The sequence below is a fragment of the Xyrauchen texanus genome, chromosome 7 (assembly GCF_025860055.1).
Source record: "Xyrauchen texanus isolate HMW12.3.18 chromosome 7, RBS_HiC_50CHRs, whole genome shotgun sequence".
NCBI classification, from domain to species: domain Eukaryota; kingdom Metazoa; phylum Chordata; class Actinopteri; order Cypriniformes; family Catostomidae; genus Xyrauchen; species Xyrauchen texanus.
In genome coordinates, this window is record NC_068282.1 from 26,829,992 (window position 1) to 26,902,080 (window position 72,089).

Genomic DNA, 72,089 nt, shown 5'->3' on the forward strand with positions numbered 1-72,089 from the left:
GTAAAATTACACCCCAAAATGCATGCACACATGCTCGCTCACACCCAGTGTTCACTCTATTGCATAAGATCTCAGAGGTACATTGTTGAGAGAAGGGCAGAGCAGGGTTTACTGAATTTGAATGCTTTGGTCACAGGGCAACCCAATCAAATTATGACCAGTTTCCAACTGACTGCCCTCATTTGTGCTCAAAAGAGGCAGTAACACAATACAGTTTTACATAACAGAGGTTACAGCTTTAGCCACAATGATAGGCTTATGTTGAGATCCCATCCTACAGTCACACCTAAATAAAGAATGAAGGGAAGAAAATATCCTGCCTTATACTTATACCTCTGTAGTTAATGATAGAAATAGTAGGCTATTCTCTATAAACATCTTGGGGCTGTTGTAGGGCAGTGAATATTCAGGACTTAGCAAAGACCTCTGTGAAAGTGTATTGGGCCATCCTTTGATGAAAAATAGGAATAATAATAATAATAATAAACTTTAAAATAAATATTAAACCGTTACATCAGCAAGGAGTACATTTTTTAAGTCTTTCAATATTACTGAAGCAAAAGCAAAAAAAATAAAAATCTAAAAGAAAAAAAGCTAAATAAATACAGGTGAAACTCGAAAAATTAGAATATCGTGCAAAAGTTCATTAATTTTAGTAATTCAACTTAAAAGGTGAAACTAATATATTATATAGACTCATTACAAGCAAAGTAAGATATTTCAAGCCTTTATTTGATATAATTTTTATGATTATGGCTTACAGCTTATGAAAAACCCAAATTCAGAATCTCAGAAAATTAGAATATTACATGAAATCAATAAAAAAAGGATTTTAAATACAGAAATGTCGGCCCTCTGAAAAGTATAATCATGCATATGTACTCAGTACTTGGTTTGGGCCCCTTTTGCATTAATTACTGCCTCAATGCGGCGTGGCATGGATGCTATCAGCCTGTGGCACTGCTGAGGTGTTATGGAAGATCAAGATGCTTCAATAGCGGCCTTCAGCTCTTCTGCATTGTTTGGTCTCATGTCTCTCATCTTTCTCTTGGCAATGCCCCATAGATTCTCTATGGGGTTCAGGTCAGGCGAGTTTGCTGGCCAATCAAGCACAGTAATACCATGGTCATTGAACCAGGTTTTGGTACTTTTGGCAGTGTGGGCAGGTGCCAAGTCCTGCTGGAAAATGAAGTCAGCATCTCCATAAAGCTTGTCTGCTGAAGGAAGCATGAAGTGCTCTAAAATGTCCCGGTAGACGGCTGCGTTGACTCTGGACTTAATAAAGCACAGTGGACCAACACCAGCCGATGACATGGCTCCCCAAACCAACACAGACTTCACACTGGACTTCAAGCATCTTGGATTGTGTGCCTCTCCATTCTTCCTCCAGACTCTGGGACCTTGGTTTCCAAATGAGATGCAAAATTTGCTCTCATCAGAAAAGAGGACTTTGGACCACTGAGCAACAGACCAGTTATTTTTTTCTTTAGCCCAGGTAAGACGTTTGACATTTGAAGCCCATGTCCAGGACCCGTCTGTGTGTGGTGGCTCTTGATGCAGTAACTCCAGCCTCAGTCCACTCCTTGTGAAGCTCCCCCACACATTTGAATGGCCTTTTCCTGACAATCCTCTCCAGGCTACAGTCATCCCTGCTGCTTGTGCACCTTTTTCTTCCACACTTTTCCCTTTCACTTAACTTTCTATTAATGTGCTTTGATACAGCACTTTGAGAACATCCAACTTCTTTTGCAATTTACCTTTTGAGGCTTTCCCTCCTTGTGGAGGGTGTCAATGATGGTTTTCTGCACAACTGTCAGGTCAGCAGTCTTCCCCATGATTGTGAATTCAACTGAACCAGACTGAGAGACCATTTAAAGGCTCAGGAACCCTTTGCAGGTGTTTTGGATTAATTAGCTGATTAGAGTGTGACACTTTGAGCCTACAATACTGAACCTTTTCACAATATTCTAATTTTCTGAGATTCTGAATTTGGGGTTTTCATAAGCTGTAAGCCATAATCATCAAAATTATATCAAATAAAGGCTTGAAATATCTTACTTTGCTTGTAATGAGTCTATATAATATATTAGTTTCACCTTTTAAGTTGAATTACTGAAATTAATGAACTTTTGCACGATATTCTAATTTTTCGAGTTTCACCTGTAAATAAATAGAAAAAAAAAACATCCTCTGACACAGTCTTCCATTTTTATTGCTGCATGTATTTTGAAAGCATTGTAGTAAAAACAAGCTTCTTCATATTACTCTTTGGCGCCATTTTTCTTATTTTATTGTTTATATCATTTAGCCAGTTTAAATGTATAACATGTTCATTGTATAGGTAACTCTTTACATTCATGTTTACTTTGTTAAGGATTTATATACAGTTCTGTGAAAAAGCATTTTCTGATTTCTTCTATTTTTGTGAATTTGCTATACTTAATTGTTTTAGATCTTCAAACGAGATATAACATAATACAAAGGCAACCTGAGTAAACACAAAATACAGTTTTCAAATATATTTACTGTATATATATATATATATATATATATATATATATATACTTACTCTATATACTCTAAATACTTATGTGGACTAACTCCTATGCTTTGGATCATTGTCTTGCTGCATAATGCAGTTGAGCTTGAGCTTCAACTCACAAACTGTTGACTGAACGTTCTCATTTAGGATTTTATGATAGAGAGCAGAATTCATGTTTCCCCTCATTATTGCAAGTCTCCCATGCCCTGAAGCAGCAAAGCATCACCGTAATGGGACCCCTGTCTCCAAACAGTTCTATTTCTGACTCATCAATCCACAGAACAATCTCCCAAAAGATTTGAGGATCATCAGGGTCTTTCTGATAATGGAGTCATGAACAGTGACCTTTATTGATGCGAGGGAGGCCTGCAGTTCCTTGGATGTTGTCCTTGGCTTTTTTTTTACTTCCTGGATGAGTTGTCGCTGTGCTCTTAGAGGAATTTTGGAAGGTCGGCTACTTGTGGGAAGGTTCACTACTGTGCCAAGTTTTCTCCATTTGGAGATAATGGCTCTCACTGTGTTTCTTTGGAGTCCCAGAGCCTTTGAAAAAGTTTTGTAACCCTTCCCAAACTGATGTATTTCAATTACCTCTTTTCTCATCAATTCTGGTATTGGATAATTTTTTTGCTTCAGTAAATAGCATTATCATTTAAAAACTGTATTTTGTGTTTACTCAGATTGCCTTTGTTTTATGTTAGATTTTGTTTGAATTTTTTAAACAATATAGTATGCGATATACAGCAAAACAAAACAATTTCACAGCACTTTAGGGGTTTATTAATGGCCAATAATGTACAAATAATTGATACATGGTTATAACAGCATGTATAAAAAGGGGACTTTCATGCAATATCTGCCAAATAGCAACCAATTTTACCTCACATGTTATAAATGCTTAATAACACTTATTCACACTTATTTTAAGAACATTAATCTAAAACAAAATATGTATGTGATGATACAGCAAAAATAGACTACTATAGTAGATTTAAAGGAAGTATTGTGTCATTTTGCTCAAGTTTGCTTTATTTTTATAAAAATTATCATAAGGTCTAGACTCATTTTCCATGTCATGTTGATTTCAAAAGAATGGTGCTAATGGTCCTAGTCAGATCTTCATTCTCATTCACAGCATTTATCATATATTCAACATCAGTTACCTATGTACCTTAATGTAAAGTGGACACATGTGATGCATTTAAGGAGCAACCAACATTAGAAACCTATGTACGCCTACATAAATGTCTGTTTGGCTTTATGATCATCAGGCTTTATTTTTATAATATATGATGTGAATCTGTATAAATACCAGTAAAGTGCTATTACAGAGAAATTTAGGTAAATAGGACTAGATAAGTTGGGACACCTCTCAAAGAAGCACCATTCTTTTGACATCAAAGTGACAAGAATGTGGCAACACAAGTGAATCAAGATATTACAGTAATTATTATACAAAGCAAACAGTAGCAAAATGAATCCCTCCTTTTAATCACACTATAATAATATATTTTTGCTGCATTGTGCTGCAATGTCACATAAATCAATGTAGAATAAACTTAACAGGCAGATATTGTGCCTACCCAAGATTTTGTTCTGAAAGACAACCTCTAACAATACTTACGTTTCAGCGTTTAACCGTGAGAAAGTTTGAAATCAGAGAGAAAGTTACATATGTACTTCTGCTGTTATTTTTGAGTGTAGCTGGTTGGTCTTGTGGTGGCTTTATTTGAATTTCCCAAGGTCCCATACCAACCCATCTCATTACCAATGTCAAATTATGTGCAGGCGCCAAAATAACCTAGTTTCATCCTCCATCAACACAGATACACAAGCCGCTGCCTGCTTCCACTGAACTGAGATCAGATAGCTGACCAGTTGCATAACCGTTTCCATCTGGCAGCTGTATGAGAAAGTCCCGGCACACTTCAAACACCTATCAGGGTGAGGCACCACCTCAGTGTGCCACCATATCAGCAAAGGACTGAGCAAGGGACCAAAACAGGAACATGTTCTTTCCATGGGAAACTCAAAATATATGTAGCATTGACATGTAAAAATGTAAATGTGGCTAAATGTTTGCTTTGTCTATTGACTGCTTGGTAAATTGCATAGTAAAATGGGTCCACTATCTGTGTTACATGCTGAACTGAAGATAAGAGCAAGCCACAGTCAGTGCTGAACAACTTCCTCATGGACGATCTGATAAGGGTAATATTGCAATATTAAGGTCAAAGGGGACCAGACAAGAATAATTTAGCCATGGTGAAGGAGAGGTTGAGTGAATATGCTCAAAAGCAAGCTGTTTGTTCAGAGGATCCCTGACATTGTTCCCCACACACTGACTCATGCTGATAAGACCCACTCCACATATGTCTGTGGGCCGTTTTTGGGCGTCTAGAGCACCCTGATGCAAGGTCTTACCAGCCAGGCCTTTATACCCCTTTCAGCCCTCTCATGACAGAGATGAACAATGTACACAAACACACAGACTGTGGGCTGGAAGTGAGACATACTGCCCCCCGGAGGCTTCGCCAGGCTCTGGAATGTGAGATATAGGCGTAAACGCTGTACGGTCAGCAGCAGCAATCGTGGGAAAGTGTTTCGTACTCCTCTTATCTCGTCAAGGAATGCAAGCTATCTGAAAACAGCAATAAGTTTCAAAAGCAGCAGATGCATCCTGAAGAAAGAAAGAAAGAAAAGTTAATTCCTACTATAATAGCAAACAAGGGACAATGAACTGGGTCACTCTCTATTCTTGCTATTCAAATATTTGGAGAAACTGTACTGTAAAGGAATGCAGTAAAACGTTTTACATTGTCATTAATGAACCCTTTATAATGCCATAACAAAGGGATTATAAAGGGTTCATTAATGACAATAAGCAATTTAAAAATGCATTATAATAACATTAGTAATGTTGAATAAGAAAAATGTTGAATGTTTTCATAATGTTAAATATGAAAATGTCAATTAATGTAAAGTGGACGTATATGAAGCATTTATTCAGGAGTTGCCAACATTAGTTACCTATGTAAATAAATGTTATGCATTATATACATATCATTGAGCACTTTATTAGGAAAACCTGTACACCTACTTATTAATGCGATTATCTAATCAGCCAATCATGTGGCAGCAGTGCCATGCATAAAGTCATGCAGATACGGGTCAGGAGCTTCAGTTAATGGTGCCAAAAAACATCCAGTGAGCAGCAGTTCTGCGGGTGGAAACGCCTTGTTGTGAGAGGTCAACAGATAATGGCCAGACTGGTTTGATCTGACAGACAGGCTACGGTAACTCAGACAACAACTATATACAAATATAGCTGCAAGCAGCAATGCGGATTCCTCCTCAAAATGGCAAATCATTTAAAATTGATCAGTAGAGGATTGGGGTTAAACCCTCTCAATGGATGAATCCAAAAAACACGTATTTCTGTCTGAATCCTAAACGAAACATTTTCAGTGTACAGGAAAAATCCATCATACCGGACCTTATGGATCCTTGAGGCTTTTTTGGTCCCAATGAGAAATGAGGCATGTACACCAAGTTTCAGAAGAATTGGTTAAATGGCGTGGAAATGGTATCTGAAATGAGGAATGTACATTAAGTTTCAGACGAATTTGACAAATTGGGTGAAAATGCCATCAGTTTGAAAATTGGACATTTGGGCGTGGTCTGTAGCACCCCCTAAGAGTGAATGTGGGCCATTCTTGATTTGTGGGTTCCTGTTGGCCTGTAGTATCAATGTACCAATTTAGAACATTTTTGAACAAAAAATGAGACTTTTGGGCGTGGTCTGTAGCCCCCCCTAAAGGGCGAATGTGGGCCATTCTTGGTTTGTGGGTTCCTGTTGGCCTGTAGTATCAATGTACCAAATTAGAAAATGTTTGACCTGAAAATGAGAATTTTTGCATTTCCTGTAGCGCCCCTATTGGTGAATGTGGTCCATTCTTGGTTTGTGTGTTCCTGTTGGCCTGTAGTATCAATGTACCAAATTAGAAAATTTTTGACCAGAAAATGGGAATTTTGGCGTGGCCTGTAGCGCCCCCTAGGGGCGAATGTTGGCCATTCTTGGTTTGTGGGTTCCTGTTGGCCTGTAGTATCAATGTACAAAATTAGCATTCATTTTATGCATTGTAAAAATAAGTGAATGTTAAAGGGATATTTGATAATTTCCTCACCCTCATGCAGTCCCAGATGTGTATGACTTTCTTCTGCAGAAATTGAATTAAGATGTTTAGAAGAATATCTCAGCTCTGTTGGTCCTTTCAATGTAAGTAAATGAGAAGTGGTGAGAAACAGATCAATAATTAAGTCATTTTTTACTATAAATCTCTACTTTCACTTTCACAAGCGCTCTTCTCTCTTAAGAGTTCTTTTTCTGTTTTTTTTTTTTAATTTTTTTTATTTATTTACATAAGCATATCACCCCTCCTGAGCAGGGTGGACAATTTATAGTAAAAAAAAATTGAAATACTCTATATACTACATATATACAATATTGATCTTTTTCACACCCACACCTATAATATCCCTTCTGAAAGTATGGATTAAACCACTGGAGTGTTATGGGTTACTTTTTATGTTGCATTTATGTGATTTTTGTTGATGTGAGTTCTGATCACCATTCAAGTGCATTGAAAGCCTCAACAGGGCTGAGAAAGAAAGAAATACACATCTGGGATAGAAAGAGGGTGAGTAAATGATGAGAGAAATATATTTTTGGGGTAAACTAATTTTATTTGAAAGACTATCTAGGCACATAATAACACTGCATAGCTGTGACTGTTTATAACTATTTCAAAATGTACAAGCTCACACTTTAAATGGTCAGTGCTTTGATTTTTAAATCACTAAAATAGCAACAGATCCAGTGAAAAAAAATGGAGATTGAGTGATTATTTTTACATTTTACATGCCATTCAAAAACGTGGCATCCTACCACGTAAGAGAGAAATAAAAAAAACTTAAAATAATACCATTTGTACTTTTCAATTACTTCGGATGTCAATGCACTGGGCGAAGTCTAAATTGTTTCTGTCTCTTTATGATACGATATTCAAGGCACAGTTCAGTTTAATCTTTTGAGAACTGTGAAGTATCATTATTTTCGTTCTGTGCAATGCTTGTTGCATCTGTATTCATTTCAGAGATTATGGGTGTCAGGTGATAAAATACAGACTGTGTGAATGGTTGATGGTTCACTTGAATTTTGTGACGTGTTTCAGAAAGATTATCGCGAAGACAGACTGAGCACCCTGTTTATTTTCTTTATTTTACAAAAGCACAAGGTTTTGTTGTTAGTAATTGTACACAAATAAAAGGACAAATTTCATAGTTTGTAATGATGTCTCGCATGTTTCTGTATGGGCAAAAATGACGCAGTATTTTATTTAAGTTGTTTCCGCTGTTTCGAGAGAAACATCTAACAGGATGTCACCTGGAATAATGCCAGAATTCAATATAATTATACAAGTTCCCTCTCGAGAGGTCTCTCCTATTGCGTAAGTAGCTTACGCTATGGGAAAACTCCGTTTCTCGAGAAATATTGAAGTCTTTATGTAAAACGCATTGCAGCTGCACAGCATACAGCAATGAGCGAGGCAGCTCAGTCATTGGCTGTGCTGCGGCAACTTGCTCGAACCAATGACGGGGCGACTCTGAACGCGCGACCAATGGGGCAGATGAGCCCGGCGGCTTACAGGCGGCTGGAAATGTCTGTACAGCAGTCAATGGGCCAGTCACAGAACTCGCTCACCTACAATCAAACGCCGTTTTAACGGCAACACACAGAAATCACAAAAAGAGTCATTTTCTGCCTGTGTCACTAAGGGGTCACGTGTCCACACTAAAGTGCGCATTCCCACGTATCAATACTGTCCAAACAGTGCCGAATACTTCCCCAGCTCCAGCTGGACGCACCATATATGTAGATTGTGTGCCTATTGTCATGTATGCACCACTACACGCAAGCACTGTTCCCACAGTTATAAACACTTCCCCAGTAAAAGCGGGAATTACTATAAAGGTAGCTCGCCTGCCTGCTGTCCTGCATGCACCCCTACACACAAACAATGTATGCATAGCCAAAAACCCCCTGCCGCGAGCGGGAGGCTTTATGAAAGTGGCGCGCGTGCCTACTACGGTATATGCACCCCCACCCATAAGCACTGCCCATACAGTTTCAAACAGTTCTCTGTCTCATGCCGCAAGCATCACAGATGCGACGCGCGAGCCAAGAAACTCCCCGCTAAGAGCGGGAAGCTTTATGAAAGTGGCGCGCGTGCCTATTACAATGTATGCACCCTCACCCGTAAACACTGTCGATACAGTTTCAAACATTTCCTTGTCTCATGCCGCAAGCATCACGGATGCGACGCACGAGCCAAGAAACTCCCCGCTAAGAGCGGGAAGCTTTATGACAGTGGCGTGCGTGCCTATTACGATGTATGCACCCCCACCCGAAAACACTGTCCATACAGTTTCAAACGTTTCTCCAGCTCACGCTGCGAGCATTTCGGAGATAGCGCACGTGCCTGTAATCTCACAGGCACCCCTGCACTCGGCACTCAACAAGGCTGCTCAGCGCGTGCCCGCGCCTCTGACAGCTGTAAGCTCAGTGTTAGCACAAGGCAATTTGCCGGTGGGGCCCATACGTCACTGCGACACGCCCCCAGCCAGCATTCAGCCCATATCTGTGCGAGCAAAAGCCTAGGAAAAAATCCCTGACATGCCGAAATGGGTTTTGAACATAATAAAACACGGTTACTCGCTTCAATTCGCTCGCGGACCACCCCGCTTTTCAGCGGTGGTTGAGACGAAAGTGAGGAGAGATGTGTCACATGTTCTACGCACCGAGGTGCTCAAACTAATAGAGAAGGGCGCTATAGAAACTGTTCCTCCCTCTATGAGCGAGGCAGGTTTATACAGCCGCTATTTTCTCGTCCCGAAAAAGGACGGTGGCCTCCGCCCCATCCTAGATCTCAGACATCTGAACAAAGCTTTAATGATTCGCTCGTTCAGAATGTTAACGACCAAACATATCCTCGCGCAAGTTCGCCCCGGGGATTGGTTTCTATCAGTGGATTTGAAAGACGCTTACTTTCACATTCCGATAGCGCCTCATCACAGGCCTTTTCTGAGATTCGCTTTCGAGGGACAGTCATACCAGTACACAGTACTACCATTCGGCCTATCATTGGCCCCCCGTACATTCACGAAATGGATGGACGCAGCACTTTCCCCCCTGAGACAGCGGGGAGTGCGAATACTGAATTACCTCGACGATTGGCTAATCATAGCACAATCAGAGAGTCAGTTAACGACGCACAGATCTTGGATTATCAGCCATCTAGAATGCCTGGGTCTGAGAATCAATTTTGCAAAGAGCGTGCTATCCCCCAGCCAGAATATCTCTTTTCTGGGAATAGTGCTAGACTCAGTGCAGATGACGGTGCGCCTCTCATCAGAGCACGCGCTCTCTATTCGACGCCTTGCAACATCATTCAGACCAAGGCGCGCGCGCCCCGTCAAACGATTTCAAAGGATGCTCGGTCTCATGGCCTCGGCATCAGCTGTACTCCAGCTAGGATTGTTGCACATGCGTCCTCTCCAACGCTGGCTCAAGAGCCGTGTCCCCATTCACGCGTGGCGCTCGGGCCACTTTTTAATCAGAGCAAATCACGGCTGTATAAAAGCCCTGACGCCCTGGAAAGCCGTCGACTGGTATTGAACCGGCGTGAGTCTGGGTGTGAACACACAGAGAAAAATGATCACGACAGATGCCTCCAAAATAGGATGGGGGGCCCTTTACGAGGGCAGGCCTGTCTCCGGCTTTTGGTCAAACCCGGAAAAGCGCCTACATATAAACTGTCTGGAAATGAAAGCGGTCGCCTTTGCTCTCAGAGCCCTGCTTCCGTACCTGAAAAACGAACACGTCCTGGTCCGAACGGACAACATGACGGTAGTATCGTATATAAATCGCCAGGGTGGACTCAGGTCGAGCTCCCTGCACTCTATGGCCAGGGAGCTCATCTCATGGTCACAGCACCACTTGTGCTCGCTGAGAGCAGCGCATGTGCCAGGCGTCCTGAACCAGGGAGCGGACATGCTGTCCAGAGACAAGGTTCTCCCAGGAGAATGGTCTCTCCACCCCCTGACGGTTCAGTGGTTATGGCAAACCTTTGGCAAGGCGGAGGTCGACCTCTTCGCCTCCAGGGAAAATGCGCACTGCCCCCTTTTCTTCTCAAAGAGCACGGACGCGCTCGCCCAAGTCTGGCCGAGCCGCCCCTTGTATGCTTTTACCCCGATCGCGATGCTACCTCAGGTCATCAGTCGGATCAGGGATGTGAAATGTGCAGTGCTCCTGGTAGCCCCTCTCTGGAAAAACCAGACGTGGTTTCCAGAACTGATGCAGATGATGCAATCTGCCCCATGGCCGATTCTGCTGAGGCTAGACCTCCTCAGGCAGGCCAACGGGATGATTCTTCATCCCCGCCCCGATCTGTGGGCCCTCCATGCATGGCCCCTCAATGGGTTCCCGAGAACCTCCCAAGTGGAGTTTTGAGAACCATCACGGAGGCGCGAGCGCCCTCTATGAGACGCTTATATGCCCAAAAGTGGAAAGTGTTCAGTGACTGGTGTGAAACTAAGAGCTTGAACCCCAAATCGTGCGAGATACCAAGTGTACTCGCCTTTTTGCAAGAGCTGCTGGAGGCGGGCCGCACACCCTCCATGCTCAAAGTCTATTTGGCTGCCATAGCAGCGTCACACAATCCTGATAAAGGACGTTCATTAGGGAAAAACGACCTAATCATTCGTTTCCTAAGAGGTGCTAGGAGGATGAACCCCCCTCGCCCCCCCTCGGTGCCGATCTGGGACCTGGCCACGGTCCTGGACGCACTCAAGAGTGCCCCGTTCGAACCTCTCCGAACCGTGCACCTTAAACAGCTCTCGCTCAAAACTGTGCTCTTGTTGGCGCTCGCCTCAGTCAAGAGAGTGGGCAACCTGCACGTGCTGTCATCAAGCGCTGCTTGCCTGGAATTTGGACCTAACGACTGCAGAGTTGTCCTTAGGCCAAAGCACGGGTATATTCCTAAAGTGCTCTCCACACCCTTCAGAGTACAGGTGATATCTCTGGCAGCGCTATCGTCCCCAGCGGACGAAAGCGACGCTAATTTACTCTGCCCGGTCAGGGCGCTCAGAGTATATTTGGAACGTTCTGCCCCATTCAGACAGACGGAACAATTATTTGTATGCTTTGGCGGCCGCACTAAAGGTCTCGCAGTTTCAAAGCAAAGAATATCGCGCTGGATAGTGGATGCTATAGCGCTGGCTTATGAAGCCAAGGGCCTTCAATGCCCCTTAGGCGTCAGAGCTCACTCTACGAGGAGCATGGCCTCCTCGTGGGCGTGGTCGAGTGGGATACCCATTGAAGATATTTGTGCGGCGGCAGGCTGGGCCTCGCCTTCGACATTTATCAGGTTTTATAACCTACAGGTCCCCTCATTGCATTCCAACATTCTATCAGCCTGACTGTAGAATGGACTGGAGTATGTATATGCTGAGCATTATCTCCTCCCTTATAGGTCCGTCTCTGACTGACTTAGAGGATTTTGTATGCATATCAATACATAGAAAAATCAGTACATAAGTTATGTGCTTGTGTTTTTACAATGAGCGCCCCACCATGGACCTTCTTGGGGCTCTGTATTTTCCCATTATATAGCTCGCCGTTGGCCGGCTTGTTGGATAATCACTTTGCTTTAAGGCTCAGGCATCCGCCTCTGGCTTTATAGAGCGAAGTCAGCACGCACAGCATTTTGCATGGTGTTCCCATAGCGTAAGCTACTTACGCAATAGGAGAGACCTCTCGAGAGGGAACGACTCGGTTACTAACGTAACCTCGGTTCCCTGAGAGGAGGGAACGAGTATTGCGTAAGCTGCCGTGCTTGCGCTTGGTCAGTTCGCTTCAGTCGATTGAACCTAAAGAACTCTCATGACGGGGCGCCTAATATATAGCCCTAGCCACGCCCATCTTGGCCGGCTGTGAGCGCGCGAGCGCGAAGCGCGTGCCCATTGGTCGCACGTTCAGAGTCGCCCCGTCATTGGTTCGAGCAAGTTGCCGCAGCACAGCCAATGACCGAGCTGCCTCGCTCATTGCTGTATGCTGTGCAGCTGCAATGCGTTTTACATAAAGAATTCAATATTTCTCGAGAAACTGAGTTTTCCCATAGTGTAAGCTACTTACGCAATAATCGTTCCCTCCTCTCAGGGAACCGAGGTTACGTTAGTAACCGAGTCGATTTCTTTCTCAACTGTTTGTTCACTTGACATAACAGGCTCCTCAATATATCATGTATTTTTACACTTCGTTGTTCAAACGCAAGAAGTGAACTCTCATCGGCGTGCGAGCTTTATACGCGGCTCGCTCGCTGTGTCACACAAACAGCTCGCAAACATTTGAGTTGTTTTGCCTTTGTTGAGTTGAATAGTGTAAAATCGCTTGAACGTTCAAACTGGAAAGCATTAAAACTTGACATACCTTCGTCCAGACGCAAAATGTCTTCTGGCTTCTAAGTCTGGAGCTCCACCCACTAGGAGACCGAAATGTTTCATTAGAGAGATGGCTCCAGGAGAGCTGCATGTGGTAGACAGAGTTACTCCAGTAGAGGGAGCCTCTTTGCTCAGCAAATGTAAGTGAATGGGATTTTACATGTAGACCGTATTTATCCAGTAGAGGGGGCACTTTTGCTCAGCCATTGTAAATCAATGGGATTTTTAAAATTTTTGATCATCATTTGTGTGTACATTTACATAAACACCCCATTTCAGCCATTTTGTATTGTATTCATTTTTGCTAACTAACGTTTGGAAAGACATCCATTCTACACATGTGTACCAAATTCCAAGTCAATTGGAGCTAAGGTTCAGGAGAAGAAGAGTTTTGTAGGTTTTCCAAAATTTTCACTGTACAGGAAAATCCATAATGGCAGAAGTATGGGTCCTTGAGGCTTTTTTGTTCCCCATGAGAAATGAGGCATGTTTACCAAGTTTCAGAAGATTTGGACAAATGGGGTGGAAATTATATCACTTTGAAAATATTTTTTTTTGGGTGTGGCCTATAGCGCCACCTATGGGCAAATGTGGGCCATTCTTGGTTTGGGGGTACCCGTTGGCATGGAGTATCAATGTGCCAATTTAGAACATTTTTGACCAGTGACTTTTTTGAGCTATTGGGGCTCAAGAAGAAGAAAAATAATAATACATTTACATTTATGCATTTGGCAGACGCTTTTATCCAAAGCGACTTACAATGCAATTATTACAGGGACAACCCCCCCGGAGCAACCTGGAGTTAAGTGCCTTGCTCAAGGACACAATGGTGGTGGCCGTGGGGTTAGAACCTGCAACCTTTTGATTAACAGCCCTGTGCTTTAGCCACTACGCCACCACCACTCCACTATTATTATTATTATTATTATTATTATTATATAATAATAATAATAATAATAATAATAATAATAATAATAATAATAATAATAATAATAATAATAATAATAATAATAATAATAATAATAATACTGTCAAATACAATAGATTCCCTCCTACGGAGGAATCTAATTATAGTGAGAACAACAGCATCTCAGAATGCACAACAAGTCAAAGTTGAAGCGGATGGTCTACAGCAGCAGAAGACCACGTCGGACACTTTATAAGGACTATAGCCTTCCTAATAAAGTGCTTAGTGAGTGTACACTGAATGAGCATGAAGCTATGAAAAGTGTTTATGCATTGATTTGACTTTAACTAGGACCAGTTAAGTTGGAACATCACAAAGACTTTCTCCCAACATGATATGGGTTAGTTCACCCAAAAATGAAAATTCTCTCATAAGTTACTAACCCAGATGTGTATGACTTTCTTCTGAAGAACACAAACAAAGATTGTTAGAAGAATATCTCAGCTATGTAGGTCCATACAATGCAAGTGAATGGTAATAAGGCCTTTGAAGCTCCAAAAATCTGAATCAGAACCAGAATGAGCTTACACGTACAAGGAATTTGGTGATAGAAGCTTCCAATGCAAAAACAGTACAGCAACAGACAGAAATAATAAAAGAATAGAATAAAGAATGAAAATAAGGGAATAGAATATAAAGTTTATCTAAGCAATATCACATGAACAAATGTGCAATATAGCCCTACATCAGTACTGCTATGATTCGGCCGTGAGCCGAGTGCCATAGTTAATCACGGCAGTGCTGATTTAGGGCCATATAGTATGATTGCAAGTGTGATATTGCCTATATACAACAGTTCAACGAACAAGTAAATAAAAAAAATATAGGAAAAACTGAGTACGGTCATAAAAACTCATTTGTGCATGTAACTACTTTCTTACGTGATGGATCAGAATATGCCGTTGCTGTTTCAAACCAAATGATGCGTCCAAGCCTTTGTTAGAAATTCAAAAAGTTCATTTCAGAAATAGTATCACTGCTTGTGCTGTTTCTAACAAGTTATTGGATAAACAAGGATGGATGGATGTATGTGTGTGTGTGTGTGTGTGTGTGTGTGTGTGTGTGTGTGAGAGAGAGAGAGAGAGAGAGAGAGAGCATGTGTGATCACCTGTTGCCACACCCAAGCAGAGATGCTGTCAGCTTTCTGAAGATCAGCTTTCTCAGTGGAAAAATAGCTGTCCAAGCAGGGGTAATTCTACCTATTTCGCTGTTGCCGGGCACACGAGTCATTCACTATAGAAACTGCAATGTCCCCAATGTCCTTTTTAAACAGTGTGTCCACTCCAATGTGGAAAGTCTGATAAGAGGTAAGCGCCTTCAGTTTGTGCAATTAATCATTCTGTTGTGTCTCTCAGCTGTGATGAGCCGTAATGCTGAAGTTGTTCATTTAAAACTATTTTCTAGCTTTAGTAGTAGTAATATAAGCGATCATATAGTGCTGTAAGTAAACACTGCTGAAGTGGATTCACTTCACATCACCTAACTGGCTCATATTACACATAAAAATGACCTTTTGCCACCACCTGCTGGCTAACATAGGTCATGTAAAATAAACAAAATACATGTAAAAAAAAAATACAAACCATAGCTCTTAACAGATCTGCACTGTTTTAACACTTTAGTTTAGAACAGCACGAACACAAGCGGAGTGATACACACACAATGAAGCATCCGAGTGCTGATGGTGTCAGACCATCAGTGCTCATGGAATGTCTCTCGTCCATTCAGGTTTGAGGACCAGAACTAACTGTTGTGTATATAAAAATACACAATAAGACACATAAATATATATGTAGGTATATACAGATAGTGTGTGTGTGTGTGTGTGTGTGTGTGTGTGTGTGTGTGTGAGTGTGTGTGTGTGTGTGTGTGTGTGTGTGTGTGTGTGTGTGTGTGTGAGAAAAGGAGATAAAATCAGCATAAAAGTAATCAATAAGACTCCAGTAGTTTAATCCATATCTTCTGAAGCGATCAAGTTTGTTTTGGATGAGAACAGACCAAAATAGAACTCCTTTTTCACTGTACATCTTGACAGCAATCTACTTAACCATCATGATTTCAAGCTCGATTACACTTTCTATAGAGCCATCAAGCGCTCTACGCATCAAGCTTAAAATCATGATCATGCCTAGAGATTGCAATGGGAAGTTGTACCAAAGTCTGGTTGTACAGTGAAAAAGAAGTTATATTTTGGTGTTTACAAAGACTAGAGGTGTCACAGAGACCGGTGAGATATCTCATGACATATTTCAGTGATATCTTTCAGGGAGTACACAACTTTTTTGCACATCTTTCCATGAAATAAATCGCTTACAACACCTTTAACTTTACACTTAATATGACTAGTTAAATTTTGTACAGTTAGTACTTTAAAAACATTGTAAATTCTAAATTCTGTCAGATCCTTGGTTTCTATTTGTCAATCATTGTGAGTGTTCACAGGGCAGCCCATATATGCTTGTATAAGTGGCGTATGGTGTCCTTTTGCCATTAAATAAAAACTTCAAAACTTCAAAACGCCTCCATCTGCTCCTATAGACCATTTCAAGAATGTAAACCAAATCAAAGTAATTAAAATGGTCCAAATACATTTCAACAAAGTCTCTTTTTCAAGTTAAGTCAGTCCACTCGGAGGCTGTCTTTGGAATGCTCTTAGGCAGTTTGGGCAGCTATTTTTCTATGTATATAAGCATCATGAAAGTACAGCTCCTATCTACTTGAAGGGGAAAAGACCAAAATCACGAAAACAGTTGGTCAAGATAATGACTAAAGAACATATATCAACAAAGTAAAATCTGACCACACTGTGCGTCAGGCCTCAGAGAAGCATTTATTTAAAATATCCAAAACAAAGGGGAATCTGGGGCCTACATGGTCAAAAGGGATATGTGAAGGAACAGAAGTAAAGACAGGGACAGTCCAGGTGATAGTGGGATCCCGGCGGCTGCAATGCGCTCCCCTCCTTAGTATGGGGTGTGTAGAGTGGCGGCTTAATTGGAGTGGCCCAGCTTCCCTGGGCCTCGGCACTAATCCCTGGCGTTGATTCTAACTCGCACCAAGCTTCCGGGGTGCGGGTCCAGCAACGCATCTAACTTGCACTGGACCCTCCCTGCTCCATTACTGGACCTGCGAAGATACCAGCAGGGAGAGACCGATCTCACGAGGAGAGATGCACTCTGTGTTTTAAGGCAACGGTGAGAAGGCTCTTCATTGAGTTAAGGTGAGCCCCACGTGCCTCCAAACAGGAAAAAGTCACCGTGGGAGATGATGATCCATGGCACGTCGTTCCATCATAACTGGTATAATAAATTCTGTCTTTAAATCAGATTACTCTAAAAATGCTCTTTATTCTTGTATAGCCAATGCACATGCATGTTCTCGATTTCTGTATCTAAAAGGTGACTGGCTATTTTACCTGTAAGGCGGGATTTCCTTTCTACATCTGTTGACAGTTGGATGCCATTGGGAGTTCCAATTTCTCCCATTAATTTTAATAGAAATGGCCTGTCTCTGCTATTTAGTCTCTGGTTTGACAAGCAGAAAATGTTCATGGAAAAATGACGTCACCAACGAACAGTCCTTGAAATGGTCTACAACCCTCTCCAGGTGTCTGGTGTCTGTGTGTGAGCATGTGTCTTTGGAGTACAAGGCTTAGGAGAGAGGGAGTGTCTCTAACTCAGCGGACTGGTGGAAGATACAGAACAGCTAATATTACTTACAGCACCTGTAACTCAATCCAACTTTATTAAAAAATAACAGTGGTACCTCTTCATGTCTGTAATAACAATGCCACTGTAATTCCTGTGCAGACAGAAATGGCATTACACACTTTTCAGAAAGCCATTTATCAAACTAAATGCTTATTGTAATTTACTGTATGTGTAAAGATGCAAAAAAAAAATAGCCTACACCTTTAACAGCACTGGTACTAGGGGCCTAGAGATATGCAAGAAAACTTTAACATTCAGGAATTAAAAATGAAGTATAATACTAACATCTAGTAAATGAAGTGACTCCACTGGCTTTGGCATCAGTTCTTCTTCCCCAAAATTCTCTGACATTAATCTGTGTTCACGTTAAAGGCCAGCCATGACATCACCTCTGCTGTTTAGTGACTTATGGCTTCACTTCACATTTACGCATGTTTAGGTCTACTGGGAGTTATGAAGTGGAAAATTTTCTTTCAGAGGGTCTGTCCACATTTGTGACTTCAACTGATCTCATAGCTTTGTGGGATAAGTTGGAACGTTCGTGGCATCTCTATCTCATGATGGTGTAACTGCAATGTGCAACATTTCATTCTACACAGTGGTTATTAGAGCTGTGATTATATGTCTAGTAAAGTATGTTGCAGTTGAAGGAAAAACAAACAAAAAACAATGTAATGTGTTTTTCTGGTTTGATGTCAGTTAAACTTTGTAAAACCATTTGTGCCGCAGACATGAATGACACCTCAAATCATACAGCTTGTTGAGAAGAAGTGTATTATTACTTTTGAAAGTGATCACTCATGGTTTATCAGGCGGATGGTAAAACAGGTGAAAAATCCCTTAGACTTACATTGAAGGAGGGACCAAACCAAATCTAGATGGTTCAACACAGCTCAGTTACCAATTTTGGAATGAACAGATTCAAACAAGCATACATTTCTTGTATATAGATGTCCCCAGCAAGACAACAAACGTCTCAAAAGTTGCATGTGGCCCAATGGACGAAAGCTTGTCAGGATTATAGACGCCCCCTAGAGGAAGATCTAGTATTTTTCATGTGGAAACAGAAGCCAACAGCATTTAACGGCCAATATTTGTATGCGCAGTGAAAATGAGTTTGCAAAAAATTTAATAAAATCAATCTCCCAAGAGTAAAAATGCTGTTCATCTTTTACTGTTTAAAGCAATAAATCCTGCAAAGTGAAAAAAAAAAACACCTAATGTAGCATGAAAGATCAAGCAGCAGAGCCAACAGGGTAAATGCCTCAACAGTGAAGCATTTGTGTTGACCAAGATAGTGGGCTGCTCACTAAACAGCAGAACAAAGCTTCAAAAAACATATTATATTATATAACGGCCAGTACAAATAAATATTAATTATTATGTTACATATTGAAATGACACCAAAATTATGTTTGAATAAAGGCACAGGCAGTCATAATGGCGCCACCTGTTGGACTGTTGAAAGTAATATAAAATTGGTCAGAAAGATGCACGTGAAGTTTGAGGTCTCACTTAAAGGAATAGTTCACCCCAAAAATAAAATTCTCTCATTTATTGATGCCCATGCCATCCCAGATGTGACTTTCTTTCTTCTGCAGAACACAAAGAATTTTAGAAATCACAGCTTTGTAGAACCATGAAATGCAAGTGAATGGTGACCAAAACTTTAAAGCTCAGAAAAGAACATAAAGGCAGCATAAAAGTAATCCAAATGACTCCAGTGGTTTAATCCATGTCTTCTGAAGCAATCAAATCGTTTTTGGGTGAGAACAGACCAAAATACAACTATTTTTTCAATATACATCTTGACATCTGCAGTCTCTTGGCGATCATAATTTCAAGCTTGATTACATTTCCTAACACTATCTAGCGCTTTGCCAATGCGTCAAGCACTAGGAAGTGTAATCAAGCTTGAAATCAGGATCATGCCTAGAGAATGCAATGGAAAGATGTCCAGTGAAAAATTAGTTAAAAACAATTCTGAGCACTACCATGCAAAATGCCTCTTCTGAAAAAACTGTTCGATAAAGCAAAAAAAAAAAAAAAAAAAAAAATATGATTTTGAAATAACCATTTTAACAGTTCAAAACAAAATAATCAGTTACAGTCTTGGCCACATTTCTACCAGATTTCAATCCCTCAGTCCACCCTTGACTTCACTCTGGGCCCCAAGTCTCAAAAGATTCTTGCGAATCAAAAATGCTTTTCCTCCGCAAGCAAGAGTAAATGTCCACATTGCCAAATTCCTCAGTGCTGTTTGTTGAGCTTTGTAGCCCTGGTTACCAGGGTTACTGAATTCCAATCGCAAAACCGCTTGACTGGAGCCTGGCAAAAGCTAATTCCAGCACTTGCTAATCTGAAGGGAAGAGAGGGAAAAAGACACATACCAGAACAAATTAGATTTATGATATTCCTCTTCTCATAGTGAGGGAGCACTCAGTATCACTTTACTGAGTGCCCCCCCCCCACACACTTCTTTCCCCATTCTTTCTCAATAACAGGTTTTGGCAATTTCCAAGTTCTGGATCCCACATGGATGACATTAACATTCCATGAACTTTCACATGATGAGAGAGTTTGTTGTTGTTTGAGATGGTGACTGTGTATGTGTGTTTTAAACTGTCAGGCCTGACACAGTCTGTGCATTCTTGATGTGAAACTTTACTAAATCCATACGGAGGTCTGTGATAGGCCACTAAACATAGGTGGAGACTTGAGAGAAAGCTGGAGAGTTTGACATCTGCTGTGCAACACTGTTAAAGGATATGACCCCAGAGAACATATCTGATCCATCACATGTTCTAACAGCCTTTCCCCACAAAGCACAAAGTGACGATCAAATAAAACAATTTACACAAACATATCAACTCCCATAATACAAACGATTATCAAAACAATCTCTTTTAATTCAGTCCTTAAAACACATGTTCTTCACAATCATGTCTTTATTAGTAAGTTTCATACAATTTTGGTCACACTGTACATGAATATTGATTGTATAAGAAAGTAAAGAGTGAAAGAGGTTGTGATAATATCTCACTGACAAAATAGTACAGATGTAATTTCAAAAGTGCTCAAAAGAAAGAGATGATGAGAGTCAAGATGTATGAGATCATATGAAAGAAGGTCATAGGTCAAAGTACAGGGTAGAGTTTTTGTGTGTGTGAAAGAGAGAGAGAGAGAGAGAGAGAGAGAGAGAGAGAGAGAGAGAGCGCATGATGGTCTTTGATATCTGCATTAAATATAGATTTATTTGGCACTTTAAAAACAAAAGTAGTTTGGCACTGCTTTGGTGTCTTTAGATGAAGAACTGCACTGTTGTGAAAAGGACTCATTGAGTTATGGTTAGGGTCTTGTCCAATCACTTTACAACAAAGGAATCTCTAGCTGTCAAATCAAAGTTCTCTTGTCAAACAGAAATGGGCATACACAAAAGATTAACACCAGTGCCAGGTGAAGGCACTCTGGACTCAAGTGTTGTGGGGATTACTGTCCTTGCCCAGGTACTTGCAGACAGTGTTGGCATTTTCTTGTTTCTTGCCCTGAATATGGGCGTCCAACCTCTGAAGCAGCTATTGAGACTGCAGTGTTTCCTCTTCTAGAAACCATTTGGCTGTTGAGACATTTGGAGATCCACTGGAGTCTGTAAGATCAGAGAGTTAAGGCAGACTCAGAAATTAGAAACTTATGTGTGAGCATTTGACAAATACATGCATTTATAAAAAGCAATGAGTAAACAAACCAAAGATTCATGCTGCAAAATCATTACCAACAACTGGACATTTAGTCTCTGCCTTTACAATCCAAGGATATCAATGATACCATCAAAACATACTGCAAAAATAATTTTCTTAACCAGTAGGTTTTTCTTGTTTTCCAGAATAAATATCTAAACATCCTTAAAACAAGATAATTTTACATAAGAAGAAAATGTACAAATGATATTAAAGAGACAGATCACCCAAAAATTAAAATTCTCTCATCATTTACTCACCCTCATGCCATCACAGGTGTGTATGACGTTCTTTCTTTTGTATAACACAAAGCTTTTTAGAAGAATATCTCAGCTCTGTAGGTCCATACAACATAAGTGAATGGTGTTCAGGCCTTTGAAGCTCCAAAAATCAGATAAAGTCAGCATAAAAGTTATCCATACAACTCCAGTGTTCCAGCAATCCAGTTGCTTTTGGGTGAGAAGACCAAAAACTCCCTATTCACTTTACATCTTGTCATTGAAGTCTCTCGGCACAATCATGATTTCAAGCTTGATTATATTTTCTAGCACTTGACGCATGCACAGAGCACTAGATGGCGCTATAGGAAGTGTAATCAAGCTTGAAATCATGATCCCCATGGAAACTGCAGTCAAGATGTACAGTGAAAAAGGTGTAACATTTGTGTCTGTTCTCACCCAAAACCAACTGGATCACTTCAGAAGACATTGATAAAACCACTGGAGTCTTATGGATTACTTTTATGCTGACTTGATCTCTTTTTGCATTGTATGGACCAACAGAGCTGCGATATTCTTCTAAAAATCTTTGTGTTCAGTAGAAGAAAGGAAATCATACACATTAGGGATGGCATGAGGGTGAGTAAATGATTAATAATTAAACATTTTAGGTAAACTAAACTTTTAAGTCTTGTTGTCAGAGAAATATGTGATGTTTAAATGTTAGTGGGGTGAAAACAAATTAGTGGCATTTATGCATAAAACAAGAAAAACGAAACCCACTTTCTATAAGGTGTCTTTAATCGTTATTATATACTTCATTAAAAATAAGCATTTAATACAATGTTCTTATTGTATACATAAAGTACTGTGCAAAAGTCTAAAGCACATTAGATGTTTCACAAAAACATTTGTCTTAAGATGGTTATTTACATCTTCTGCTTTAGTATGTCAATAGGAAATATACATTTTAGATTTCCAAACATTCCTTTTGCAAACAGAATATAATAGAAGTAGAGAACAGAATCTTGCAACAGATGGTATGGCCCCAACAGAGTCCGGATCTCAACATCATTGAGTCAGTCTGGGATTACATGAAGAGGCTGAAGCAATTGAGACAGTCTAAACACATAGAAGATCTGTAGCAAGATCTCCAAGATGCTTGGAACCTCCAATCTACAAAACAACCTTGAAAAAACTGTGCAAAAGTATAAAGCTGGCTCTACACTAGCTGATTTTTCAATGATTTTCAGGTGTTAGATTCATTAACATAATCACTGGCTAGGCAGATTGAGACAGAGTGGCTATTAGCACCTCTCAGCGGGAGGTATAAATCACTTGACCGCGGGACACCCTGCTGAGTTAATGGCTTCAAGCACTGAAAAAACACATCTGTTTTGTTTGAAAAATAATTCTGTCCCTGAGAAGAACTGACAAGCTGATCTGTATTTTTTTATCACACTCAGCTGCATATCATTACAGATGCTTATTAGAATCCAAAGTGATTCTGTCATTCTGCAGAAATAATGCAAAAACAACTAATGAAGGATAAAAATAACCTTGACTGACATCTTACAGTGCATTTTAAAATATAACCTTGTGAAAGCCAAATGAACCATGAAGAAAATGCAACATTGTAACTATTTTAGCCCGTTTCAGAACAATCAAGCAAGCTACAGTTCTAAAAAACATCCCAAATCACTCTATTGCAATTGCAATTTTACTTCTGTTGTTATTTTTTCAGAGAGATAGTTGAGGTGAGTTGTTATGTGTGTCACCCCTCCACCATTTTTAATCAGCAAATGTGTCATATCTCTGACTAAATAGAGCAAGTTCACAGCAAAACAGTCTAGTCAAAACTAGTTGTTTTGAGTCTGTTTTTGTAGAGCCAGCTTAATTAGGAGAACTGGTGCTGTTTTATTAAAGTTTATTACCAATTTACCATTGGCAAATAGTTTTTTTTATTGTTTTGAGAATTAAACATAATTATTATTATTATTATTACAATTTTTAGATTTCTTTGACAACAATTATTTTTTTATAAGTATTTTTGTCTTGTTTTCCAGTATCAGTCTCTAAGGATCTAGATACTGATACTGGAAAACAAGACAAAAATACTTACAAAAAAAATAATTGTAGTGCATCACTATGTATCAGAGCCTAATTCTCTTTGACTGACCACAGGCAGGAAGTTGTCTGTCGAGCTGGAAGCTTGAGCCAATTCTCCATTAACAGCTGCACTGAGCAGAGCTGCTATCCTGTGGGCTTTACGGGTTAAGGATGAAAATGAGCTATATGATGCCGAAGAAATAGCTGGGGACACAGCAGTCCAGCTTTCCTGTGATTGGCCATCCGGCCGGTGAGGGTAAGACCGTACAGGTTCTCAAGCTTTTTTTAAAGAAGCGTCTGTATTTGGTCCTTGTAGTGCGTGGCTCTTTCTTGCATCCAAGTTTCCATGTCCCGTAGCTCCTCCTGGTGTCTGTATATCCTCATCAGATCTATCACAGCACATAAAAGGACGACATTATACACTCACATACATGCATGCATGTGTTTTGTTGCTTAAGCAAGTTTAATGAGTGAGTATTATCTAGGGATTATCTGTCCTGAATATGGTGTGAATGGCTCTTGTTTTGGTAACACTCTCTCATACTTGTTCTGTCAGTCCAGGTAGCTGGCCTCCCATGCGAGCATAGCTCAGTCACTTCCTGCCTTAGCTGTTGATTCTCCTCCTCCAGACTGTTTGAGATGACAAGTAGCTGTCTCTAAGACTCCACAGCTTTTCATCACCCCTTTGACAGAGAAACAAAGGGAGATTATGAATGAGCAACAAGTACCTGACAAAACCTTAAGTTTAAAATGAGACATCTTTGATTGAGTTAGATAGAGAGTGAAGCACCTATTATGCTTGTGTACTCTTAAAAGATGATTTTATTAATTTTTAGCAGATATACAAATAAAAATTACATTCTTTCTCTTCTGGAAAAACAGACCAAAACATAATGACAACCAGCTCATCACTGCTCAAATGCACTCAAGAGTGCATCCAAATTTTTTCATGATAAAATACCGTCTAGAACGAGAATGTCTTATGAAGATCTATTTGGTGCAAAACAAATGAGCACCTGTGACAGTGTTATTTGTAGTTGTAGAGATTAGCCGCACATGTGTATCAGTAAATTTGAAGTCACAGAGAAATATATTTTAAGAGTTGCAAACTTGTAGTTTTTTTTTCTCTCTCCCACAAACACAACACAACAGTTACACCTACTCAAATTAATCATTGCAGGTGCACAAATCCTTTTCTACGAATCTGAAATTAAGAAACTCATAAGCTCACATTTTTGCTACAGTTGTTGCAGTAAATATGGTGCAAAACACGTTCACACACCCACATCAAAAAATGTGAAGTCACGGACAGATTTTGCTCATCCGCAAATCAGTATGTGAATTCATCCAATGATAGTTGCACACTTGTAGAAATTTTCTCACAAATATTGTTTTTTTTTCTTTGCTAATTTTCTCACACAAACGAAAGTACAACTGCTTGAATCTGCTGATACGAGTCACAAACACTGTTTTTCGCGCGCTCTCCCTTTTGCACCACATGTCTGTGTAAAAGTGATTTGTGGATTTGTAGAGGCAGGAGGCGGGCACTGTTCAGAGATCAGAGAATTTTGGCCAATCAGAAGAGCTAGTTTGGGCGCCTCTCCATTGGCGGAACATGACACCCGAACAGGAAAAAAAAAAAAAACTTCCATCTTCCCGAGCTGGCAATGGCAAATACCAATAAAGATATATATATATATATATATATATATATATATATATATATATATATATATATATATATATATATATATATATATATATATTATTTTTTTTTTTTTTTATTTTTTTTTTTTCTGAAATCACTCACCGTTATACATTTGTTTATAGTTTATATATACACGTTGGTCACTGCGGTCAAGCCAGCCGCGATTTAAATCCATATAACAGAAAGACGTGCTTTCTGACTCCTGTTGAGTGCAGAAGATAGCCAGTCTTACTATATTGACGAAAACGCGTTTATTAAGTGTCTGTGACGTGCTGGTGTTTATTAATATGTTTGATTTAGCCTATGTGAAATCTGACTGGTTAAGACTCTTGGATAGAGCAGGTAAATATTTTATATCCAAAGTTTTATTAATTAAATGATCTTAAATTTACATATTACATATAATAAATGTGACTTTTCTGCCAAGGATCTCTCATTGTCATTCACCTTGTAATAGGCCTACACTTTGAATTGTAAAAAAATCCTGTCAATTAAAAGTGCAGTGTTTGAGAAAATTATATGCATATAACCATAGGACCATGACTTTTCTTAAATGTGTCTATATTTTATTCTAACTTTGTTATTTTATTAAAATTTCAAAACAAAAAAGAGTTCTGAGTGTTTCTACCTTGAATGGCCATAACGGTCATTTTGACCGCACGCATTTCAGCGTTTGCTACGTTAAAGGAACAAAGGGGGCTGTTCACCACGGAGGTGCTCAGAAAACGTATCGGTTACCTAACGTAACCTCGGTTCTCTCTAGATGAGGGAACGAGTATTGCGTAAGCTAGCTTACGCTACGGGAAAGATTCATCTTTTCTGAGATATTGAAGCCAAAAAATTATCCTTAATTTTTGTATCCATTGTCAACGCAGTGCGGCAGCTGCAGACCTTGAGCGGGCTAGCTAGCGAGCTCATAGGTTGCTCTGCGGCAACTGCTGCAGCCTATAGACGAGCTTGGGCGAACTCGCATCCAATGAGAGGCGTCCAGCGCTCACTGCAACAAAGCCCGCCAAAATGGGCGTGACTAGAGTGCATATAAGCGTAGTTCGTAGGCTGGAACCCTGGTTTTCATTGACTGAAGCGAAAAGTCAGCTCGTGGCGCGAAGCACGGCCGGCTACGCAATACTCGTTCCCTCATCTAGAGAGAACCGAGGTTACGTTAGGTAACCGATACGTTCTCTTACGAGAGGTTCTCTCGTATTGCGTAAGCTAGCTTACGCTTACGGGAACCCATTGTCAACGCTGTGCGCGCCAAGCATCCACTGTATGAGCCCCAGGGAATTAAGGGGGACCCGTGGGAGCCCTTATGAGTGGGGAAATAATATTTGGCCGGCAAGAATGCGGGTCATTGATTGTGTAATACATAAGCACATAGCGGGAAGGGAACGACAGAGCGGCGGTGCCGGTCTGTGTGGAATGTGTCCCATCAGTGCAGCTCACCAGGGGAGCTGTAGCGTATTAAACCGCTAGTAGTTTTGCCTGCAGAGCGGGCACTTCCATATTGTAAAATCTGACAAAGGTGGAGGGGAAGTCCATCCCGCTGCCACACATATGTCGTGAATGGAAATCCCGCTGGACCATGCCCACGAGGATGCCATGCCTTTAGTGGAGTGAGCCCTAATGCCCAACGGGCATGGCAGGTCTTTTGACGCGTATGTAGCAGCAATAGCGTCCACTATCCATCTAGATAGTGTCTGTTTCGAGGCGGCGAGACCTTTGGTGCGCCCTCGAACGAAACGAAAAGCTGCTCAGAGCGTCTGAAAGCGGCGGAGCGCGCAGTATACAATCTCAGTGCTCTGACCGGGCAAAGGAGATTGGCGTCGCGTTCGCTAACGGGTGCTGGCAGCGCCGATAGGGAAATGACCTGTGCTCTGAAAGGAGTACCGATCACCTTGGGAACATAGCCGTGTCTAGGCTTTAAAATGACCTTGGAGTCACTTGGTCCAAACTCAAGACACGCAGCGCTGACAGACAGCGCGTGAAGGTCTCCCACACGTTTGACTGATGACAGGGCAGTCAGAAAAACGGTTTTGAGTGAAAGGTATTTCAAATCCACGGATTGAAGTGGTTCGAAAGGGGGCTTTCATAGTTTCGAGAACTATAGAAAGATCCCAGATAGGAACCGATGGGGGCGCGGGGGTTCATCCTTCTAGCTCCCCTGAGGAAGTGGATGACCAGCTCGTTTTTACCCCATGACTGGCCGTGCAGGGGTTCAGCGAACGCCGCAACGGCCGCCACATACACTTTGAGCGTGGATGGGGATCTGCCCTTATCCAGCAGCTCTTGTAGAAATACGAGCAGCGACGACACCCCACATGTCCGCGGGTCCAGGTCTCGGTCGGTGCACCATTTTGAGAACACAGACCATTTTGACGCATAGAGTCTTCTCGTGGAAGGGGCTCTAGCATGTATGATGGTGTTTATTACTCCTTCTGGCAGAGCGACGGGTAGTCGTTGATCACCCACGCATGCAGCGCCCAGCGCTCTGGGTGGGGATGCCAAATTGTGCCGCGAGCTTGAGAGAGGAAATCTGCTCTCACTGGGATGGGCCACGGCGCTGTCAGTGACAGCTGCGTAAGCTCCGGGAACCATGTCTGATTCTCCCAACGCGGGGCTATGAGGAGCACCGAGTGACGCGTTTCCCTAATCCTCTGCATTACCTGTGGCAATAGCGAGACGGAGGGAAGGCGTAAAGCGGGTGTCTGGGCCAGTCCTGGGCCAGCGCGTCCTCGCTTTTCGAGAAAAATATTGGGCAGTGAGAGTTCTCTTTGGACGCAAAGAGGTCTATCTCCGCTCTGCCGAATAGGTGCCATAACGTCTGGACTGTTTGAGCGTGCAGGAACCATTCCCCTGGGGGAATATTGTCTCTGGACAGTCTGTCCGGGCCGTCGTTCAGGTGGCCTGGCACGTGCGTCGCCCTCAGCGAGCGCAGGTGGCACTGGGACCAACTCAGCATGCGTTTCGTCAGATGGAAGAGGTTCCTGGATCTGACACCGCCCTGACGGTTTAGGTAGGATACCACAGATCTGTTGTCCGAACGGACCAGGACGTGGTGACCCTGAATGACCGGGAGAAAGCGCCGCGCGCGTACTCGACCGCTATCATTTCCAGACAATTTATGTGAAGGAGCTTTTCCTGAACTGACCATAGGCCGAAAACCGGAGAGCCCTCGCAGACCGCGCCCCAACCCGTGTTGGACGCGTCTGTCGAGATGACTTTTCGGCGAGATACAGCTCCCATTGTCACTCCCGCTGATACCATTCGGCCACTGTCCAGGGCTGCAGAGCTGAAATACAGGTCTGAGTCACCTTGATGGGCTGGCGGCCTGTGGCCCAAGCCCGGCGAGGCGCTGGTGTTTAGCCAATGCTGAAGCGGCGCATGTGCAGTAAACCCAGCTGAAGTACTGCTGCGGCTGAGGCCATGTAGCCTAGCACTCTCTGAAATTTCTTCAGAGGTGTGAGGCTGTTCATCTGAAATGACGCGGCTAGTCAGCTGCACACGGCGCGGCTGTGTAGATAAGTGAGCCGTCATTGCCACTGAGTCTAGTTCTATTCCAAGGAAGGAAATTGCCTGACTGGGCTGTAGTGAGCTCTTGGTCCAATTGACTGCAAGGCCCAAACTGTTCAGATGACTGAGGAGAACTGTCCTGTGAGACAGAAGCTCCGTATGTGATTGTGCCAAAATCAGCCAATCGTCCAAATAGTTCAGAATTCGCAAACCCTGACTCCGCAGGGGTGCGGCGCCAGCGTCCATGCACTTCGTGAAAGTACGAGGTGCTAAGGACAGAGCCGAACGGAAGGACGGTGTATTGATAAACCTGGCCGTCGATGGCGAATCTCAAGAATGGCCTGTGACGGGATTTATCTGAATCTAAAAGTATGCATTTTTCAGATCGAGAGAAATAAACCAGTCCCCTGGCGCACATGCGCGAGGAGTTTGCTGGTTGTAAGCATTTTGAGCGGTCTTTTTGCAAGCGCTTTGTTCAAAACCTTGAGATCTAATATTGGTCTGAGGCCGCCGTCTTTCTTGGGGACAAGAAAATAACGGCTGTAAAACCCCGACTTCGCTCAGGGAGGCGGCACTCTCTCTATGGCCCTTTTGCACAGAAGGTTTGCTATTTCTGAACGAAGCATGCACGCTGCTTCCGTGTTCAAAGTAGTTTCGAGCCAGCTCTGAAGCAAGGAGGACGGCGATCGAACTGTAGCAAATAGCCCTGTTTTATTGTGCTTAACACCCATTCGGATATCCCTGGAATATCTTCCCACGCTTTGAAGCGTAATGTTAGAGGGTGAATGGCCAAATCGCTCTGATTGCCGCACACAGCGTGCTGAACAGAATGTGTGAGCCGCTTACTGTGCTTATGCTGGACTGCTCGCAGACAGCATGGACAGGCTGTTCTGTGAGTGACTTCCGATTGAGGTGAATGGGGAAAGAGTCACGTCTGTTAAGTGATGCGCAAGCATAGCCACGAGCACGGGACTTACATACAGAGAAGTGTTTGCTGGCCGTGTGACAGAAGCGGGCAGAGAATGGTAGCGCGCACGTATTCGTGAGCGCATTTATTGACTCTAACACTCGAGTGGTTCGTAACCGCTTTTGAGTGTGCTCTGATGGGGACACGGAACGTGTAATGCTTGTGTGTAGAGGTGAACACTAGATCGTGGGCACATTTTCTACACATAAGGCTGGTCGTGTGACAGAGCGGCCAGAGAATGGGCGCGCGCACGGATTCGTGGGTGCGTTTATTAACCCTAACACTCGAGCGGGTCGTAACCGCTTTATGTGAGTGTGCTCTGATAGGGACACGGGACGTGTAATGCTTGTGTAGGGGTGAACACTGAATCGTGGGCATATTTTCTACACATAAGGCTTGATTTTGGGCCACCGTGGAAACGGCGTTTGAGTGCAGGCAAGCGGGTAATATCACCGGCTTGTTGGCTGCTGAATCTACCACTGCAGTAGGCTGAGAGAAGGGGACTGACAGGGGGCGTACGGGACTTACATACATGTGCTCTGATAGGGACACGGGATGTGTAATGCTTGTGTGTAGGGGTGAGCACTGGATTGTGGGCACATTTTCTACACATAAGGCATGTTTACTCTTTACAAGATTTCTTTGGGTCGCCGTGAAAACGGCGTTTGAGTGCAGGCCAAACAGGTAGTATCACCGGCTTGTTGGCTGCTGAATCCACCACTGCAGTAGCCTGAGAGAAGGGGACTGACAGGGGCGAAGCTTTGACGGTGGTCCGGCCATGGCGGGACTGAGCCGTCGTTTTCTCAACAACGCTAGGAGGACTTCGGTTGCTCAGGTTTCAGTACAATCTTAGGCCGAGGCCCGCAGGAGGCGGCTGTCTGAGCGCGATCGAGGGCGGCCGCCCTGTCGACGCTGAGAAGTCTGGCTTGTTGAGCTGGGCGCTGTGAAGAGGCTCGTGCAGGAGGCTGGTCACGTGGGTGGCCTGCAGAGGAGCTAGCGCGACGAGGCAGAAAGAGATTCATGGCTTGGGCTTCGAGAAACGGTCAACAATGCCACTCACCGCGGAACCGAAGAGACCGGACAGAGAGAGCGGCGTAGTGCGTTCAGCTTCTCCCAAGTCGGCTAGTCAGATCTGAAACAGCCTCTGTCTGTAAGACGGCCATGGAATGCAGAGCAGATGCGGCTTGGCCGGCGGCGGTATAGGCGCGGCCAACACAGGCGGAAGTAGTTCTGCAGGCCTTAGACGGGAGCACCAGCTTAGACCGCCATCTCGCGGAGGGCGGGCAAAGGTGCGGCGTGGAGTCTGTTGGGAGCCTGTTCAGGGGCGGTGACCACTCGAGCCCGAGGCGGTCGACGGCCTGTGTGAGGAGGCGTTAGTTCCCCTCCGACTCGGCGCGGGTCCTGCTGGATTCCTGGGCCGAGGAGGAGCGTGTGAGCCTGACCACTCCTCGCTGTCGAAGCCATGATGGAACAGCCCTTATCCTCCGCTTCTTAGTCCGAGATGGCAGCAGAGCAGCCGCTCGGCGGCAACTGCGCATCCCGAGTGGGCGGGGAGGGTGAAGGCGATGCTTCGAGGGAGGGGCTCCGGCGAGGCAATCGCTTCTACCACTGGTTCCGGCAGCCTTTGAGAGCGGCGCTTTTACTGCGCGGCTGAATGGAAGGCGGCGCGGCTTCGGTCCTGAGCGCTCGAGTCGAGCCCGCAGGGTCGACATCGGAAGCTCCTCGCAGAGATCGCATCCGCCTTCAGCGAGGGCGAGCTCTGCATGCCCCAGTCCCAGGCAGAGAGCGCAGATGACGTGGCGGTCTCCGGTGCTGAGAGGGGCGCGGAATGAGGCGCAAGTGGAGCGAAGCATCTTTAAAAAGACGCTCGTACTCTTTTGTGAAGTTCATAAGAACTAGCTTGCTTTAAAAAGGATACGTCGCCGGATGGCGTAGCTCGCAGGATGGCTGAAGGTGGCGAAGACGGCCGGCTTCTTCGAGCGCTGTCCACGCTTGCTTGATGCCCCTCGAACGGCGACGCGGCTTCCAGTTCAGAGATGCGAAGAGCTCGCTGAAGAGATGAAAATCAGGGTTCCAGCCTACTGAACTACGCTTATATGCACTCTAGTCACTCCCATTTTGGCGGGCTTTGTTGCAGTGAGCGCTCGGACGCCTCTCATTGGATGCGATTTCGCCCAAGCTCGTCTATAGGCTGCAGCAGTTGCCGCAGAGCAACCTATGAGCTCGCTAGCTAGCCCGCTCAAGGTCTGCAGCTGCCTCACTGCGTTGACAATGGATACAAAAATTAAGGATAATTTTTTGGCTTCAATATCTCAGAAAAGATGAATCTTTCTCGTAGCGTAAGCTAGCTTACGCAATACGAGAGAACCTCTCGTAAGAGAACCATGCAAAGCTCACAGTCTATCAGTGCAAAAGAAGGAAAGTGTAACCGTTTACACAGTTTACTGCAAACACAAACGGTCTGAATATGGACCAGCTCTATCAGAAGATTAGATTCGCCTACTGAAAATAAGGAGCACACAACAATAATGACTCACCCAGACATTGTATTAGGTTCATATATATTTTAACCTTATTTATACCACATTACTGGAATGCATAACATTATTTATTTATTTATTTATTTATTTTTTATTGCTTGAACAACAGTTACAAAACTTGAACAAATAAATTAAATAAATAATAATAATAATAAAATAAAAATAAAAGGGCCAGGGTCAAGTATACAAAAATATATAAGATACAAAAAACGGTATAATAAACCAAACAGACATTAAAAAGCTTTGACAATTCACAAAATCATAAATGTATTCAATAAATGAATGGTTTTAACAGCTTTTTTGTTTGTACTGTCCTTAATAGAAACCATATAATGTTCTAATTCTTTCAATACCACAGAAAAAAGAGGTTTCTGATTGCTAAATTTACACTGATGAATATGGAACTTAACAAATATAATCACCAAATTAATAATATACGCTTCATTTTCCATACTTTTTTCATATTTGACAAAACCAATTATTACATGTTCATATAACAAAAGGAAGTTGCAATCCAATTTGTCATTAATAAATTTAGAAACTTCCCACCATAACCTCTTTGTATACTGACAATGCCAAAAAATATGAGGTACAGTTTCTGGTTGCAAAAAACAAAATGAACAATTTACATCTATATCTTTGTTAAATTTGGATAGAAAATGTTTAGCGGGGTAAAATTTGTGCAATATCTTAAATGAAATTTCCTTGACCTTATTTGTAATGATATATTTATTAGGCAACAGCCATATCTTACTCCAATTCCTAGTTCCAATATACCTTGACCAATAGGAAATGGCATGTGGTTTACTAACTAGTTCTTTCTGAAAAAGTGAACGTATAACCTTATTGTTTTTGCTTTCGAAAAACAAACTTTACCACAAAACGTATCAGCTAGATGCAGTACAGGCACACTTTTAGAGTATGTAATACCTTTACATAAAAGAGACAACACCTGGAGAAATAGCACCAATTACCGAGGCAAATTCTTTAGGTGAAACAGGGAAATTGAAGTATGAAAGGAATTCATCATAAGTCATCAAATACCCTTGACAATTCAACAACTGTCCCACCAAAAGGATACCCCTGTCAAACCAAGTTTTCAAAAATATGCTCTTATGTTTGTACAAAATATTACAATTATTCCATATGTAATAATGATGTGGTGAAAAATTATGCTTGTAAATTAACTTCCAAGCCAAAAGTGCTTGCCTGTGAAAAGCTGACAGCTTAACTGGGAGTTTTTCAGTTTTATAATCACACATAAGCAAAAAAGGCCACCAAGTTTGTCAAAAACCGAATTAGAAATCATATTCCACATAGAATTAGTGTTTTTTAGAAAATATTTCAACCAGTTAATTTTAAAGGTGTTATTTATGATAGAAAAATCCAAATAATCAAGTCCCCCATTTTTATAAGAATTAACAATTACAGATTTTCTAATATAATGTATATGGTTTTTCCACAAAAAGTTCAGCATAATTTGATCAATTATCTTCGTTAATTTATTATCCGTATGTATCGAGGTAGCTACATAAGTAAGCCTAGAAATACCTTCCGCTTTAGCCAATAAAACACGAACTTTGAGTGACAAGTCTCTCTGTAACCAAATATTTAATCTGTTCTTTACTTTTTTAATCACTGGATCAAAATTTTGTGAGATTCTCTCCTTCTCATTTTTAATAATAACCATACCCAAATAAGTTGGAGCATCCTTAACAGGAATATTACAAATAGTTCTATCTTGGCAGCTTTTTAAGGCAAACAGTTCACATTTATGTAAATTAAGGCATAGACCTGAGGCACTGGAAAAAATTCCAATGAGCTCGACAGCTGACTGGATTTGATCAACATTTTTCAGGAAAAGAGCTGTGTCATCAGCCAACTGACTTATCAGGACACTTCTCTCTTCAACTTGAATTCCCTTTATCTGACTTGATTTAATGAAGTGACAAAACGCCTGAGCAACAACGAGAAAGAGGTAAACAGAAACTGGGCAACCTTGCCTCCAGATTAAATCTTTGTGTAGTGCCATTATTCAATTTCACAGAACTATTTCCACCTGTTTTCATGGCATTACAGAAATAAGCCCCAAAACCAAAGTGTTCTAAACAATAAAACATAAAAGGATGCTCAACAGAATCAAAGGCTTTGAAAAAGTCTAAAAAAAGTATAAAGCTATCGTCTTTTACAAAGTCAGAATAATCAATAAGATCAAAAATAAGTCTGATATTATTAAATATATGTATATTTCTCATAAACCCAGATTGATTTTTGTCAATAATGGAATCTAAAACTAATTTGAACTTTTGGGCAAAGACATGAGCAAATATTTTATAGTCATTATTCAACAGACTAATGGGTCTCTAATTATCAATAAGCAACAAATCTTTCTTTGGCTTAGGAATCAAACAAATTATACCTTGCGTCATAGTTGTAGGAAGTTGTGAGCACTTTAAGCTTTCAGAGTATACTTCAAAAAGAAATGGGGCAAGAATCTCAGAAAACTGCTTATAGAACTCAGTGGTAATTCCATCATTACCGGGTGATTTATTACATTTTAAACGTTCAATAGCTTGCTTAATTTCCATAATCCTTACTGGGACATCACATAACTTTTGGTCCTCTTCAGTAATTGTTTTAACATTCTCAAAATGTTTACAAAAAGACGTCATATTATGCTCACTGAATTTAGAAGTGTATAAATTAGAGTAATAATTATAGCAAAAGTTAGAAATTGTGTCAAAATTATCTGTAATCAATCCATTAACATTCATTTTAGAAACAGAATTTAATTTAGCCCTCGACTTTTCAAGTTTAAAAAAATAAGCAGACATCTGCTCTCCGTGCTCTAACCATTTTTGCCTTGATCGAATAAAGGCACCTTGTGCTCGCATTCTGTACATAATATCAAGCTCATTTTGGAGCTCTGATAGACGCAATCTCTGTCCTTCTAACAGGTCCACAGTGGGAATGTTGGAAATGGCTAAGATTTCACTAACAACTTTCTCTTCCATAAGACGTTGTGATTTAACTAATGTGCTACTAAATTTCCTCAAATATTTTCCAATTTCAAATTTTAATAATTCCCAAATATGACTGAACAACCCATCCTTTTTGGCTTTAATCCAGTAATGATTAATAAGTTTTTCCAATTCCTGTTTAACTGCATTCAATTTAAGCAAAGTACTATTCATTTTCCAGTATGAATTATACTTGTTACAATAAATGTTTGGAGAAATATTAATTTTAATTAATATGGCCTTATGGTCAGTTAATGGTGTTGCCATAACATTAACACAAATATTGTTCCCATCAAAATGGTTAGAGACAAGCCAAAAATCAATCCTAGAACGTCTAGAGCCATCCTTGTTACTCCAAGTATACACAATATCATCTAAATTTCTCTCTCTCCATATGTCAATCAGACCAAATCTGCCCATAAACAACTTTAAGTTAGCATTTAAATTTGAAGGTGGTCTTGGTGGCCATCTATCTATTGATTCATTTAAAACAACATTAAAATCACCCCCTATTATTAAATAGGAATCCGGGAATTTGGATAACCAATGTTTAAGCTTTTCCTCCAACAAACATAATAAGTGGTCATTGTCAGATTTACAATTATATCCATAGATATTAACTACTAAAAAAATTAAACTAAAACATTTTAAAATTAAGCATATAAAGTGGCCGTTTTCATCACAGTCCGAATGCAAAACCTCACCTCTATAATTATTTTTCAGGCAAGAAACCCCTGCTGAGTGTTCAGTTCCATGAGACAGCCAAATATCACTACCCCATTGTGATCTCCAAAAATTAACATCAGAGGCAATAGAGTGTGATTCTTGAAAAAATACAAAGTCATTATTAAACCGCTTAGTAAACAAAAACAAAGCCTTACGCTTAACGCTTTCTCTTAAACCCCTGGCATTCAAAGAAATAATAGAAAATGACATCAACAACTAACTCTGAAACAACTAAACAAAACAACAACAACAACAACAAAAAAACTTTTAACCTCTTATAAACAGTCAGTTAAATAAGGTTTAGGTTGGCAAAAAGGTCAACCACATAATAGCACCATATTTTTTGTAATTTGTGCAAATAAGCGCCTCTAAAATAAAAAATAAAATAAACTTCCTTCAACTACTTTAACAGCTCACTGTCCAAAAGTAGGCCTACAGATCTGTATATAAGATCACGCAAAAACACTTCTTGTTACTTCAACTCCATTCGAAAGTCAAAACAATACAGGCTCATAAAAAATACAAAAAAATACAAATCAGTCAATATTAGTTTCCCAGTTGACAGTGAGGATAATTTCACCTTGCCCTTGTACAAAGGCTCTGCCTCCAACAAAATAAGCAGTTTTCCCAGCCACTCGAGCTTTTTGAACTTCCGGCCACAACTTCATCCTTCTTTCGCGATCTCCTTTGGAAAAGTCCTCCCTGAACTGCAAGCCCCTGTCCCGCAGATACGAAGAACTTTTGGCAGCCTTCCAAACTGCATCTCTGTAGGAGCGCGTGGAAAACTGCAGTATGGTTGCTCTAGGCCTACCGCCGCTCTGTTGCGCACTCCCGAGATGGTGAACAAGATCAATGGCACCTGGAAGCTTATCGCTTTCGCTGGGAAGAACAGCTCGACAAATCTTGATAACTTCTAGATGAATATTTTCATCCGCTGCTTCTGGAATGCTTATGATCTTCAAATTGCGCCGTCTCATGTAGGTATCTAGATCATACATTCTTCTTTCCAATTTGCTAATCGGCTGTTCAATTTGATCCACGCGCCGCTCCAAGCACACCACCTTTGCTGTAACAGTCTTTAAATCAGACGACCCAGCATTCACTTTTTCTTTCAAGTCGGATGTCTTTCTTTCTATTGCGTCAGAGCGACTGTTGATCAGCTGGGTTATGTTTGCCAGCTGAGAAGAAATATCAACACTTGTATTACCACTGGCCTTTTTCTTAGCAGCTGGTGGCTTGCTTGGAGTAGCAGGTAGAGCTGGGAACTCCTCTTCTGCCAGGCTAAACGCATCCTCTTCGCTCATGTTGACAACATAATCATGCCCGCTGCTAACCACTGAGACCGTGCTTATGCTAGCGCCAGCATTACCCTTTTCAGAACTTGCCGAGAGCCCTCGTTTACAAACCATAATGAAGCAAAAAGTAGTTGTCAAATATGTAACAGGCTGTTGCAACTTAAAAAAAAGGACCAGAAAAACGAATTACTGCTTATAAGCAACATTTATCGAACAACTTGGTGCAAGCTCTCAAAATAGCGACCGTTCAGGCTGCCATCTTGGTCACGCCCCCTCCTGGAATGCATAACATGGAAGTAGGAAATAAATAAACAAAAAAAAAAAAAAAGCACAAGTTTGTGTAAAAAAATTAAATAAACATATAGAATAATTTTTCTTATGCCAATTGTATTACCCTTTGAATTTGATTTCTTCTAGGTATTATTCTCTTATTAGTTTCACTTTAATATATAGATACCTGTGAACCCACTCCAATGATACTCTTGAGTTTAACTTTTGAATAACAATTTTACGAAAAAAAAATTATCTTAGAAGGTAAATTCACTTGTTTGGTATTTCTTTCAATTTATACAATACATTTCCCCATTTCAATTTGTGGAAATAAAAATAAAATAAAATGACGCGAACAACAATACAAATAAAAGAAACACAAATTAAATCTGAATAATTTCACATATGATTTCCCTTTTTTTTTTTTTTTTACATAAACTTAGATCCCAGTTTCAAAATGGGTTCTGTGAATCAGTCTTTTAATTCTTAATTCACAACTTTGTGAATATGGCTGAAACCACTCAGTCTTTCTTCTGGAATCCTCCAAAAGAACCAGAGAAATACAGGTGTATGTGTTGTTGGTTCAATTTCCTACCGTCCAACTCGGCAACGACAATGTCACTCAATTAAAGCTTGATTTTAGATCCTAGTGGCTCGTCAGTCCCAACTCACTCCACGACACGGGAATTTGGACAATTCTAGAAGTCCAAGAACTTCACTTCAATGCAACCTTGGCTCATCAGCACACAGCATTCATCAGGCAGGAGACGATGAACCTTGAATACAAGGTCACAGAGCCATCATTAGTATTGGCCAAAATTCTCTGATCTCTGAACAGTGCCCGCCTGCTGTCTCTACAGATGCATAAATCACTTTTGCTCCATATTCTACACAGACATGTGGTGCAAAAGGGAGAGCGCGCGAAAAACAGTGTTTGAGACTCATAGCAGCAGATTCAAGCAGTATTCAATATTATTTGAATCATGGTCTGATATTAAATATTTAAACTAAAATAAGATTTATGTGCATGCATTCTGTGCATGGAGTGAAAATTCTGTCATTTATTCTCACACTAATGTTGCTCCAAATGTTTTCCTAAAAATTGATGGCAGCATGTGGACAACGGGACTGTTGTGAAATTTTAAATAATACCAATAATTTTATAGAAAGTCAGGTTCTTTTAAATCAAAATGTTTATTATGTTTCCAAGAGTGTTAGTTATTCATGTTTTTGAGATGTTACAGACATTACATCAGAAATTAGCATAAATAATTCTGATTCAAAGTAATGGCCAGTATCATCCAATCACTGCCAACCATGTTAAAATAAAATTATACATTACAAATTCTGAATCTACAGTATGTACTGATTACCACTGTCCCATGTCTGCAAAACACGTAGAGTATAGTCCACATATCATCTGCAGCCTGAAACAGAATTTTTGATTGAAAGTTGGATTGAATGCACTTAGCTGCACAGAGAGTTACAGGATACTCCCTTGCTCCCAATTTAGAGAACGACTTGACCTCCAGTGTGCTGTCTGTCTGCACTGGTCTCAGAACAGTTCAAAATGCACAAAATATTTTCATCCATATAACTCCATATAAAGCCTCTGAAAGCAAAAATGTTCAGCTTTGGAATGAACCCATTGATTTTCAATGTAATAATACACAGTAAATATAGGACTTCTAAGGAAATAATGTATCAAGTACATATTAGTGTACATTGTGTTTAGCAGAGTGGCATTTTGAGATAAATTGCTCAATTTTTTAAAATGGCATATCGGATGAAACAAGAGATTCTAATCTTTTGACAAACAGGTTCCAATGTAAAAAATGTATTAGGTTTCTTACCAGATGTAGATCTCTTTCTAGCACTCGTTTGGTATCTCACTAAGGGAACGCCTCAGGCGTGACCGATTGTGGAAGCTCCAATGACACATCATCTGTCAAGATTGACAGACCAATTGCTGCAGCCCTTAAGGTGTCCCACCACCTTAATATAAGCACAGAGCTGTTGCTGCCTAATTCCCCGTGGAAGATTTTTGGAAGCTTTCCTCAGCATACTCATTTGTGGATTATTGCTTAACAGTTAATTGACGGAACCGCAAGGTAACATTTGAATGCAAATTTTCACCTGTGTTTTTGTTGAGTGCCAATTTAATTTGTTTGTCAACTAAAAAAAAAAAGTAAACTAATGTGCTAAGGCGAGTTTTCTCTTTTTCATCTGTAAGAAAACTATTTCCTGAATTTTGCACATCCCACTTTTAAGAGAAGGGAAACTGAGTTTACTATCAATACACTGCTCCATACTACTGAGTTTTCATGTCATGGTGGACTTACCATTCGAAGAGGGTGCTAGCTCTATCATGGGCACAGCCAAAGTGCCTGAGCGCCCCAGGGGGAAAGGCATTCCTCCTAACCCATATGCGTATGTGTGCGGATATCTGTAAAAGATTCTCATAATCTCTGTATTGCATGCTTAGGCACTAAACACACTCAAGCTGCACTATTGAGCCCTGACAGCTGTCCCCACTGTGCTTTGTTCTCACAAAAATTTAGAGAAAAAAGACTTAGGGTGGTGGCAGAGGGGAAGAAGGACCTGTTTTCAAAGTTTTCAAAGCCTGTGCACATGGGGGGTGTTGATGGACAAGGCATCCTCAGCTCTTACCCCGCTGTTTGAAGACTTGTTAGTGGGAGAGGAAGACGACGAAGAAGCTATTCTACGCCCAAATGTGTCTTGGCCTCCAAGCACCCCTTCCCCTGTGCAAGCTGGTCTGGATCTCATTGAAGTCTGTCGCAGGGTGGCAGCCAGACTGTTGTTAGAGTGGCCAATCCAGCTAGCAGGCCAATGAGCTGTTCGAGATAAAGGCTCCAGTCACGTTTCCCTCCAGCAAGGCAATTTATTCCAGCTGTACCAGATTGTGTGGCTGAAATGAAGAGATAATGGGACAAACCAATCTCACACTAGGTGTACGTTAAAGGTTTCCCAAGACTGGATGTTCAGGACATGGGGGAATTGGGTATGGTAATGGCCCACCGCAAAGTGCAGCTTTCACTTGTGTGAACGTCTGCTGACTGTCCTCTGGACCCTGTTTAGTAAGATCGGTCAGTGGGCTGGGGAAGGTTGAATAATTAGGCACAAACCTATGATAAAAGCCAGCCAGCCCCAGGAACTGTCTCACCTCCTTTTTGGTCTTAGGTCTCGGGCAGGCTGCAATCACTGCGGTCTTATCAATTTGAGGCCACACCTGTCCATGATCCAAGTGGAAGCCAAGATACTGTACTTCCACCTGTCCAATTGCACACTTCTTAGGGTTTGCCATGAGTCCCGCCCATCTCAACGACCTCAGGACAGCCCTCAGATTCTGCAGGTGCCGATGCCAATCGTTAGTGTAAATAATTATGTCATCCAGACGTTTGGTCTGAGGATTCAGTCCATGAGCTGCTGAAACATAGCTGGGGCCTCAAGCAAACCAAAAGGAAGAGTGATAACTTGATGTAAGCCAAAGATGTGGACAATGCAGTTTTTTTCATTAGACAATGCAGTTTTTTTCATTAGACATGGGAGTTAAGGGGATCTGTCAATGTCCCTTTGTTAAATCCAGTGTCGAATAAAAGTGAGCCAATCAAGCAGTTTATCTATCCGAGTCATCATGTACACATCAAATATAGACACTGTATTGACGTCACTCATCAGAACCAATACCACCGAGCTGGCCCAGTCACTGTGGGATATTTATATTACCCCCATATCTAGCATGGCTTTTAATTCTTCCTGAACTACTTTTTTTTGTGCTCTGGTAAACGGTAGTGACAACTGCGTACCACTACCCCTGGGTTAGTTTCGAAATGGTGCTCTATGAAATTTGTATAACAAATCCCGTAGGAGAATTCTCCTTGCAACCTGGCAACCTCCCTTACTTGTTATGGTGAGATGTGGTCTCCACAAGTGACCCGGGTGACACAATCAGTGGCTTTTAAGTTCACCTCTGGTGCAAGCTCCTCCCTCTCCGGAACCACTGTCGCCAAAGTCACGGGGACCGCCTCTCTCCACAGTTTTCAGAGTTTGAGGTAGTAAAACAGATGTGCTCTGCCTCTTATCCTCATAATCGATTTTCCTGATTCGCCGTGTGACCTCAAAGGGCCCTTGCCACTTGCCGAGTAATTTTGAGCTCGCTGTGGGGAGTAATACAAGAACTTTATTTCCTGGTGCAAATTTCCCATAGCTGAGTACCCCTATTTTACAGCTGGCTTTGACGTTCTTGAACCTGGAGCAAATTCTCCTGTGTTATTTGCCCCAGTGTGTGGAGTTTTGCTCTCAGGTCCAGAATGTAGTGAATTTAATTTTGCTGTTTGAAGGTCCCTCCTCCAAATTTTCCTCAATGTCGAGCACACTGCATGGTCGATGTCCTTACAATAATTCAAATGGGGAGAATCCCATGGAGGATTGCGGGACCTCTCAAACTGCAAATAATAGGGGCTAAAGTCACATGTCCCAATTTCGAGCATCTTTGTGCACGAACTTACAAATCATATTTTTTTAGTCTGATTAAAATGCTCGTCCAAGCAGTCCATTTGGGAGTGATACACGCTGGTATGAATCAATTTAATCCACAATAATTCATACAGTTCACGTAGTGCGTGTGACATAAACGTTGTGCCTTGATCAGTGAGGATTTCTTTCGGAATTCCCACTCGGGAGACTATTCTGAAGAGTGCATCCGCAACACTACGTGCTGAAATGTTGCACAGAGGCACTGTTTCCAGACATTGCGTTGCGTAGTCCACCAGAACAACACAAAGTGATGCAAATGTGCTGTGTGTTCTAAAGGGGACCTTGATCAATGGAAGGGGACACAATGGCGTTCTTGGTGTGGGACATTCATGGCATGTCGCACACCATATGCAAACATCCCCTTGAATGCCCAGCCAATAGAAACAGGCCATTAGACAGTTCACTGTTTTTTCATGCCCTAAGTGACCCGCCATTGGATTATAATGAGCTGCCTGGAATACCATTTCCCGATGGCTCTTCTGTACTAAAAATTCGGTTGTATCTTCCTTTGTCTGAGCATTCTGTGTCACTTGATACAACTGATCCTTGATAAATGGAAACACTTTCACTTGATCAAAGGCATACCTAAGGGTCTCGTCTCTCATCTGCTCCACAGGGAATTCCCCGGGAATCCCCTAAGGGCAGGGGAATCCATCTTCCCCCTTCCTTATGTCATTCTGATATGGAGCTGATGTAGACACCCGGCTCCTCCTCCACAGCTTTGACACTTTGTTATAGGACCCATCGACACAAACTTCCCACAATAAAGTAGTTAATGTCTGCCAATTCGTACCCAAGTTTAGTGGATGGTTGAGGCGGGGACTAACTGCAGCCTCTACACTATGCTTTTGTCCCCCGAAATTGAATGATGATCATCACTAACAGGTAATCTTGAGCATCTCCAAGCACACACCTTACCTTCACCCGCTGCCTTGTATCCAAAGCCTCGAATTGAATCAAGCTTTGGTAAATGGAGGTTTGATTACAACCTGAATCCACCAAGGCTTAATGTGTACCCCCTTTATATTCACAGGTATCTGGTACACTCCTGCTCGATTAGGGGCTGCCTGTGGTACATTGGGGACCCAGACCAATGTCTCCTCCTTCAATGTTGGGCATCAGTCCAGGAAATGCCCCAGACCCCCGCAGCACCAGCAGACCGTCCCAGACGTCATGCCCACACCCACAGCAGATGATTCACCAGCCTGTGGGGAAGAGCGGAGAGGTTTAGGGAAGGCCAGCGGGACAAACAGCCCACAGGAATGGGGAACCGGTTTTGGGGAAGGAATTTCCTGTTTCTGGGTAGCAGGAACAGGACGAGGGACAGGGGAGGGGGAGGAAAGGGAGAAAGAGGGAGAGAGAGAGAGAGAAAAGGGCTCGTTGTCCACTGGATACACTGCTATATGGTTCTCCGCCAACTGGATCGCCCCCTCCAGTTATGCTGGACGGTGGCACTGGACCCACTCCGCCGTCCTCTACGGCAGCTGGGAAGCATACTGCTCCAGCACCATGATGTTGATGACGTCAGCGTTGTCACCCTCCTCTATCCAGGGTTTCAGCACCAATGTGACAAGGTTCTTTCAACTCTCTCAAGGAGGAAGCGGGATATGGGCAACAATTCAATGTTTTTTTTAATTTCCCACACAAACTTCAGAATGCTTTCCGGCTTCAACACAATGACCACACACATGAACACACTGCTGCCTGCAAATTTCTCTCCCCTCAGGCGGTCTGGATTGCCTTTAAATTCCTCTCCGCTCTGACAGCAAACACAAAACAGCTGTTAGTGGTGATTTGCCACAGGTGTCAATTCTTACTGTACTCACTCTCTCTGCCTCGCTCTCCACAGATGTTGCTTGGCCACACCCCCATCACCACATCCTCTAAACCCAAACATTCCTTTGCTGCCGCAGCTGCAAAGCACTGTCCAGCTAACCCTCAAGGGGGGAAGAAGAGGCGGGCAACCTGAGGTCATTCAAATTTGTCAGGAGGGGTCTGGAGACAGCACCCAAGGCTTCTCTGTCCCTGTCCCACACAAGCTCAAACACCTTTCTCCCTCCTGCGGGAAGCAGAAATTTTGAGTGTTCCACTGCTAAGTGTGGAGTGGTAAAAGAGGAAGTTTGCAGAAGCAGTCATACGACAATTATTAATTGTTCTCTGTTGCATACAGGCTGAGGGCACAGTGGTGCATGAAAACAAAAAAATTGCCACACAAAAATAAAACCAATAAACATATTTATTCACGGTGCCACTAGTGAGCGGTGATGGTCAGGGCCTGCTCGCTGCTCATGCCGAGAACTGGCATGCACAGTTCATCCCTGGGTTTTAAACACAGTAGAGAAGGGACACAGGCTTACATTCACTGTAAAGCCACCTATTTTCAATGGAGTGGTTTTGTCAGCGGCTCTGAGGGAGTCAGCTCAGATATTAGAGGAAGAAATATCCTCTTTACTGAGCAAAAGAGTGATAAGAATGATACTGTTGGAAGAAAGCCACAAGGGTTTTATTCCCAGTATTTTGTTATTCCCAACAGAGGAGAATGTCTCCGTCCCATTCTAGATTTATGGGTCCCCAACAAACACCTCAAGTGATACAAATTCAAAATGCTCACACTCAGAACTCTGTCTCATTCTATTCGTCACAGAGACTGTTTACATCAATAGATCTCCAAGACACATATTTTCACATAGACATTTTTCTTGTTTCACAATTTCGGACCTGGATGGGGCTACTGCGCTCGGGCCATCAACGCCACCTCAGTCGCACAGTGATAGTCTCGTCAGAATGCATGAACGCTCTCGGTTATTGGAGAGTACCATCTTTTCTCAAAACAGGATGCCCGTTGGGCCCCATTTTAATGAGAACAGTGGTACGATGGACACTGGGGCACAGTGATCGAGGGCAGAACAGTGGAGGTGTTTGGAGAAAAGCACATAAACTTTCTGGAGCTGCTAACAGTGTTTCTAGCTCTCAGACATTTTGTGAGTTTTCTCAGGAAATATCTAAATCGGCAAGGGGGAATCTGCTCACGCCAGCTTCACAGTTTGGCAGAGTAAGATTTTTGGTATGAGACATTTAGGAGGGAACCGTTAAATTGCCCTCATTCTCACACCATTATATGTAAGGATATTTGGTATGCTAAATTTAGAAGGGAATTTAGAGTCTTGAAATATGTGAGCTATGAACTAAAGTAAACTGTCCTTATTGTACATTATTAGGTAATGAAATGTATAATGAAATTAGTCGCATTCAACAACCATTATAAATGAGATAAATGACAAATAACTCGGTTATTTGTCTTAATAGATTCTCCACCATTAAAATTGTAATACACTTTTCGTTGTATCCGCTCACAATTTGTAAGGAATTAGCTTTAATAAGTGAATTATGATTAATTCACTTATTGGAGTGATATTATTCTCATGGTTTATTGAAAATAATATCACACGTATTTAGGTATAGCTTTGAAGCTAAATCTTTTAGAAACAGGGATGAGATTATTTATCAAAATATACCACAGTCAATCATCTTTGAATACAGACAAACTTTATTACTATTCTAAACATAAATCTAATCTAACACATACATAAGACAGGTTGGTGAAAAGAGTGACAGAATGTGAAATAAATGATCAATACAGTGAAAATGAATTTTATGGAGTCTGTTGACAATGCCTTAAGAACCATTTATCCTTCTTTGAGTCTACATCGATTTGCTATCAGATTACCCAAATTATTTAATTAATAAACCAGCACTTTTAGCACAATATTGGTGATGTACTTGCATGTAGTGGTGCTTCCTTGCGTTCTTTGTGTTGCTTGGTTCTTGGCGCTTGGTTGAAAGTTCGTTCTGTCAATGTTTTGGACCTCTGTAAGATCGAAGTTATTGTCTGTATGAATGATGAGGTTGGCTTTGAAGAGAGGCCTTCTCATGGGTGTGTGATCTGTAGAGAGTGACGAGCTTTCTCGGGACATCGATTCCTGAGCTTCCTTGGGCCTCACATGGCATAGATCTGGCAGTCAGCAGAGCGACCAGACGAGCGAAGAGAAGGGACTGAAAAAAGGAAGAGAGCACATGTTCTTACTGTTTGGAAAAATTGGAACAGAAATTGGCCGCATCCCCAAAGGTGTCCTGCGCCAATCAAAGGTGACATCTCAGAGTCACATGGTCAACTGGGCTGTCTTTTCCGACAATTGATTTATGGTCCTTTGATTCAGATTATTAAAAATCTTTTAATAATTATTTAATCATGAACTTTTATATCTTGAGAATGGTACAAGAGACATGATATTCGTTGTCATAATCTTTCTCTGCATATGCCAGCGAACGCTTACATACTAAACATTAAATTTTTTCATGGATATTATATGTGTAGTTAACAAAACATGAAAATCCCTGGTTACAAATTGTAATGGTTAATTCCTTGGTTTTACCAAATGGATAAAATATCACACACATTTTAAAGAGGTACATTAGGCTCAGTGGGGATTTCTTTAAGACTGCAAGGGAAGCTCAGCTTCCCCTATAATGTCAAAAAATAATGGTCAAATATGTACTATTGTGTAAACAATTTATTGACTAAAAATGCATTAGAACACGTTCATCTCGAAGACGAGTTCGTTCAGAATCAGTTACATTACATATAGCAGGTCGGCTGACTCGATTTACTTCTCATACATTCCCGTAGCGTCAGTGCATTTCCCTGTTGAAGCCGAGCGTCCACTGACTTCAGTGGGGCTGCTCTGAACAGTTTTTTTCAGTGCTCCGAAAATAGACGGTCATTGGATAAATGCTGCGATTATGTCCCACCCACGGACACTCAGCGTCTCTGGAGGTGAATGAGGAGTGGGCTGGCCCGGACTCCGGGCTTCCGCGTGATGATTGGAGGATCTGTCGAAAGACTGCATCTCCTTTTGATTGACAGCGAATCTGTACTATAAGAAGTCACTGAAGCTATTTCGCGCTTAGACCCATCGCGGATTTCTCAAGTGTAGTCGAAAGACAAACTGTTGCAACCTATTTCTTTATATTTGTTTGGCGAAATTGCTTGTCAATATGCATAATACATTTCACACAATTATACACCACATTCTTTGTTTCAGTTTTACCAAGTTTAATATATTTTGTTTTAGAGCGTTCGTTCGTTCATTCATTCATTCATACAGTAGGCTAGGCTAGCGTCGTACGGGTGAAACTGCGCAAGATGGCAGACGGTGCTAATATTGTCGACCTGATTTTGGCGAAGCCATTTGAAAGTTTTCCTTACGAGGAAAAAATTAGAATTAAACAGCAGGGCAGATCAACACCTAAGATTGATTTAGTGCAAAAATAGGGTAAATAAGTTTATAATGTAGGCCGAAAATGAGCTTCCCCTCTTTGAAAGACCAGCAGCCGCCACTGATCAGGCTATAATCATCAATTTTTCAGTTATACAAGTTACCACAGTTCAAAGAAAATTTCAGAATTCCTGACCAAGACTAGGTCTTGTATAAATCATGGATTTAAATGCATTCTGTACATTTTAGAAGGCTAAATCGGTAAAGTACTGTGTAAAATGTTCCTGGATTAAGATGAAATATCTTAGTATTCAAGTCTTGCAAATCTGATGGTCTTTTGGAAACCTTTCAAAAGTCTGCTTTAACCCTGCGTGGAAGATCAGGAGGTCATGCAGAGGGGCCTTTCTGACCCATGACCCTTTTGCTTTAAATTAGGTTGTTTAGAGTGTCTTGACCATTTTATTGTCCAAAGACAGGCCTTCAGTTGGAAGTTGAGGCTTGGTCCTTTACTTTATGATGCCGAGGAATTCCAGGATTATAAAGGTTGAAAATCCTAGATTCAAATCATGTTGTTTCAATTCTTCTGTATGTATAATCCTACAGCAGAGAAACGGCTTGTGTGGAGCAGCACTAACCTGTTGTCATTAAGTACAACACATGTTCCAGGCATATTTGCTGTCCAGAGGAAATCTTCTATGTGGAGAATAGAAGCTTCACTCTCAAGTGAGACTCACATGGTAGAGATTCGGACAGGCAGCCGTAGATCTCTTTGCATCGCGCAAAGACGCGCAATGTCCTCTATTCTTCTTTCTGGTGGGTGATGATACATCGTTGGGTTGTTCCGACCAAAACAATACGGATCTACCCCAACCAGAAACCATGGGTTAACGGCGATGTTCGCGCGGACCTCCGCTTTTAATTCCGGAAACGCGGAGGAGCATAAACAAGCCAGTTATGCCCTCAACTCTATCAGAGCAGCCAAAAGCCAGTACAGGCACAAAATTGAAGTTCAACACCACCAACTCCAGAAGTATGTGGCAGGGAATTAACATCATCACAGACTACAAAGGGAATAAAAACTCTGCCATGAACACCACTGCCTCTCTCCCGGATGAGCTTAATACATTTTATGCTTGTTTCAAAGAAAATAACACCGCCCTCGCAGAGAGAGCACTTGCAGCCGACGCTACAGAGGATGGTTCACTGTCCGTCTCTGTTGTGGATGTAACCCGATGGGTGAACATCCGTAAAGCCGCGGGTCCAGACGGCATTCCGGGCCGCATCATCAGAGCATGCGTGAACCAACTGGCTGGTGTTTTTACTGACATTTTTAACCTGTCCCTCTCTCTGTCTGTAGTGCCCAAATGCTTCAAAATGTCCAACATTGTGCCTGTACAAAAGCAATCAAAAATCACTTGTTTAAATGACTGACATCCTGTTGCTCTGACCCATATCATCAGCAAATGCTTTGAGAAGCTAATCAGAAATTACATTTGCTCTGTGCTGCCCACCTCTCTGGACCCATTGCAGTTTGCCTACCGCAACAACCGCTCCACTGATGATGCCATTGCATCTACCATACACACTGCTCTCTCCCACCTGGAAAAAAGGAACACATATGTGAGAATGCTGTTTGTAGACTACAGTTCAGCATTCAACACCATAGTGCCCTCCAAGTTTGATGTGAAACTCTGGGCTCTGGGCTTAAACAGCTCGCTGAGGCCCTGCAGGGCTGGGTTCTCAGCCCACTCCTGTATTCCCTGTACACACATGACTGTGTGGCAACACATAGCTCCAATTCCATCATTAAGTTTGCTGACGATACGATGTGGTAGGTCTGATCGCTGACAATGATGAAACAGTCTACAGAGAGGAGGTGCACACTCTGACACGCTGGTGTCAGGAGCACAACCTCTCCCTCAACTTCAGTAAAACCTTGTAGTGGAGTTCAGGAAGAATGACAGAGAACACAGCCCCATCACCATTAATGGAGCACCGGTGGAGAGAGTCAGCAGCTTCAAGTCCCTCGGTGTCCACATTACTGAGGAACTCACATGGTCCGTCCAAACTGAGGCCGTTGTGAAGAAGGCTCACCAGCGCCACTTCTTCCTGGGATGGCTGAGGAAGTTTGAATGAATCCCCCACATCCTAACACGGTTCTACACCAGTACTGTAGAGAGCATCCTGACTGGCTGCATCACCGCCTGGTACAGATATAGCACTTCCCACAACCGCAAAGCCCTGCAAAGGGTGGTGCAAACTGCCACACACAACATCGGTTGCTTCCCTCCCTCCAGGGCATATATAACAGGCGGTGTGTGAAAAAAGCTCGGAGGATCATCAGAGACTCCAGCCACCTGAGTCATGGGCTGCTCTCACTGCTACCATCAGGCAAGCGGAATCGCAGCATCAGGACCTGCAACAGCCGACTACATGACAGCTTCTCCCCCCAAGCAATCAGACTTTTGAACACTTGATCTCTCACAATCAATAATTAGCACTGCACTGGACACTGGTCTCACACTGGACTGTCATAATTATATTTTACAAAATACAACTACTGTATATATATTTTTTATATACTCTTTATTTTCTCTTTATTGTATGTGTATTCCATATTGTGTGTATTGTTTACTGTACATTGTATATTATTATTGTGTTGTGTAAGTATGTGTACATTTGATATGTAAATTGTGTTGTGTAAATATGTTTATTGTTATTGGTATATGTCTCGTCACTGTCATGACTGCTATGTTGCTCGGAACTGCACACAACACTTTCACCTACTGTTGCACTTGTGTACATGGTAGTGTGAGAATAAAGTGATTTGATTAGATTTTTGATTTGATGCGCTAGCCCACCCGTGGCCTCACACATTACTATATGCGTTTCCCCCACTGAGCCTGATCAGACCAATGTTGCGGAGAGTGAGGGAGTTCAGTCATTCTCTTATTCTAATAGCTCTGAACTGGCCAGGGAAGCTGTGGATGGCAAAGATAGGTCAACTGCTTTACGACAACCCCTTTCCTCTATTGCTGCACAGAGAACTTCTCTCTGAAGTGCGGGGAGATTTTTTCATCCCTCTCCTCAGATGTTGGCTCTCTGGGCCTTGCAAATGAGAGGCTTAACTTAAATAACATTGGTTTGACCCCAAGATTGACTGAAATGATCCAGAGCTCGAGAGCAGCCTCGAGAGTGTTTGAATGATGGCTCTATACTTGTGTTTGGTGACGGATGTATTGTGTTCCCTTTACAAAATGTTACACTTCTGTTGCTGCGCTGGAAAGAGCTTTGGGAACACCCTTTAGGTGTGAGCAGCTGTGAATATGTGTGCACCACGTCAATGAACACTGACCGGAATTTATAGCCTCTGCAGGTGTAATCATTGGATGCACCTGTAGCAGGGCAATAAATAGACGCATCACCAGCGCGTCGTCAGATATTTTTTCTTCAGAGCTCTCTGTGTGTGTGTTTCACGAGCCTGTCAGAACATTCTTTCCTCTGTTATGAGTTAGAATTGGTTAGGCGGTGCACAGAAGACCTTTTCTCTTTTCTATTTCTTTAAAAAAAACGATGTGTGTTCCCCTGTCTCCACTCTATGGCCGAGAGGGACATGCAAAAGCTTTGCTTCATTTGTTTAGGGGAAGAGCATGTTGCTTTGCATTGGAGAGGGGCTGCTTCGCGCTCGCCTAGCTCTCTTCCGGGAGTCAGCACTCACACTTCATTCGTGGGGCTCTCACATGGATCTGGCTGAGGAGCGAGAGACGGGTTCGTCCCTCTCCCTCGCTCTCTCCCCAGATCCAGCTGGTCCTTCCCATGATCTCGAAAAGCGCTCCGGTGCCTCTTCGGTTCATGAGGGAGACCTTGAATCTCTACCCGCCTCCGAGCATTCCTTCCACGATAAAAAATCAGCAAAGGAATTACTCGTTACTCGTGCGGTGGCCTGGGGGTATTCAATGATGCCGCCGGTCGAAGAGACGCTTGCGGGTTATCTCTCGCCGGGTTCGGCATCGTCACTTAAAAAATCCTCTCTCCCCACAAAGCCTTGCAGAACTACCTCCACTTTAGTGGGGAGGGCTTATCAAGCGGTGGTTCAGGCTGGTGTTGTTCTGCACACGATGGCAGTGTTACAGGCATACCAGGCTGACCTGCTGAAGGACCTGAGTGTGGGTACCATGCTCGACAAAGAGGCTTTTTCTGAGCTTCTTCGAGCCACAGATCTTTCTCTCTGCCTTGGTCAGCACAGAGAGACACCTTTGGCTCAACCTATCAGGCATCAAGGACAAGGATAGAGTTTTCCTCCTTGATGCCCCGGTTTCGCCTTCTGGCCTATTCGGGGACGCTATGAGCACAGTCATCTCCAGGTTCCAGGAGGCGAAAAGCCACAAGGAAGCCTTCAGGCAGTTTTTTCCTCGCTGCATTCAGGGGTTGGGCCCGTCTGCCACCCAGACCCACCTCAGTCCTTCTAGAAGGGAGGCTCAGAAGCAAAGCGTGGCGTGAAAATTAATACCCATCTCAGAGAGCCTGGCAGCATGGAAATTTTTGCCAGATATTTTTATGTGGGATATTTTAAGTACAGTAGTAAAGGGCTAACGAATTCAATTCTCTCGCCGCCCTCTGTGTTTCAACGGCCGTAAACCAGAGCAGGCATGTCTACTGTGGAAAGACCTGCAAAATATCTCGGTCTAAGGGGCCATATAATGTATTCCCCTTCCAGAGAAAAAGTCAGGTTATTACAGCAAATACTTCCTGGTTCCCAAGAAAGGTGGGGGGTTGCGTCCGACCTTAGATCTTCAAGGCTTGAACTGCTTCAGTCAAGTCCTAAATGCTGACTATCAAGACGATGTATCACAAGCCCAACATCATGTTCGGCTGGTCACGATCGGTCTCATGGACGCATATCTTCATTTAGAAATTCTGCCACAGCACAGGAAGTTCCTGAGGTTCACTTTCGGGGGCAAAGCCTTCCAGTATCGGGTTCTTTCATTCGGCCTAGCCCTAACATTCACGTAATGCATGGATACAGCACTGGCTCCTTCGCGACTCCGGGGCATCCGCATTCTGAATTACATAGACGACTGACTGATACTTGCACAGTTCCAAGAACTGGCAGATCAGCACAGGGATATTGTCTTAGCTCATCTGGTTTCTCTAGGGTTGAGGCTCAACGCCAACAAAAGCGTCCTCTCTCCCACTCAGAAAACTACCTATCTGGGGATCGTATGGAATTCGATCATAATGCGGGCACAATTGTCACCCGCTTGAATCGAGTTCATTCAGAACACCCTGAGCAAATTCAGGATAGGCCAAGGTTGCACTGTTCATCAGTATAAACGACTGCTAGGTCTCGTGGAAACTGTGATCCCTTTGGACCTTTTGCACATGAGACCGTTTCAGTTGTGGCTCAAAGCCAGGGGATTTCATCCAAGGGCCAATCCCCTAGGCTGATAAGGGTTATGCGCCATGCTACGTACCCTTTCTATGTGGTTCAGACCCCGGTTCCTCACTTTGGGTCCCACTCTAGGTGCGTCTTGTCGTCGCAGTTTGCTAATGACAGTCGCCTCCCTGACGAGCTGAGTAGCGCTCTTAAGTGGTCGTCCAGCTCTAGGGGAATGGGAGGGTCTTCAGCTCGATTGTCACATTAACTGTCTCGACCTGATGGCTGTATTTCTGGCCCTGAAATACTTCCTCCAGAGGCTGCCATGTCTTGGTGCAGGTGGGCAATACAGTGGTAGTCTCTTACGTACACCATCAAGGAGGTCCACGTTCATGTCAGCTGAATCCCTGGCATGTCGGATACTCCTTGGGGCCCAGGGCAAGCTCCTGTCACTCAGGGCAGTTTATATACCTGGATGGCCGTATGTGGGAGCAGATTTACTGTCAAGACATAAAATGCCTATGGGGGAGTGGAAACTCCACCCTGAGGTAGTGAGACAAATCTAGATGTGATTTTACAAGACAGCGTAAAATCTTCTCAGACAGCGTAATGTTCCCTCTACTTCTCTCTGAGTCACCAGGCAGGTACAAAAGGCACTGCCCTTATCCAAAAGGTCTTGCAGAAAACGTCTCGGATTACTTAAGTGTAACCCTTGTTCCCTGAAAAAAGCAGAACGAGATGCTGCGCTGGAAAGCACTTTGGGTACACCCTTTAGGTGTGAGCAGCTGTCACCGGCGTGTCATCAGGTATTTTGTCTGAAGAGCAGTCCTGGGGAAACCCAGTGCAGCATTAAAGTGCACCATCTCGTTCCGCTTTTTTCAGGGAACAAGGGTTACACTTAAGTAACCCGAGACGTTTTCTGCAAGACCTTTTGGATAAGGGCAGTGCCTTTTGTATGGTCTGTATTTGACTGTATTTTGTATTTGGCTGTTATATCAGCATGTAATTTGGTCATCGACTCAGAGCCAGCACCCATTTATTTGTCATTTTATGGGAGGTGCTCGGAGGTTACACCTGGTTTCTAGAACGGTCATTCTGCTGTGTGACCTGTCCATGGTCCTGAAAGTGCTGTCTCAGTTCCCCTTTGAACCATCAGAGAGCATCACGTTAAAGCTGCTCTCTTTAACTCTTTCCCCGCCAAACACGGAACTTTCCGTGTTTTATGAAAAAACGCTTCCCTGCCAAACACGGAATTTTCCGGGTTTCCGTGTTTTAGGTATTATACGGTAAGGAAGACCCCTGCGCATGTTTTGAAAGAGTATGCAACTCTTTGATCAAAGAAACAGACTGTGATCGTCTCAAACATGAAGAAGTGGAGTATTGAGAAGCTCAAAATATCAGACATAAACATGCCTTTTTCTCAGCTTTTTGTCTGAAATTTTGTTTTTTGACAAAACCTACCTCTGTTCAAGTCGCAATAAAAAAGAACAAATGAAGATAAAATAAAATCGTTTTTTTTTTGCCTAAAAGCAGAGGCTCAGATCTTTATTGTGATATATAGCATCTTCATATATTCATGGAAGAAAATATTCTGCGGGCCATTAAAGTTTAGCAAAAATCGTCAAAAACCCTGGCGGTGGCTGGCAACCTTTTTTTAAAAACGCTGGCGGGGAAAGAGTTAAAGATGGTAACTCTTAGACCAAACCCGGCATATGTTCCTAAAGTAAGCAACTCCCCAGGCTTGTGCCAACCGGTAGTCTTGTTGGCCTACCATCTGCCACCTTTTTCCTCCACGGAGGAAGAGTGGTTACATTGTTTGTGCCCATATGAGCTCTGAGTGCATATGTGGAAAAGACATGAGCCAGACGGGAGAACTGTCAGCTCTTTATTTCATGGTCTGACTCTCATAAGGGTAACCTATTTCTCACCAGCACCTCTCTCATTGGGTGGTAGATGCGATTATGTTATGTTATAACAGCTCTAATTGTCAACCTCCAGAGGAGCTTTGGGCTCACTTCACCAGGGTTATGGCCACTTCTTGGGCGCTATTCAAGGGCATTTCAGTCTAAGAGATTTGTAATGCGGTGAGTTTGTCATCTCCTCACACATTTCTAAGATTTTATAGACTGGATGTTACAGAGCCTTCTGTGGCTCACTCTGTCCTTGAGGTGGGAAAAGCAACATACTGTGCAGTAATCGCAAATAAATATGTTTCAACAGCCCAATATGTTGGGGAGGGATGCATAAACAGAGCCAAATACTTCTGTTTTCTAATATCATCTCCTGAATATCAGGATGTGTGATTCAGTACAATTGTTAGGTTCTGCGTTTCCTCTGCTTGTGGCGTCTTCTTCAGCCAGCATTTCTGCAATTCGGCAGTTGTCTATGGTGAGACACCAAATGAGTGTTAGAAAGAAAAAGTAAAAAGTTTAATATATCGTTTTATATATATATATATATATATATATATATATATATATATATATATATAGTGGGTACGGAAAGTATTCAGACCCCTTAAATTTTTCACTCTTTATTATATTGCAGCCATTTGCTAAAATCATTTAAGTTCATTTTTTTCCTCATTATTGTACACACAGCACCCCATATTGACAGAAAAACACAGAATTGTTGACATTTTTGCACATTTATTAAAAAGAAAAACTGAAATATCACATGGTCCTAAGTATTCAGAGCCTTTGTTCAGTATTTAGTAGAAGCACCCTTTTGATCTAATACAGCCATGAGTCTTTTTGGGAAAGATGCAACAAGTTTTTCACATCTGGATTTGGGTATCCTCTGCCATTCCTCCTTGCAGATCCTCTCCAGTTCTGTCAGGTTGGATGGTAAACGTTGGTGGACAGCCATTTTCAGGTCTTTCCAGAGATGCTCAATTGGGTTTATGTCAGGGCTCTGGCTGGGCCATTCAAGAACAGTCACGGAGTTGTTGTGAAGCCACTCCTTCGTTATTTTAGCGGTGTGCTTAGGGTCATTGTCTTGTTGGAAGGTGAACCTTCGGCCCAGTCTGAGGTCCAGAGCACTCTGGAGAAGGTTTTCGTCCAGGATATCCCTGTACTTGGCCGCATTCATCTTTCCCTCAATTGCAACCAGTCGTCCTGTCCCTGCAGCTGAAAAACACCCCTACAGCATGATGCTGCCACCACCATGCTTCACTGTTGAGACTGTATTGGACAGGTGATGAGCAGTGCCTGGTTTTCTCCACACATACCGCTTAGAATTAAGGCCAAAAAGTTCTATCTTGGTCTCATCAGACCAGAGAATCTAATTTATCACCATCTTAGAGTCCTTCAGGTGTTTTTTAGCAAACTCCATGCAGGCTTTCATGTGTCTTGCACTGAGGAGAGGCTTCCGTCGGGCCACTCTGCCATAAAGCCCCGACTGGTGGATGGCTGCAGTGATGGTTGACTTACTACAACTTTCTCCCATCTCCCGACTGCATCTCTGGAGCTCAGCCACAGTGTTCTTTGGGTTCTTCTTTACCTCTCTCACCAAGGCTCTTCTCCCCCGATAGCTCAGTTTGGCCGGACGGCCAGCTCTAGGAAGGGTTCTGGTCGTCCCAAATGTCTTCCATTTAAGGATTATGGAGGCCACTGTGCTCTTATGAACCTTAAGGGCAGCAGAAATTTTTTTGTAACCTTGGCCAGATCTGTGCCTTGCCACAATTCTGTCTCTGAGCTCTTCAGGCAGTTCCTTTGACCTCATGATTCTCATTTGTCTGACATGCACTGTGAGCTGTAAGGTCTTATATAGACAGGTGTGTGGCTTTCCTAATCAAGTCCAATCAGTATAATCAAACACAGCTGGACTCAGTTGAAGGTGTAGAACCATCTCAAGGATGATCAGAAGAAATGGACAGCACCTGAGTTAAATATATGAGTGTCACAGCAAAGGGTCTGAATACTTAGGACCATGTGATATTTCAGTTTTTCTTTTTTAATAAATGCGCAAAAATGTCAACAATTCTGTTTTTTTCTGTCAATATGGGGTGCTGTGTGTACAATAATGAGGAAAAAAATGAACTTAAATGATTTTAGCAAATGGCTGCAATATAACAAAGAGTGAAAATTTTAAGGGGTCTGAATACTTTCTGTACCCACTGTATATATATATATATATATATATATATATATATATATATATATATATATATATATATATATATATACTGTATATAGTTAAGAATACTTAAGATTTGTAGTTTCTTAGATTGTATCAAGAACAACCATTTCAACCAAAAATTGTGTCAAAACTAAAGATTATAGATAGGCCTTTGGGCTGGATTTAAACATTTGAATAGAGGGACAAGATCTAATGTGAAGAGGAAGACTATTCCAGAGCTTTGGGGTAGCAACAAAAAAAATGTATAATGTACCTGATGACTTGTTCTTTTGCCTGCAGAGCTTGACTCAGTCTGGTCACCTCCTTTTGAAGCTGCTGTGCTCCAGCACTATGAACAATCTGATCCTGAGCATCCAGTGTGGACTTAAGCTCCTCTCTCTTCATTAAAAATCTGCCAAAAAGCATTAGTGTCATTCCATTAATGACATATTTTAATATTAATTACTATTTCAGCTTTCTTTCTGACTTAAAGCCACAATAGAAGCAATGCTTACAGACATTTAACCAGCATATGTCCTTGCTCTTCCGCAAGCTGCATGGGCTATTTTATACTTCATGTGCTATGTACTTTAGGCAATTCCTCTACTCATCTTGTGGATCTGGCTCTACCGTCTTAGTAAACATGCTGCAGTGGAGCAGCTGACCTGCTGTTTTCTGATTGAGTCTCGCAGCTCATCCTGCAAAATCTCTCCAGTTCTAGCTCCTGCACGTGTAGACAGTTCTGAGCCCTCTGCAGCTGAGGGCTCAGACGCTGCAGTTCTCCCTGATCCTGTACTCGGCCCACACCCTGAGACTGTCAAAACAGGGACAACACACACAAAATGTCATATATATACAAAACATTTTTTGATTGCTTAGACAGAATTCACAATTTTTTCAAAACTATAAACACAATTTCAAACCTAAACACCAATTGCCACAAATCTCAAACTTCCACTTCAAAATCAAATATTTCACATTTTAAAACAAATGATCTTCTGTTAAAATGAAACATAGACTTTAATTAAATGACATGCACACACAGCAAACACAAACAATTGCACTGCTCACAACACATCTGTGGGATCAATTCAAAACACTGTAACAAAAACCTATCAACCGAGGATAATTTTTCATGTCAATCTCTATATGTTTTGCGTTATAGGACATGTTACTACATAAATAGAAGCGTTACAATTTTTATTTGAGAGCAAGACTACATTATAGTACTGTAGATTGATGCTGGGTGAAGCACTGTCAAAAAGGAAACTCTGTCTATACTAACATATTGTTTCAAAGTACAGAGTAATTAGCAAAAATTAAGGAATATAATATATGGGAAATTTCTTACTAATCTGTATTGTAAAATGCTCATAATTTCTGCAGAATTATGGCACATTACAGTAGAAGTACTGTTGTTTTTGACAAAGTAGACATCCATTTTCACAAATTATCAGAACAAGTTTCATGAACATGTGATACAGTACAATGCCTCTACTCTACAGTTATGTATAGAAGCCCTGTAAGTGACCCATTTGTCTACAGTAAGTTTCACTTGCTGCAGTTACTTCTACCTGTTTTCTTATCTGAAAGTTAATGCAAATGCTAAATGTAACCATAAAATGACCAAGATTTAGCTGGACTTGTTGCCCAGCATTTTTGTACCATGCATGAGAACAGTCACCAGAATACTGTTGTTGTGTATACCTTGTCTTGTCTTTCTGTTGCCCTTCGTTTGTCATTTTTGTCACTTTTGTAGTTCCTTAGTTTTCACTTTTGTCACCCTTATAGCTCCATAGTCGTCTTGTTAGCCCTCGTGTTCGCTGTTCATTGTTTTCACCTGCCCTCGTTAGTTTCCCATTGGTTTCTGTTTATCACCTTGTCATCTTGTTTGAGTTCTGTTTGTTCACTGGTTCCCGTTTTCCCATGTCCATGTATTTTAACCCGGTTGTTTTCACTCCCCTCGGTCAATCGGTGAATGTTGTTAAGCCTGGTATGTGTTCCCTGCCCGAGTCCTCCGTTTTGTTTCATCGTGTTTAAGTTTCCTGTTTTCCCATTGTGGTTGTTTCTTTTGTGTTTATTTGTTTATTTAATATTAATTGTTGCATTTGGATCCACTCTCCTCGTCTGCCTTCGCTGCCTCCATTCGTTACAACTGTAAAGCAAATATCTTCAGGTAGGGATAACTGTTCTTCTGCCCCTTCATTTTTCTCTTCCCCTCTGTCAGCTGTCTCTCTGCCTTCCATATCATCAAACATTGTTAGAATAAAGCACATACTCACCTGTGTCCATTTTTTATTGTTCTGTGTATTCTGACTGGTGCGTGAACAGTTTTACTTCTTATTGTTTACACATGGAGAAATGTGTGTTAACCGAGTTCAGGCTTTGATGCCTTGAATTAATTATTTTGAATGCTGTGTTTTCTGAATGAGAACATGGTTAAACCTGTGCAAAATAAGGAGTTTTGCACAGGTTTAAGGAATAATAAGAGTTTTGCAGAAAATTATAAACAAACTGGAACATGTGAAAACAAGTAAATTGTGTTTATAGTTTTGAGTAATGTGTCTTTGTTTCAAGAACTGATGTATTGGTTAGGGGAATTGGGCAAATAGAATCAGTTATCAATTGAAAACAATTGATAAAAACTGTAATAAATGAAGTAAGAAAATATATAATGGCTTTACAGAATCTTTATCCTTAAGCGCACAGTGGTGATGGCTAAGGGCTGGGCGATTTAATTTCTATTAATTCAAGTTTACGTTAAGACATTTTTGTTTTTTAAATCAAGGAATTGAGGTTTTGCATAAAACATTAGCAAACACTATAGTTATATATTTTTCAATCCACCAAAGGCAGAATAAGGAAGAACAAAAATGTTCATAGTGCTTGGCTTGAAGCCACCTCCAATCTGATCAGCTGCACATGTGTGTGCGCTCCAAATGAACGTAACAGGTTACCAAAATGTACATCTCCAGTACGATTGTACAATGTGAGTATAGCTCAACTTCGTCCATCATGCATGTATACACAGGTTTAAGACCATAACTTGCCTCTGCGGTGTGCACATGTTGATGAAAGGTCTCTTTTCTTTCTTTAAATACCCATAATAATGCATTAGTTACATTACAGTTATGGGTAATTAAAATCATATGGCTATAAATGGGAGATCAATCATCCACCACTCCTTTCAACTTGATGATTCAGATAGAAAACTAATAATCGCATTGTTCAGTTATTTGTTTCAAGTATATTGGATCAATAGCCAACATTTGACAAGCAATTATTTTGACAAACTTTGCGGGTTGAATTGTAATGACAAATGTGCCCTGGACTCTATTGGCATCGGTTTATGATTATACATACAAATTGTTTGATATACAATGAGTATTTTTTAGATAAACTTGATAATTTCTAGATATTGATTTCAAGGTAACTTTCTTGGTTTAGATACAAATTAATATCTACAATGGCTAAGAAGTCTTTGTAGTGTTCATATTTTATACTATTATTTCTCAACATCAGGGTTTATTAGATTCTAATAAATTTTACACTATGTTGACAATTTCCTGTGTGTTATAGCGAATGCAGGAGGAGGCAGACAAGGGGTTGGATCTACGTGCGGGTTCTTTTATTAAATAAACAAGAAAACACAGAATAAAACAAAACACTGGGAACAAACAAAACATCCACGAGGGGATCACAAAAATGTAACATAAGAAACAACCACGGAGGAACACGGAACTAAGAAAACACGGCAGGACAGACAACGAAGCAAACATAGGAACGGTGGAAACATTAACCTACAACAACATTCAACGAACGACAAGGAGTGGAGAACAAATAGGGTTAATATACACACACAGGATGAACACAAATAACAAACAGGTGCGAACAATAACACAATGTGAGGATCGGGAACCATGGTGACGGTGACATGAAAAACACGGGGCAGACTAGCAGGGAATCGTGATGGAGAAACTTGGGGCAGACAACCAGGGAATCGTGACACTGTGTGGTGCATTTTTTTCTTGCACTTATAATGAAAAGAACTTTGGTTTCTCTAACCAGGTTGACTTACATTCTAATAAGGAACATTTTATTTGAATTCTTTTGGAGTTAATTTTAGTTAAACATTGAAAAGTTGAAAAATTAACTGAAAATCTAAAAACAAATTCGAGAAAAGTTTTTTTCCTAGGCTCATCATGGCATGCTCCTTGCATGGCATTTAACAAACAACATTTCAGTTACCAGCCCTATAAGCATGAACTTTTAAATCACAGTAGAAGATACTGTGATGTCACACTTGATTGTCATGTCAAATCCTAAATAAAATTATATTAGGCTTTAAATTAGGTCCAGCTGGATGAGGGAAAACTGTTTAGCTAGGTTTTTCCACTGTTCCTCGAGTGTGGTCACTTGTCTCTGGTACTGCCGTCTCTGTTCCCACTCTGCTGAGCACTGACAAAACTCCTGTGTTAATGACAGGAGTGCTTAATGCTCAATCCAAAATATGTACATTTGTATCACATTGATTACAAAAAAGTTTTGTAATAATACTTATACATATTAAATATTGTATAGAACTACATTTTTAACAGTTTCACATCACATGGGTATATATCAGCCTAAAACTTTTTTTAATAGTGTAAATCCATCTCTGCAATTTAATCTCTCTTTACCCTCCCGCATATATATATATATATATATATATATATACACATACAAGTGCTGGTCATATAATTAGAATATCATCAAAAAGTTGATTTATTTCAGTAATTCCATTCAAAAAGTGAAACTTGGATAATGTATACATTCATTCCACACAGACTGATATATTTCAAGTGTCCATTCCTTTTAATTTTGATGATTATAACTGACAACTAATGAAAACCCCCAAAATCAGTATCTCAGAAAATTTGAATATTGTGAAAAGGTTCAATATTGAAGACACCTGGTGCCACACTCTAATCAGCTAATTAACTCAAAACACCTGCAAAGGCCTTTAAATGGTCTCTCAGTCTAGGTCTGTAGGCTACACAATCATGGGGAAGACTGCTGACTTGACAGCTGTCCAAAAGACGACCATTGACACCTTGCACAAGGAGGGCAAGACACAAAAGGTCATTGCTAAAGAGACTGGCTGTTCACAGAGCTCTGTGTCCAAGCACATTAATAGAGAGGAGAAGGGCAGGAAAAGATGTGGTAGAAAAAAGTGTACAAGCAATAGGGATAACCACACCCTGGAGAGGATTGTGAAACAAAACCCATTCAAAAATTGGGTGATTGACAAAGAGTGGACTGCAGCTGGAGTCAGTGCTTCAAGAACCACCATGTACAGACGTATGCAAGACATAGGTTTCAGCTGTCGCATTCCTTGTGTCAAGCCACTCTTGAACAAGACACAGCGTCAGAACACAAAAAGGACTGGACTGCTGCTGAGTGGTAAAAAGTTATGTTCTCTGATGAAAGTAAATTTTGCATTTCCTTTGGAAATCAAGGTGCCAGAGTCTGGAGGAAGAGATGAGAGGCACAGAATCCACGTTGCTTGAAGTCAAGTGTAAAGTTTCCACAGTCAGTGATGGTTTGGGGTGCCATGTCATCTGGTGTTGGTCCACTGTGTTTTCTGAGGTCCAAGGTCAACGCAGCCATCTACCAGGAAGTTTTAGAGCACTTCATGCTTCCTGTTGCTGACCAACTTTATGGAGATGCAGATTTCATTTTCCAAAAGGACTTGGCACCTGCACACAGTGCCAAAGCTACCAGTACCTGGTTTAAGGACCATGGTATCCCTGTTCTTAATTGGCCAGCAAACTCGCCTGACCTTAACCCTATAGAAAATCTATGGGGTATTATGAAGAGGAAGATGCGATACGCCAGACTCAACAATGCAGAAGAGCTGAAGGCCACTATCAGAGCAACCTGGGCTCTCATAACACCCGAGCAGTGCCACAGACTGATCGACTCCATGCCACGCCACATTGCTGCAGCAATTCAGGCAAAAGGAGCCCCAACTAAGTATTGAGTGCTGTACATGCTCATACTTTACATGTTCATACTTTTCAGTTGGCCAACATTTCTAAAAATCCTTTTTTTGTACTGGTAATATAAAAGTTTTCGGAGATACTGAATTTGGGATTTTCATTAGTTGTCAGTTTTAATCATCAAAATTAAATGAAATAAACATTTGAAATATATCAGTCTGTGTGTAATGAATGAATATAATATCCAAGTTTCACTTTTTGAATGGAATTACTGAAATAAATCAACTTTTTGATGATATTCTAATTATATGACCAGCACCTGTATGTGTCATATATATACACTATATATATGTGGACACATCATGGGCATTCTGACCGGTCTGCGGCAACGCAGCCCATACTCGGCAGAATAAGATGCACTGTGTGTTGTGACACATTCCTCCCGTAACCATCATTAAACATTTCTGTGACATGTGCCACAGTAGACCTTCTGTTTTTTCGGACCAGATGGGATAGCCTTCGTTGTCAGCGTGCATCGATAAGGAGATATGGTTTGTCCTTCCTCGGATCACTGCTGACCGTGATGAGAAGCAACGCACAACATTGCTGTTTCGAGCAGCATAGTTTTATTATAAAGGGGCATAGCTTTCGCAAATCAGTACTTACCACTCATGAGTACTTTTAAATTAGCTACTCTTTTACTCTTAGTGAGTAGTTATTAGAACAGGTACTTTTACTCTACTCAAACTAAATTTTTTAAGAAGTAACAGTATTTTTACTTGAGTATTCTTTTAGTACGCTTTCCAACCCTGGTAGCAACATTAACTGCAACCAGTCCTGCTGTCTGTTGTATGTACAATTTTTTTTAAATTTCTAATTTATTACTTCCCTCCTTAATAACATTTGTTAGTTTATTCATATGTAAAACATGAAGTCCACTCTGTTGAACACAGAGTAGATAATTAACCAGTCTGTGTACCTCCAACTTGCTGTTGAGGTGGGACACCTCACTAATGTCCTCATCTCTGCTCAGAGCTCCTTCACGTATCTCCTTTCAGAGATGTTCTGACCCAGTCGTCTGGCCATAACAATTTCTCCTGCATTCATCATGTTGACTACAAGAACTTATTGTATGCTTACCACCTATTCTACAAAGATCTTGAGATGTGGCCTTGTTAGGAGATGATCAACAATTTTCTTGTCACCTGTGAGTATGTGTGTGTATATATATATATATAATGTGTGTGTGTGCTGTTTAATATACCAAATTAAACATATATATATATATATACACACACACCATGAGTCTAGAAGCTTTACCACTTCACCTTAATCCCCTTAGGCAGACAATTATAGTCCATGTGGACTTGAACCTCCAGTCACCATCACTGCTTCTTCCCAGAGGCCATCCATATACTTAATGGCCTCAAGTACAAGAACCGACACTAAAGGCTGGTTCAGATCCAGATTCTTTATTTATTTATCATATCTTATAAAGTATGTAGCAACCAGGGGTGTAAACAAATTACAAATATCCATGTTACTGTAATTAAGTAGTTTTTCCCAGGAACTGTACTTTAATTAGTTTAAAAATTGCATACTTTTACTTACATTACAGTACATTTTAAGTGCTGTAACTGTACTTTTACTGCGCTATTGTCCCATCGTTTGTGTTAGCTAGTTCCCTGTCCTGATTTTATTTTTAACTATCAACATTAATGGCTCAGGAGAGTCTTGTGACTCCAGTCAAATCAAATCACACGTAAAAAACTTGAATGGCAGCTGTAGATCAGGTACCAACTGTTATGGATGCAGAGGATGCCTCAGGCACAGTTCATCACCATGGCAGCACCTGAAAGGGCTTTTCGCAGTGAAAAAGGCCAATTGCATTATCGTGTCATGTGAGTTTAGCTTTATCAAGCCAGATATCAGCATTAATCCTGCCTCTAATTTGAAGAGACATATCGAGGAAATTTCATATTTTTGCTTTTTAGATTCTGTGCGTCTATTACAATTTAACTATCTATCACTGAGATTATTGGGTTGATGTGAGAGATTAAGGCAATTTTATCAATAGGGCTGGGTGAAAAAAATATCCTGATGTTTATCTGAAAAAAAAGAGAGATGTCCTCTATATCGATTATAAACATTTTAGTAATTTTCTATACTTAGCCTATGTTCTACATCTAGACCAGTGATGTTCATTACATCGATTGCGATAGCTAGACAACCACTGGTTGGTTGATCTAGATAAAATATAAAAGATTTACTTAACTTTTACGTCTGTAACAGAAGCAGAACATTCCACCAGTCACAAACTTCAGAAAAGTGTGCATCATGCATTAGATGGAGAACACATCTATTGCTGGGCTTAAAAGATACAAGAACTAAATCATTGTATCTCAGAAGGAGCACATCCCACAGACTTTAAAGTAAAAATGTACTTAAATATTTATCTGTTTCTTACACAACCTATCAGATCTCTTCTGAAGACATGGATGTAACCACTGGAGTCACATGGATTTGGGCCCTGTACCAAACAACTGCTCTACCGCCTCTATTGTTCGAGTGACCCTGATTTTTTTGTGTTTTTTTTTTTCATTCCTTACGTTTTGAACATGTTTTATGCACAACAAAAACTCTCTCAATAGGCATTAAAGAAAATTTAGACCCTACACATAAACTGATTTTAATGTAATTGTTTCATACATTATGATATTGAAAATAACTTTTTCATCTTTTAATTTCTGTAATCATATCACCCTTTTATTTATTTGTTTTAATCAGATTCATGTAGTGATTACAGTATCATAGATAAGTGATGTATTTTAAAAGTTGTCAGTCACAAACACCAATAAAATACTTCATATTTTACTTAATATTTTTTATAATTTCTGGCAAAAAGCCATAAAAGGGAATGTAAATTAGGGTACGTGTGCTAAATTTTTAAATTGCATCATAGAGTTTTATTATAAAGGGGCATAGCTAATCAGTACTTACCACTCATGAGTACTTTTAATTTAGCTACTCTTTTACTCTTACTTGAGTAGTTATTAGAACAGGTTCTTTTACTCTATTCAAACTACATTTTTTTTAAGAAGTAACAGTATTTTTACTTGAGTATTTTTTCAGTACTCTTTCCAACCCTGGTAGCAACATTAATTGCAACCAGTCCTGCTGTCTGTTGTATGTACATTTTTTTTTTATTTATTTCAAATGTATTACTTCCCTCCTTAATAACATTCATTAGTTTATTCATATGTAAAACATGAAGTCCACTCTGTTGAACACAGAGTAGATAATTAACCAGTCTGTGTACCTCCAACTTGCTGTTGAGGTGGGACACCTCACTAATGTCCTCATCTCTGCTCAGAGCTCCTTCACGTGTCTCTTTCAAATGCTTATATTTTTAGCTTGTCATATCTGCACTTCAATTTAGACAACTGCGGAAAGACGTTGTTCATTACTGAGACAGACACCTGACAAAGACTGGATTAGGTCATACAAAATATTGTGGGTGTTACAATTATATGTACAGCCCCATTGCTGATCTTAGTTAATTTTTTACATGCTTGAGTTGTTCTTCATACTTCACAACCAGCTCTTGTTTACCAGCTTGCATCTCATCTAACTGTTTCCTCAGCACCTGGATCTGGAGAACAAAAAATCAGAGCCAATGTGAACTGCAGCAGAATGTGAACCATGTTGAAAGTGTTCTCCTTCACATTCCCTATTGAAGATATGTAAGATTACATAATGCGGTTAACTTAAACCCCATACAGATGCCCCAAAAAATATTTGGATACATTTATTTACTATTTGTTTTAAAGAAACAAGCACAATTTTCCAGAAAAATCTAAACAAAACAAAAAAACAAGTTTGTTATGTTTTAAATTATAAAACAATACATGAACCATTGTCCAATTTTATGAAAAAAAGTTTTTTTTTACACTAGTATTTGGGAGTCAAACTTAAATGAAAAATGTCCATACACACCTGAGGTTATACTGTAATGACATTTGTGTAAACTTGAGAGGAACTGATTTCTTAAAAAAATCACCTTGACAGTAACTGCAAAAATGCCTCAGAAAAGTATGTTTTTGTACTTTAAAAAAAAAAAGATAAAAGAAACATTTTTTAAAAAAAGCATCACTTACATGCAAATAATGCAATGAAATGAAATGTAATGAAAAGTGTCCAAAAACGTTTTGGGGCCACTCTATATGGTTTATGGTGATATAAGCTTACAGTTTGCAATTTAATCAAAGGCATTCAATCAATTATACAGATATATGTTACGAGTCAATTTAAAACAATTGCTTTGACATATGTATGCTGAATTAATATAATGAAAAGAAATACGTACATCCAGCTAACACTGACAGAGTTATAAAAAATCCACATGATGTAGTAATTTGGAAGCTACAAACTGATCAATTTACATTGTAAGGCTCATCACGTAACATTGTCAAATTGCTCGTTTCTGTCTCGTGTCCTCAACCTGGCAACCCGCGTGAGCTTCGTGTCTGGGGGGTGAGGGGGCGGAGACAACTCTTCACAATATTTGGACTGCTGTACCAATTTTAAACGCTTGATGTCAATGTTACATGTTGCTCAGTTAACGGATACGCTTTAATTAACACGCTAGAATTTTTTAGGCATAAGCACGCTACAATATATTTTTTAATCTGATAAAAGCAATCTGTAACATTCGTTGTCCATGAAGTGTTTTTTTTGTGTGCTGATTTTACTTAAGATGAGCAGCCGCCTGTATCAACACTGTGGGTGAATATTCAATCACGAGGTACTGACATCAACTTTCGTGGAGAATGCAAGAGGGCTACTATACAAAACATCAGCTCACCCCAAGAAGTTCTGATCGTTCACTCAGCGAACAGCGAGGTTGTAGTAACAAAAATAGTATTACACTCCATTATAAACGTTCTTTGGGTGTTTACAAATAAACTTATTATTATACATAGTTAGTTATTGATAAAGTGTGCGAATTTGTACTTTAATGTATGTAAGCCATCTTAAAGATTAACGTAACTGTTACTTAAAACATAATTATTTTATGCTTGTCATTTACTACCACGCATTTGGCTGAAATTAAATGAAAATGTTGATTACAAGTGGCTTTAGTTCTTGCTTGTCCTAGCGAATTGACAAGCCATTAGGTATATCAGATATATTTAAAACAATAACGTGGTTGTATTCTCCTTATATTCTCATCAGATTGCTATGTGTAGATGCACGTGGCTCGTTGGTCTAGGGGTATGATTCTCGCTTCGGGTGCGAGAGGTCCCGGGTTCAAATCCCGGACGAGCCCATAGTTTTATTTTTGGTATGCAAGTCTGGGTCCTAAAATAGGATAGGTCGCCAGTATTTACCTGTAGAAATGACGAAGTGTTATTCAAAATAATATATACAAACACGGAACGGAAAGGACTGTATTATATTATATTTCAAAAAACGAAACATGAGTGGCTCGTTGGTCTAGGGGTATGATTCTCGCTTTGGGTGCGAGAGGTCCCGGGTTCAAATCCCGGACGAGCCCTGGTTTTTGTTTTCCTTTACTTTTTGAACATTTATACTTAAACCTTATTCCGACGGTAATGGTTTCTCATGATGATTTCTGCAAAAATACAGTTTCATTGCTCTTCTGATAAAAATCATACGTTCGGATGATAATTAAATAACGGGGGACAAGCGATACTTTTTGTCGATCACATGATTGCAGTTGCGCTTGTTCTATAGAAAATCAATAAATCCACAAACTGTGTCCTCTGTATTTACATTTTAATACGTTTGGAATTACGCTAAAGTGACTACGTTTTAAAGCATGAGTGTACAGTTTCACATACGCAGCAAGCCAAAATTCTTGAGAAGAGCAATTAAACGAATCAACAAACTGCAAGGACAAGACTGTTTATCAACGCAGCCAAATAAATCTGTCAAAGTGACGCATGTTTCGTCACCCGCATCACTTCAGTTGCGCTGCTTGCACGCTCTCTCCTAAGCGCACATATCAAGTAGGCCTACAGTAAAGATAGTTAACATAAAAATTTAAGAGATATTCTAAAACTGGTTTTCTCATGTTTAATCTATCAAAATGACGGACATAATTTGGCATTATCTGTCAGTGTTTAAAAAGTGGAGGTGGAAATTAAAATGATTTCACTTTTCTGGGACTACTCGACCCATATAAACGAGTAGTAATGCAAGTCCCATGTATTCATGTATTTTAGTAAACTTTTCTACATTAAAATGTGATTTATTAAAATGTTATTACATTTCTGCCATAATAATAGACCATTTCAAAAGTTTGCGTGATCTGGCTCACGTTTGTCTTTCCCATATTCTTAAGAGTTCCCTCACTGTGGTTGAGATGAGAAATCATTTTATGATTGTGAATTATTTCAAAAATGTATGTTACACAATCCTCTATCTTTCACAACTGTCCATTACCAGAGCTGTTTCCACGCGGATCGCAAACGTACAAAGCAGTGGTAATAACAAATCCAAATTGTACACATACATACCAAATTAATTGAAATGTGTTTTAAGTTCTTACTAAAGAAAGTTCAATGAAGAATTGATCTGATTTTGATCTGAAATAATTGTTGAGAACAGGTCAAATATCTGAGTGAGGAAGACAGTCTGGCAAATGTTCAACACTTACAGTAATTAGAAATAAGTAACTGAAAAGGCACACTAAAAGTTTAAATCTGTTTTAAGTATATTCTTTAAAACAATTTTCCCCCTTTAAAATCCTCCTTAAACAGAAACATAAACAAATTAGCCATAAACTTTTAGCTGGTGTGGTCATGAGTAAACAGAGGAAAGACATGCTCCAGCAGTTAATTATGACAATACTAAAGATGATGGTGATAACAATAACATGTGATCTACCTACTGAATACAGTCTGAAGTTAATGAATAGTGCAATAGACACCTTCCCTATACACACTAACTGCAATACATGGTAGAATTACACTTCACAGTGTTTTTGAATCTGAGGTATATCCTGTCAGATTTAATGTTATCCAAGACATAATTCAGTGCATCTGTTCTGATTATATTTGCTTTATGATTTTCTGTTTTCTTGTTAGTGTGCAGTGTACATGTTTATTTTCCTTAGATATAACAGATACAACATTACTCAAACATGTTCTGTTTGCATTCAAGGCATAATTTAAGTTTTAGAGATCATAGTGATTTTATCTTGCTTTTATTTACATATATGCCCTTTGTGGTAATCCAAAAGTAATGAAAAGTAATCTGATTATATTAATTTCATATTTTGGTAATTTGATTAATTTATTGATTACATTTATTGTAAGTAATCGTTAATCTGTAACCAATTACATAAAAAAAGTAACCCTCCCAACCCTGCTGCTAACATAGGTAATTTGGTATAAAATATTATCCCAAGTCGTTCTAGAACATTCAAAACCATATAGTTGTGCTGTATTGGTAAGGTCTACCAGAACACCTTTCACTCAGGCCTTTCCATAATTTTGACAACACATTTTTAGTTTCTGTGATCACTATTTGTATTTTCCCTGATGCCAGTAAAACGGTAAAGTATCCCTACCCAACCACTTCCTGCATCCCTTTAATGGTGTCTGGAAAAATACATTTGACAGCCCTGTCTCTTTTTACTGCCAGCTGACTCAATATTTTTGTGAAAATCATTATATGACTAATATTATAGTAATTATATGTCTAGTTAATTGTTAAGTGTTTAGCACCTTTAATATGTGCCAGGGAAGACCGTTTCCCCTCTCTGTTTTTTCTTTGCTTTTGTCCTAGCCACTGTCACATTTTCCTTGCTTACAGGTGGGATTACAACAGTTTACAACTGCTTTGGAACAACATTGTTGTGAAAGTGCATACATGGAACTAAAGAAAACATTAGACAAGAAAAAGCCAATTCTTTTTATCGCTAAAATACCACTAGGCTGCATTAACAGGGGCATTTATTTTAATCCTTCAACAGTACTTTTTTAACTCTAAGAATTGCCTGACACAAGAACATACATAAACTGTTGAAAGTTGAAAAACATCACTGAGCATGTGCTGAAAAACATATAGTGACTGTTCAAAATAAAGAATCCAATATTTATTTTAACATGGAATCTCTGAACTGACAGGATTTCTAAAGAATTTCTATGATAAATGGGATTCTAAATGACTACTTTAAATAGAGAGAGAGAGAGAGGGAGAGAGTGAGAGAGAGAGAGTGCTTGTAAGGCCAGTCCTCTTGCTTTGTGTGCCAAAGTGGGAGGAGAGTGGCAGATATTACCTCCCCCATGACTCTACTGCCAGTTTAAATCATACTGGAGATATTCACAGTGACAGCAGAGCTTGCTCCTATTCACATAACTACTAATTCCTACTCAGATGAGTTAATCTTCTAACAAAGACGTTCTTCAGTAAGTATTATTCTATGTTTATTTCCTTTACAATATAAGGTTGATTTACCCTAGGCCACCTTCACTTTTTTTTCTGTTGTGTTTACTGGAATTGCTAAAAAAAATCATTATAACATTTCTTTAATGAAATAGAAAGAACATGCAATTCAAATGGTTTGACGTAAATGTCAAGTTACAATTTGACTAAGGATGTCTGTCATAATGTTATACATGATTATCACTAACAAGACAGCAAAACTATCTTGTTACACTATATATAAAAACAATAGTTCTTTATTTACAGTACGCTATACATTGAATATTGAATTGGTATACTGTACAAAAATTGTGGTCACACGTTATATAAGGTGACTTTAATTATGTACTAACTATGGACTAACATTAAAATATATACAATACAATGTATTTACTGTGTAACTACATGTTGTTCTGCTAAATTCTCACAAGATTCACATTTGCTTCTAC

General features: G+C 40.9%; 1 protein-coding gene, 1 long non-coding RNA gene and 2 other non-coding genes across 5 annotated transcripts in view; 3 read left to right on the forward strand and 1 right to left on the reverse strand.

Annotated features, from left to right (window-relative positions):
- Positions 1–2,321: 2,321 nt before the first annotated feature.
- LOC127646833 (uncharacterized) lies at positions 2,322–13,128 on the reverse strand. The gene is made up of 4 exons (XR_007970974.1): positions 13,089–13,128; positions 6,727–6,810; positions 5,640–6,129; positions 2,322–5,219 (listed from the first exon to the last, which is right to left on the reverse strand). It is a non-coding gene; the product is annotated as an uncharacterized LOC127646833 (long non-coding RNA).
- Positions 13,129–68,443: 55,315 nt separating this feature from the next.
- trnap-cgg (transfer RNA proline (anticodon CGG)) lies at positions 68,444–68,515 on the forward strand. Its single transcript has one exon. It is a non-coding gene; the product is annotated as a tRNA-Pro (tRNA).
- A 156-nt stretch (positions 68,516–68,671) lies between these two features.
- Positions 68,672–68,743, forward strand: trnap-ugg (transfer RNA proline (anticodon UGG)). Its single transcript has one exon. It is a non-coding gene; the product is annotated as a tRNA-Pro (tRNA).
- A 2,792-nt stretch (positions 68,744–71,535) lies between these two features.
- Positions 71,536–72,089, forward strand: part of LOC127646832 (uncharacterized) — a 4,300-nt gene continuing 3,746 nt past the window's right edge. The window contains exon 1 of one of the 2 annotated variants that reach the window (XM_052130741.1): positions 71,536–71,624. The gene's annotated coding sequence lies outside the window, so the exon portion shown is untranslated. The remainder of the gene's footprint in view (positions 71,625–72,089) is intronic. The other variant, XM_052130742.1, reaches the window with a different exon arrangement.